Source organism: Gossypium arboreum, chromosome 5, assembly GCF_025698485.1.
Source record: "Gossypium arboreum isolate Shixiya-1 chromosome 5, ASM2569848v2, whole genome shotgun sequence".
Taxonomy (NCBI): domain Eukaryota; kingdom Viridiplantae; phylum Streptophyta; class Magnoliopsida; order Malvales; family Malvaceae; genus Gossypium; species Gossypium arboreum.
In genome coordinates, this window is record NC_069074.1 from 87,485,448 (window position 1) to 87,557,536 (window position 72,089).

General features: G+C 32.3%; 2 protein-coding genes, 1 long non-coding RNA gene and 5 pseudogenes across 4 annotated transcripts in view; 4 read left to right on the forward strand and 4 right to left on the reverse strand.

Moving 5' to 3' along the window:
* The first annotated feature begins 6,530 nt into the window (after positions 1 to 6,530).
* LOC108452804 (uncharacterized) lies at positions 6,531 to 7,013 on the forward strand (annotated as a pseudogene).
* Positions 7,014 to 25,778: 18,765 nt separating this feature from the next.
* Positions 25,779 to 28,362, forward strand: LOC108452055 (receptor-like protein kinase THESEUS 1). The gene has a single exon (XM_017749790.2). The coding sequence runs from the start codon at positions 25,779 to 25,781 to the stop codon at positions 28,278 to 28,280; it is 2,502 nt and encodes an 833-aa protein (XP_017605279.1). The 3' UTR covers positions 28,281 to 28,362.
* Positions 28,128 to 29,566, reverse strand: LOC108452760 (uncharacterized; annotated as a pseudogene).
* Positions 29,567 to 33,138: 3,572 nt separating this feature from the next.
* Positions 33,139 to 43,411, forward strand: LOC108451704 (receptor-like protein kinase THESEUS 1; annotated as a pseudogene).
* LOC128292716 (uncharacterized) lies at positions 43,391 to 44,694 on the reverse strand (annotated as a pseudogene).
* Positions 44,695 to 55,349: 10,655 nt separating this feature from the next.
* On the forward strand, positions 55,350 to 56,325 carry LOC128292728 (receptor-like protein kinase THESEUS 1; annotated as a pseudogene).
* A 2,324-nt stretch (positions 56,326 to 58,649) lies between these two features.
* Positions 58,650 to 59,936, reverse strand: LOC108452765 (uncharacterized). The gene is made up of 2 exons (XM_017750559.2): positions 59,685 to 59,936; positions 58,650 to 59,602 (listed from the first exon to the last, which is right to left on the reverse strand). The coding sequence occupies exons 1-2, from the start codon at positions 59,908 to 59,910 to the stop codon at positions 58,812 to 58,814; spliced, it is 1,017 nt and encodes a 338-aa protein (XP_017606048.1). The 5' UTR covers positions 59,911 to 59,936; the 3' UTR covers positions 58,650 to 58,811.
* An 11,856-nt stretch (positions 59,937 to 71,792) lies between these two features.
* LOC108452549 (uncharacterized) overlaps positions 71,793 to 72,089 on the reverse strand; it is a 1,224-nt gene continuing 927 nt past the window's right edge. For both annotated transcript variants that reach the window (XR_008282648.1, XR_008282647.1), the window contains exon 3: positions 71,793 to 72,089. This exon is cut by the window's right edge. This is a non-coding gene — a long non-coding RNA (uncharacterized LOC108452549).

Here is a 72,089-nt window from a genome sequence, read left to right on the forward strand (position 1 = left end):
AAACATACAACAGATAAACAAACATAGGCATGCTCAAAATCATATTTTAGTCTAATAGATCACTTGGTTTTAGGGTTAGATAGCATTTACCGACCCTAGGGTAGGATCACGGTTGATTAGGACGACCCGTGCAATCATCGGAAGATTTCAGTATAATGGGCCCACATGCCCGTGTGGTCCACACGTCTAAATTGGCCTTGCCCTTGTGTATCACACGGCCTGGCCCAAAAACCCATACGTCCGTGTGGCCCACACGCCCGTGTGGCCCACATAGCCACACTCCGGCACTCACACGATCGTGTCTTATGTACGGCCTGGCCTTTTCCGATCACACTGTCGTGTTGTTGCACATGGCCTACCACACAGCTGTGTGGCATCGACAGTGGGATTTTTAACTTTTGAAAAATCTTGCTTTTTTGCGTTTCGGGTACACACCTGGTATCATTTCGATGCAAAAACAGTCCTGAGCCTCCAAAAGCTTTCAAACAAAGAGCGAAGCTTCTGTTTAACAATAATGCCGACTAGCACCCTCTAGCCCCTTGAGCAACACCTAACACGAAAACAGCACATTACGAACCCAATATCGATTCTCATAAATCAAGAACTTTAAGAGGACTTACCTAGAGAACCCAACTACGATGATTCGCAAGACAGAATAATGAGCAAGAATCAAAAGAACGACAATCAAAAAGTGAAAAACTGAAGAAGAAAATTTTGGGGAAGAACGTAAGATAATTTCACAGAAAAATTTGGCAGAAAGAAAACAAAAGAAAGAATAAACTAATTGGGTTTTTCCCTAACTTCCCACTACTACACAATCTCAACCACCTCAGCATTTGAATTAAATCAAAACTCTAACAGTCAACTGAGCAAAAATAATACCCACACTCGCGCAGGGATTCGAACACAGGACTTCCAATACGCTGACTCCTTTATTACTCAAACCAACAAGCTCATTTTGATATGGTTTTACAAATAATTTAATATAAACCCACTGAGCAAGTACAAGGCTTACATCAGAAAAATACCAAAATTTGCCAAAGTTGAAGCTTGATCTTAAGACCTCTCACATACATTCAAAACACTTAACCACTAAAACAGATACACACTTGTGTCAAAATTACACAAAAGTAGGAATAAAAGTTAGGGCGTTACAGAAACATCTAAAATATCATGAAAAATATCAGCAAAAAGTCTATCACATTTCCCTTATTTCCCAAATCATAAACAAATAATAAATCACCTATGAAGAATCACTAGAGTCTCACTTAGATCAATCCTATGGAACCACACCGCTAGCACCGAAATGCTGCTAATTTGCAATGGTTTAAATAGAGTGGGTGAGTTTAATAAGCTCAGTGAATGCCTAGAACAACTATTATGCAAACAGTTCATCAAGCATTAACAAAACATCCATTTAGCATAATTACAACATCTCAACTTTATTATCTTTTATACTTAATCATGCATTATTCATTAATTCATTTACATAGCAATCACATACTCATTTATGCACACATCACATTACACATATTTATATTTTAAGATAATTTGGCACTTGAGTTATGATACATAAAGTGGGCTCTATCACCACACATCCGATACATGGATCTCCAGCACACCAAATGACTTATAAAGTCGAACATATCCTAAAAAGTGAAGCAAATAGCCGATTGGAGTTATCATCTTCTGTCTCTTGTGAGTGCCTGTGTTTGACCCTTCCTATGAAGTGGAATCATATACTTAAATCTTTTTTAATGTTATCATCAATTCCAATTTGTTGATAAATCAATTCTTATATTTGTTTTGGTATGTTCTGTTAATAGTGCATCCTAGATGGAAGCTGAGATCATGTATTCATGTTTTAAATTCATATTCATTATATTCTACTTTGTTTGTAGTTGAAATTTATATGATAAAGCATCTACAAGTTATATTTCTTTCTCTTAAAGTTGCAATTTTTAAATTCCAACATTAGATAATCAATGTTGAATAGATTTGGATTTTGGCATCTCATCCAATTCTCAAGGCATTAAGAAAGTTCTTGTTTGGCATTACCTACATTAATAGGCTATTTCCTTGATATATGAAATTGGAGACATGCTACATTAGCATGCCATATTTCATGAAATTGTTGCATAGCTAGTCAACTATAGAGCAATAGTTCAATTTCACCATTTTAACTATGAAGTATTACACCACTGTCCTATTAAAAAAGTTTCCTTGATGCTATGTTTCATTTAATTTTTTACTTGATGCTATATTTTTATTGCTCATTTAATTTTTACTTGCATTTCATTTAAATTTTTAGTTAATTACAATGTATATTTGTAATTGATTATTATAATTATATTTACTGAATTCCAATAACTCAATTTGACTTTTGGAATTAGAAAATGTGAAAGCAAATATTCAACTTAGGATTCTTCCATCAGGTGCTATTGTTTTATTTTATTGTGTCACTTGAGTATCTGATTTATATTTTATGTATAATGCTGCCTAAAAAACATTTATCTAAAAGTGAAAAAAGAAAAAAGAGAAAACATACTGAAGAGTTTAACAAACCACAGCAATGTGCTATTGATAAATTTATTTTTTAAAAAGTAGTTCTTAATGAAAATTTGGATTAATCAAATGAAAGTTAACATAATGATGTCCATGAGAATGATGAAATTAATGATCTAAATGAGCCTAATGATGTGCCAAATGTATCAAATATTGAAAATCTTGGTCTTAATGAAGAACAATCAATTCCTCCTGATATTGACATTGATGAAGAATAAATAATTCCTTCTTTGGATATTTATGATCCTAGAAATTAGGTTAATCTTGATAACAAAACAAGGGACATTTTAGTTGAAAAGGGGCTATAAGAGAAGTGAATCTTGATTTCCCTCTTGATAATAATAGACATTTTTCATATGCTTATTTTTCTAGAAAGTTAAGTAATGGTGAGATTAGTGATAGAAAATGGTTGGTTTATTCCAAACATGTTGACAAAGTGTTTTGTTTTTGTTGTAAGTTGTTCAAATCTATTAGTAACAAAAGGTTGTTAACAAATAAGGGTTTAAGTGATTGGAGGCATATTAGTGAGAGGCTCAAATAACATGAAAACAGTGTTAAGCATATGACTAATATGAATACTTGGAATAAAATGGGAGTAAGGTTGGATAAGAACGAAACAATTGATAAAACCTTACAAGAACAAATTATGAAAGAGAAAGAGCGATGGAGACAAGTTTTACTTAGAATATTTTTAGCTGTGAAATGTATTGCTACTCATAATTTGGCTTTTCAAGGATCCAATGAAAAACTCTGTCAAGATAGCAATGGTAATTTTCTGGGAGTGATTGAAATGATTGCGAAATTCGATCTGATAGTGCAAGATAAGGTTATAGACACATTCAAAACCGTGAAATTCATTATCATTATCTTAGGCATAAATTTCAAAATGAATTGATTTCCTTTTTGACTGATAGTGTTAGAAGTTCCATAATTAAGACCATCAAAGAGACAAAATATTTTTCTATAATTCTTGATTGTACCCTTGATATTGGTCATCAAGAACAAATTACTCTAATAGTATGATGTGTGAATATGTCAACTAATAAAATGAAAATTGAGGAGCACTTTTTGGAGTTTTTGAATGTGGATTATACATGTGGGTTGAGGCTTCAAATAATGCATCAAAAAAGAATGAGAATTGATGATATAAATGCTAGTTTTAGTCCTATCAGCTAGGATCATATCTTTGAAGATGTTGATCCACTGTTAGAATGGCTTCAAGAGAAAGAGAATCCATTGTTAGATGGTGAAAATGTCGTGTGTTGCCTGTGGATACCTTTGATGATGAAATGAATGTTGATCAATCTCAACAAAAAAAATTTGTCTCATTCAAGTTCTAGTGCAATGCCAAGTCAGAGTGGCGGTGGACCTGATGGAAGTGGTTTAAGTCCAATTGATGACGATAGTGAACATAGTGGTGATAGAGGTGAAATTAGGTCTTTTAGTTGGTATGGAGGAGAATTTGGGGTTGGTACCACTAGTGGACATTTCCATGATAGATTACAATTTGATGGAAATATGTTTACTGAACCTAGGAGAGATAGAAGTGAATCTAGAGCTCTACCAAAAGGAAAAAGGCGAGAAGCATACTTCTATAGGCTCTTCATCTAGTAGGAGATCGAGTTCTAGTAACCTTGGGTATAGTGATTCATCTACTAACACTCAAGGTTTTTATCCATTGGAACAACCTTCATATTTTCAACCTTCACATGGTTATCCATAACCATATGGTTATTATCCATCATTTCCCAGCTATGGTGTGCCATATCAGCTCAAATACATCCACCACCACCAATGTATCACCCACCTCCACCTTTCATGTATCCTCTTCCTCAAATATATCCTCCATATCAAGTATATGAAAACCAAGGTGAAAATGTTAGTTTTTTTGGATATATTTTTGGACGAAGGCCACGAGAATCAAGTCAAGAACACTCTCAAAGTGAAGGTGAAGGATTTGATCCTTCTCGTTATTCAATTAATTAGTGAAAACTAAATTGTACTACCACCACTATTTGTAAGGTATATTTTTTAAAGAAAAATTTTGTTAATGTTTTTAATTTTAATGATATTAAAACATTTAAAATACATCTATAGATAAATGAATAGAGTATATTTTATGAAAATATAATTAAGAATTGAAGCATGTTAAACTATATATAAAAGTAGGATGAGAGTGATAATAAGTGGTAGGAAATATGAATAATTAATGAGAATCTATACATTTATTCATTTTTTTCTTTTGCAGTATAGAATGCTTTGATATCTTCATCATTTTCAAAGTGTCAAGAAATATTGAAGACCTCTTTCATGTGTGAATTTTAATGATTTTATCTATAAAACTTTCAAACTTATTAAATATGATGAATATTTAATATTTCCTATTTTTACTTTGTTATTAGTTAATATAATATTCTTAGAAAATTTATATATAAATATAAGAATAATTAATGATTGTAAAAATTGTGTTATCATATTAATAAAAGTTTATAAGTGTTAGAAAACACTCTAAAAATCATTAAAGTGACTTTTATAATTATAATTATAATTATAATTATTATGTTTTACAAAAGTTGTGCGAATTTTTTAAAAAATTCACATTGCGATACCGCAAAGGACCGTAATAGCATCAATTATGTCCACAATTGCGATAAATGCAACGAATCGAAAACGCAATGCAATCGCAATTTAAATCCTTGACATAGGAGTAGATTGAATGAAAATATATATTTTTAAATTTTGTTAGAAAATATTTCTTAATTTCACAAAATGTATTATTTTAATAAAATTATTACTATGTTTTTTTTTATTTTATTGTATTATATTTTATAAATTTTTAAAAGAGGCTTAATTTATTGTTTGGCTTAAGGTTTCAAAAATATTAAGAACAGGTCTAATTCTAACCTAATTATTTGATAATCATAGAGTAATTTTTAAGTGGTATTGTTTGACACATATACGACATCGTCTTCTACTGTAATAGTGTCATTCTCGTATTTAGTCTCCATGCCTTTGTTTCTAAAATTAATTTATTTTTAACTATTTTGATAAAAATTCCAAAAAAAAATTTCAGGTTTTTACTGTTGTACAACAATCTTCCAGCGGTTTAGGGCCAGTTCTTCATTGCTTTTCAAAAGCACTCCACGCTTCAAAAGCACTTCGGAAGAAAAGTCATCTTGAAACAATTGCTTTTAATTTGAAATTTTAGCTTTTGAAGTACTTTTCAAAAGCACTTCAAACGGAGAAGCTAAAATTTTAGCTTTTCCTCTCCCAAAAGTACTTTTAGTGATTAATTACTTTTCACCCTCCAATAATATAGTACTTTCCGTTTTTTTCTTGATACTTAATTACAAATATGTTAAAATTATTAATTAAAAATAAAAAATATTTTAAAAATACTAATTACAAATATTTAATAGTTATATTTAAATATTTAAAATATAGTTTATATATTCTAATTAAATTTTATAAATAATTAATATTTATTGCTTAAAATATTTAAAATTTATATTTTATATATTAAAATATTAACAAGAAGTTATAATAAATTTTTATATTCTTACTAAAATATAATAATATTAACTAATTTAAATATTATTTAAATGTATATTTGTTACTTGATAATAACATGTCTAAAATGGATATTTTATTTCTCAAAAGTACTTTTTGACAGCAATACTAAACACTCAAATTTTAAACCAAACTTTTCAAAAGCACTTCTCAAAAGTACTTTTCCACAGCACTTCTCAAAAGTACTTTTCAAAAGTAACGAAGAACTGGCGCTTAATTAAAAACCCCAACTGCCTTGTCCAAGTGTAAATCATCCATACAGTATTGCCATGATGGGCTCGACAGGTTTGTGGAATAAATAACATCAACAAAACATCGAACTACTTCCCTTTTCCAACAATCCGACGGTCGTTTCAATTACAAATTGCTCGATCTTTAACATCATCTCTGGTCTATAAATATCTCATGCAACCCTCAAAATTATTACATCAAAAAGTTTCGAACAAAAAGAATAACTTTTCTGATTAAACTTTGTTTTGTTATGGTGTGCTTCTGTTTCTTGGTGGACCAAAGGTGGAAGCTGACGGGTACTAAGCCAGTAGAACGTGCTCCCGGTGCGGCGGAGGAGCAAGCGTCGGAGACATGAAAACGATCACCAGGTTTTGTTATGTTCGGTTCTATTGGAAATCATGGAAAGCTATAATATGCACATTTTGTGGAGCTATTCTTAAATCTTACAGATGAACAATAACTCAAAGCTGTCTTCTGTTCATTTCTCTGTCGGCTTTTTCGTGTCTATATATACATATAACTAATTAACTATTGCTTATAGAATAAAACATTTCAGTTCTAAGTTTGTCAGACTGTTTTTTCTTCATTTATGTGTATATATTATACATTTATATAAAAGAGTTTCCAATGAAGTATTTGGCTTAAAATAGAGTTGAATTTATTAAATTAAAGGAAAAATTTGGGATTTATTCTTTGTTACTTAATTAATTATATTCTTAATTTTGGGTGGCTTTTAATATTTTTATTTTAATGTAAAATGCTATGAAAGTGAAGCCACTACTAGTTATTAATAATAAAATAATTTTCTTAATGTAAAATGTAAAAAGAATTATTGTTTTGAAAAATATGTGAATCTTGTATTTATTTTCGGCTATAAAAGAAAAAAATATAAGCATTTTCCTCCATTTTTATGCCGGTGATTAAAAGATGATTTAAAGGAGCACATGGCATGAACATGATATATACCATTAAAAACAAAAGAAAGAGCAAGTATTTTTGAAAAAAAATTACCTAGAATTTTAATTTTTAATGTATTTATCGTAATGAGTTTAATAACTAATCATTTATATTCTGTAAGTTCATTAAAGAAGTAAATATTGACCATGAATTTTAAAGCTACTTCATACCTAAAATAAGAATTAAACAATCGACCATTAATTAAGGTAAAAGAAATTTATCATTTTATTTAACTCTTGAAAATGAAAAATTAAAAAAATAAAATTATATTATTTTAGAATACTCTTCAAATTTTGAATAATTTATTAGGTTAGACTAGATGAAATTATTAAATAATTTAAAAGAGATGACAAGTATTTGAGCTTTTATTTCAGCTTTAATTGTTATGAAGGTGAAAAGACAAATATCTGTCCTAGAAGCATAAAAAATGGGAAAAATCTAGGAGTAAAACATTGGGCTTTTGTTGTGAAGACAAATGGAGCATATTAAATTGCTTCAATTACTAGACCGATTCCATGCTTTATTAATAATTTAAGGGTTTCTTTTAAAAAATTTAAAATTTTTTAATTAAATTAATTTCACGAGTTAATCGAATTTACACAATTTTATCCATCCACAAACACTTTCTTTGTCGGCACTTACGTGAAACCAGCAAACCAAAATTCTAAATTTGGTTCAAAGCATGCCCATATATGATAAATTGGTCCTACTTAGCAGCTAGAAATTGAGTAGAAAATATTTTGCCTTGTTATAAAGTTATAGAAAACAATAGTTGAAAAACGATAATAGGTAGAAAAATAAGAAGAGATGTATGTATTTTTTATTAAAAATATATAATCTATACAGTTAATAAAATTTCTAATTAAGTTGGTATTATGAGTCAACCGAACAATAACTCTGTTAGGAAAATTATAAAGATATCTTTTGTATTTAAAATAAGTTATATTATTCGATGGTATTTTAATTTTTATTTAAAAATATTTATGATGGGATTTGAGCGTACACCAATGTGTAAAACTTTAAATTTACCATACAACCAAACTTTATTATATATATAGTTTCCACATTATTATATATATAGTTTCCACACACGCATATGCGTGTCATATTATTTGTAGTTTTATAATACTTCTTTAAATTTTATTTTTATACACGAAACAAGATATTTATAACACTTTTCTTACATAAATTTTTTATGTGAAATTTTATTTTAATATTAATAACATATTATCTCATTAAAATTTTTATCAAGAAAATTCAATAAAACAAAATTTTGATTAAAGAAACAAGAGCGTAACTCGTATTTACTTTCCTCGTAATAATATTATAGCCTACACATTTCTATATTATATTGGCTTTTCAAATACTGAAGTAGGTAATGCTTTAATAGACAAACCTACCAAATTATTACTTAAATTGATTTGAGGAATATATTACTGTTCTTCTAAAAATCATACATGAAAAAAATTCAAAAAATATGTTTCATTCTGTCACTTATATGATATGTTTCTTTCTATTAAGTTGTGCATGTAACATTAGCTTTGTATATCATTATTCGACTTTTCAGATTCTGTGGTGTGTTTGATCAGATTGTGTGCCATTACAGAGTGTTTCCACTACAGTAGATTAAGCATTCAATGACGTTTTTTAAGCTTTTTGCGGCATTTATAAACGTTGCTATAACTATTACGATGGAAAGGGAAAATGGCACAACAAAAGCTGCAGTGTCGCAAAAAGTAGCTATATTTTTGGAAAAAACTCGTCACTATAGGTTTATGGCATTCCACGACAGTTCTTGAAAAAATAGTGGTACATGTAAGACCTTTAATGACATTTTCATTCACAAAGCTCTGCAAAATGTAATGCGGATCGCGGTGTTTTGGATTACAAATGCTGCTAAATGTGTACTTTCCAAAATATTTATTATAGGTGTCACTAAATGTTTACCTTTGTGTGACTTTTCTTTCCCAGTCGTCACTAATTTTTAGATTTTATATTTTTAAAAATTGTATTTTTTCATTTCCTAATAGAATATAAATACAAACCGATTATCATATATAAAATAATATATAATTTATAAAAAAAATAAAATATTTATATAAATGAATAAAGTTATAACACTATTAAATCAAATGGTTGAAGTTTTATTTTAATTTTTGGTTAAAATTATTTTCTTTCCAAAATATAAATAAAAACAGAATTTAATTTTAGATGAATAATTTTAATTAAAATTGTAACACCTAAATCCAACCTAGAAGTTTAAGCCATACTTGGACGAGTTACACCAATGCATTGAAAACTGATTTCTTTTCGGGATTTTAATTTTGAAAACCAGAAATTCATTTTTGTCGATTTAGGTGATTTTGTAATTTCGTGTTAGAAATTGATTGATACGGACGAGATTATCAAAAGGAAAGTAAGACAAATCCAAGATAATTTACAACCCAAAAGATCAATTCGAAGTTATTTCAGTGTAAAACAATCTCCCGTACGCCGTCGATACTGAATCAAATGTTTTCTTGAACAAATGAAGGTAAAACAAAGGGTGATTTACCAAGCATCGGGTATAACTAGACTCAAATACAAATAAGCAGAGCATACTATATAACTCGTAGTAGAGCTGATCATGGTTTGGCGGCCCGGCAGTTCAAGGCCCGCCTAAAAATGGGAGGTTTGGGTAAAAATATAGGCCGAAAAATGGGTTTGGGCAAAAAAGCGAGGCCCGTTTAGAAAGCGGGTCGGGCCTCGAGTAAGAGTTTTTGCCCGGCCCGGGCAATTATATATTAATATATATTTTTATTTTATTTTAATTATTTTAAATTTTTAATATAACTATTTTTATTATATTATTAATTTGTGTATTGTTTTAAGAATTGTTTTAGTATTATTTTTATTTGTTTTAATATTTGTTTTATGTTTTTAAATATATTTGATTTATTATATTTTAAAATTTTTTTATTTAATGAAATAAAAAAAAATTTAATATGGGCAGGCATGCCACAACTTTCAAGCTTAGTAATTTTATTTCGGGCCGGGCTTGGGCAAAATTTTAGGCCCATATTTCGGGCCGGGCCGGGCCGGGGCCTAGTAGACGGGCCTAAAAATTTGTATGGGCCCGGCCCGAACCCAACCCGGCCCGGCCCATGATCACCTCTAACTCGTAGTAACACAAAGAACTTAAGAGCAGATGTATAACCGATATGGACAATACGGTATGGATAGCTCTAGAGTATCACAGAGATTTAATCAAAAGTAGTACAATAGAACAAAGCAAAACAGAATAGAGAAGAACAACACCGAATGGTATATAGCAGAATTGAACTGAACATAACAGAACAAAACGAAGTAGAACATAACAAAACAGAGCAGAACAGAGCATGTATGTTTATGTAGATGTAGTATTTTTCAAACAAATCAGAATGCAGATCTATCAGAAACAGTATTCCCAAACTCCGTTACACACCAAAATAGAGTTCTCCCCTGAACTCATCCATCAAAACACACCAACAAAGTCATATCGAGTTGCCAGGTAATGATGAATCGCCACCATGGGTTGCCCAGCAACAATGGCTTATCAATATGCAGTTAAACTACCAATCAAATCTATATGGTCAAGCCACTAATTACGTATATCTTTAACTGCCAGTACAAAATCTTCCTCCTTTAACATCAACCTAAATCCTATGCATTGTGCCATGGCATGCATATGTAGAATCAAAGTAATAAGTATGTAAGACATGATATCTTTCAATAACAGAATCAGTAAACATGTAAAATAGACTTTTCGAACCATAACAGATCATATCAGAATTTTCATGAAGTTACGTGCACGGTTATAAAACAGAATCAATAACAATCGATCTAACATATTCAGATATCACATATTCTCCATCAACAGAATAATGCAGAGGCGTACCGGTAAACTTAACAAATACACATCATACTTGGATAATTCACACACATCAGGCAATAGCACATTACGTTCTGACAGATTCTATTCACTTAGGTTCAAACATAACATACATATGTGCAGATCACACGCTCGTGTCATCTGCTTGTGTGATTTTAAATTGTAAACAGTGAGTCACACGGCCTGGACACATGCCCATGTTCTTGCTTGTGTGGCTTACAAGACCTAGGTACACGCTCATATCCTTGCCTGTTTATCTCACACGGCCTAGGTACATGCCCATATCCTTGCCCGTATGGCTTACACGACCTGGGCACACACACCCATTTCTTTATCTGTGTGATCTTAAATTATAAATAGTGAGTTACACGACTTGGATACATGCCCATGTCCTTACCCGTGTAGCTCACACGGCCTGGGCACACGCCGATGTCCCTGGCCGTGTGGTCCTAAATTATAAACAGTGAGTTACACAGCCTAGACATACACCCATGTCATTTCCCGTATGAACCCTGCACTAACATGGCCACACATGGCTTGGACACATGCCCGTGTGACTCAAATTTAATGAATAATGAGTTACATGACCAACCACGTGGCTTGGCATACAGCCGTGTGGCTTACACAGCCTGGGCACATGCTTATGTCTCTGGCCATGTGGCATCGATAGCCACGTTTTTTGACGTCCAAAATTAGCAAAAATAGGGGTTTTCAGTAGTATCTGGTACAAATTTGAAGCAGAAACAAGGATGAAGTCTTGTCCCGGTCAACGAATTGAACTAGAAAGACAAGTCAGATCGCGTACAGAATCAGTGCAATGTAATGTAACAAAAGAAAAGGTCACTTTGAAAGGAAGAAACCAAAATGAGGAAACCAAAATGAAGAACTAAGTATTGAGAACGACTAACAGAAGAAACATAATAGAAAAAGAAAGAACAACAATGAAAAGAAAAACCAGCGGAGGTTTCTGGAAGGTTTTAAGTAACCAACTGAAACTAACTACCATACAATATTCAAAATAAAATATTTCCTATTGCTTTCACTGAGATTCGAACACAAAACCAAGGAGTTTACAGAAGCTTAGCCATTGAACCAACAGACTCATTCTTGACATTAATTGATGAATTTTAACTTATAAACCCAACGTTCAAAGGTAAGGGTTTAAGTAAAATAACAAAATTTCCAGAAATAGGATTCGAACCCAAAACCTCATGCACATACCTCAAACACTTAACCATTAAATCAAATCAATTTAATTGTCATAAATTTTCAAAACCTAAACTCAAAATCGAAGGATGACCACTCTTAGTTTCAAACCCTAATTTTTTTCTAACCCGATTTTTGGGATCTTACAAAAATTAAATGATATTTATGCAATTTAAAAACATTTATTGCTATTGTCACACCAGGGTCCCTTTAAATTTAGAAATTTGAAACAAATTAGGGGTTAAATCGAAAGATATCATAAGCTAATGGTCTCTACTAAAGAGTTAGAGAAATATATTGGCTAATTTAGATAGAGAAATATAATGGTTGATTTAGACATGGTTAAATTCCAAATCTGATTCGGCTAGATTAGAACCAGTTGGTCCCTTAGCGGGGGACAAAATGATTGAAAATAAGTGGATTTTACATGGTTGAAGACTATGTAGAAAGGGCTATAAATAGCTGAAGAGTGACTTCTTGGGAGACTTCATATCCAATCTGTTTTGTTTTATTTCATTTTATTCATCTTCTTCCTTGGGTTGCTCCGAGGAAGCAATATTTATGAATGATCTACATGGAGTAATGATCATAATTAATTATCTAGAAAAGTAGAAATATAAGAAATTGGTAAGGTTCTAAGACCTTCAGTGTATGTAAGATTTAGAAAACCAATATTAAGATATTCTAGAACCATTTTTAGGGTCTTGCATATTTTTGGAAAATTGAGTTTAAATTAGGATTTATCTAGTTTAACGCATGAATTGGTTGTCTTGCTTAGTTTCCAGAAGCATGGAAGCTTTGGCTCCTTGAAAAGCTAAGTGGACAAGGTGAAGAAGGATCAAGTGAGTTTCGGTACTCAACCCCTAAAATGCTAAGTAGGCTATAATGTTGCATGAGTTTATGAGTATTTACCATTCTATTACAGTGTGCATGAATTATCTATGGTTCTATGGTATTGTATCCATGAAATACATGTAATGTATGTATGGGAAATATTGCCAGGTTTAGGCGAAGTTAGGAAAGGAAATATTAGAAAGTAGTGATTTTGTTAGATACTACCATATGGTGTTGTTGTGTGCACCTGTGATGAGCAAAGCTCCAAGCCTTGCATAGAGGACATTGCGATGTTCAAGCATCAATATATGGGATGGCAAATAGAGGAATGGATGGAATGTAATGGGGAAAGTAAGTAAAAGATCATGGCTAAGCTATGAGACCAATCGAAGGTTGTATGCCTAAAATAAATAAGACCATAACTAAAAGATGTTATGACATCATGATAAGGATGAGTAAGACAATAGTTGAAAGATGCTATGACATCATGATATAAATGATTAAGACCATAGTTGAAAGATGCTATGGTATCATGGTAAATAGGACTAAGATCATAGTTGAAAGACGTTATAGTATCCTTTGATAATCTGTCGGGATGGTAAACATAGAGTTATATGGTGTAAGACCACAGCTGAAAGACGCTATGACATCGTAGTTAGTTCGACATGACATTAAAAATGGGAGAGACCAGTGGGATATTAAACACAAGACAGTCGATAGAAAATTAAATACGTGATAGTCTGCCGGGACAATAAACACAGGGTATATCGTGTAAGAACATATTTGAAAGACATCATGACATCATGGATGGTTTGTCGGGATGATAAAAATAAGAATACTAAAGTGAAAGACCATAGCTAGACTATGACAACTAATGGAGTCTCTCAGGATATTAAAATTGAGGTGTGGTATCATGGTAAATAGGACTAAGACCATAGTTGAAAAACGTTATAGTATCCTTTGATAATCTGTCGGGATGGTAAACATGGAGTTATATGGTGTAAGACCATAGCTGAAAGACGCTATGACATCGTAGTTAGTTCGACATGACATTAAAAATGGAAGAGACCAATGGGACATTAAACACAAGATAGTCCGATAGGAAATTAAATACGGGATAGTCCGCCGGGACAATAAACACAGGGTATATCGTGTAAGAACATATTTGAAAGACACCATGACATCATGGATGGTTTATCAGGATGATAAAAATAAGGATACTGAAGTGAAAGACCATAGCTAGACTATGACAACTAATGGAGTCTCTCAGGATATTAAAATTGAGGTGTATTGTGCAAGCCCATAGCTGGGCTATGGTAACTTAGAGAGAGAGTTTATTGAGACAGTAAATATGGTAGAAAATTAAAATAGAAATCGTAGGATAACCCACAAAAAAGAAAAAAAATGATTGGAAGGAAAATAGAGGTATGAATTTGCAACAATAGACCCATTAACGAGATAGACACTGACAACGAGTTTTAAAATTGCTTCATACCCAAAATGAGTATTAAATTCTGAATCATTAATTAAGGTAGAAAAGACACTAACTATCTTACCTAACTTCCGTAGTTGAAAGTAATAAAATTTAAATAAGAACTAAAATTATATTATTTTAGAATAGCCTTCAAAATTTGAATAATTTATTAGGTTAGACCAGTTGAAATTATTAAATAATTTATTGTATCCAATACAAAGAGATGACAAGTATTTTGAGCTTTAATTTCAGCTTTAATTGTTCTGGAGGTGAAAAGACAAATATCTGTCTTGGAAGCATACAAATTTGGAAAAATCTAAAGTAAAACATTGGGCTTTTGTTGTGAAGACAAATGGAGCATATTAAATTACTTCAATTACTTTGACGAATTCCATGCTTCTTCACTGATTTAAGGATTTTAAAAAAAATATTTATTAACTAAAATGAAAAACAAAAATAAACTTAAAAAATAAAAAAATAAATTAAATTAATTTTACAAGTCAACCAAGAATTTTCTTTCCAATCCACGAAACAGTTTCTTTGTCGGCACTTACGTGAAACCAGCAAACCAAAATACCAAATTTGGTCCAAAGCATGCCCATAAATGATAAATTGGTCCTACTTAGCAGCTAGAAATAGAAAATATTTTGCCTTGTTATTAAGTTATAGAAAACAATAGTTGGTAGAAAAATAAGAAGAGATGTATGTATTATTTATTAAAAACATATAATCTATACAAATTATAAAATCTCTAATTAAGTTGGTGTCATGAGTCAATTGAATACCAATTCTGTTAGGGAAAGTTATAAAGATATCTTTTCGTATTTAAAATAATACTTTAACAAAACAGGTTTTTTGGCGACACTTTTTTTGACTTAAGACGACCTAAAAAAGGTTGACATAGGCCCTTGACGATTCCCTCAACGTTTCCAAAAATGTCATTCTTAGTGTTGTTAGTATAGGCGTTGCAACGCTTTGGAAAAAGAGTCTGATGCGGTCATTGAGAGCACTAAAAATATCCTATTCCCTGTAAAATAATGAAAAAGAAATAGTAAAGGGGAAGTAGGGTCGAATCCTCAGGGACCGGATTATACGAATGCTTGTCTCTCGAAATCCTGGGCAGAATCGTGCCCAAGAAAACCTGCGTTCCTGGAAAAAAAATAAAAAACAGAATTTAAGAATTGATTTTGGAAGCGAAAATAAAATAAAAACAGAATTTAAAGTTTACTGAAATTATGATTACGAAAATAATAAAAATAATAAAGAGAGTTTTAAGAGAAAATAAATTCTTATGGGAAAGTTCCAGCCTCCGGTTGTCTCATTCCGCCTTGGGCTCAATCCTTGGCTTTTGGATGATCCTTCTCGACTCAAGTAAGCCAGTTATAGTGGAAGAGGACGCCTACGACCACCAGCTCCAAAGATTAGATTTACGATTTTTAGGGAACCTGACTCTAGCCAGTAATCTATGCTAGATCAACGCTTCTCAATGGCGAATCCTACACCATTTTGTCTCTTTGGCTCGCCAACCTCTAACGCAGTAAGTTAACGAACCGACTATGCAGTCCTTCCAAAACATACAAAGCGGCCGCCTTTGCATATCTTGAAAAGCTTACTTAAGGGCCATGGACGGAGCGTTAGCCGTAGTCTTGAGAAACGATGAATACTTGGCGAGAAGGCTAAGTCTGATTCTAGGCCTCAAGAACCCTTTTGGGAAAATATTGACAACTTTTGGCTAGAAGGGTTTTTAGCGGCTCATGATAATGGAGGAAAGAAAATAAATAAAAATATGGAAAAAGAAATTTTATTGAAAAGAAATATGAAAGAACAAAAGACTTTTGGGGGAGAGTGTTTACAGAAAAAGATCCCCAAATAGAGTCACTTCACCCCCTATTTATAGTGCTAGGGAGATAGTCTAATTGAACTTAAATTCTAAAAAGATAAATACATTTAATTAAAGATAAACAAAGATAATTAAAATAAAATCCTAAATTTGAATAATCCTAATAATTATCTTAATATTAATTATCCTAATAGAATAAAATAAAATAGAGTCTTCCAAAATAAAATCTCTTCTATTTGCTTTTAAGTCCTTGTGCCTTCCATGTTCGCACTTTTGGCACCATATTTGTCCCACGTTGCATATTGGCCCATTTAATCTCCGAATTGACGCTTTTTCCCTTGAATTTACTTTTCGCCTCCAATTTAGTCCCTAAAAGATAAAAAGACATAAATAGCTCAAATTAGTAGGCTCAAGCTCAAAATAAACACATGATTAATATATAAAAACACGTCATTTTAGAGTATTATCAGAGTCAGAATAATTTAACCTAGGCCAACCTTTATTGAAAGGTTGGGAAAGATATAATCAAGGCCGACCTTTAAAAAAAGGTTGGGATAGGAGGAAATATACGATCCAAAAAAAGTTAGAATAAAGCATTCATATGCCAACTTTTAAAGAGTTGGCTCATGCCTCCGTTAAAGGCAATTTAAAAATAGTTGGGCTAGGCCGTGCCTACACCGACTTTATAAAGGTTGTACTAGACACAATCAAAATCAACTAAAAAAAGGTTGGGATAGACCATTCTATGTCATCTTAAAAAGGTAGGGATAGACCTTATCTGCGTCAACCCCTATTATATCATATTTATATTTGTGTTGATATTCAGATGGTTGGATTTTAGTTTTGAAATTTGAGTGATATGCCAACTCAATTAAGCTCTGGATTCATATTTTTATTATATAAGTTTGTGATCTATTGAGGAAAATCTTCCTTATAGATTTGATGATCGAAGCAAAATGAAAGAATATCCCACAATGCGAACCTTAGTTACCATCAGATATTTCCCCAGCTACTTAACTTATATATGGGTAAACCTCCAATACACCACAATATATAATGCCAGTTTAGGTACAACGACTTTGTAGTCTATTGACACTTTCAAGCTATAATGTTTGATGCAGCTCCCTATCCCTCCTTATTTGAGAATAGTAGACCTACGACCTACTCTTCTGATTTTTAATCCGACACTAACTTATGAGAAGATATTATATTTGGGTATTCTGGAAATTTAGATGCATACATCATATCAGGATTTATTCATGTGTCTAAAGGTTCATCCTATATAATAATGCCACGAGTCAGATTCCTGAGTGGATGAGCGTTTGCATTATCATCATAATCTCCTTCATTATTGATATCATCCAAAACCTCATCGACATCGGGGTCACTAAATTCCTCGACCTGGTGGTTGGGATCATCATCATCATCAGGTATTTCTTCATTACCTGCATGAAGACCAGAAACTAATAGATGTATCTCAAAATCAGGACCCAAATTAAGGTTATTATACAAAGTAATCAAGACCCAAATTAAGGTTATTATACAAAGTAGACGCATTGTATGGATTGTCATCGGATGTCAATATCACTCCATAATTGCTCGAATTTACCCACCTAACATTTAGATCGAGGTCAAATTCGTATAAATTTTTTTTGTCTAATCTACAAGCACTCTTGGTGCCTCTACTTACTGGCCTTAAACTCTATATTGTTGATTTAATTGTGTGACATTTTGTACTAGAGCTATTAAAGCTATAGGAATATTAACTGTCACATTTCTCGGTTCAACATCCTCCAACTCAGTGAACAACTCCATTGGTTTAACGTTATCAATGGATCAATGCACTGCTATAATTGTCTCCATGTTATCATCATCTATGAGTTGCATCTCATTATATATACGTGAATTTGATGAAAATAAAAAATTGTAGAATAAATTAAAAAGTAATTATATTCTTAATTTTGGGTGGCTTTTGATATTTTATTTTAATGTAAAATGCTATGAAAGTGAAGCTACTACTAGTTATTTATAGCAAAATAAGTTTCTTAATGTAAAATGTAAAATATATATATTTTTGAAAAATATTTGAATCTTGTATTTATTTTCGGCTATGTGTAACATATATATATATATAAGAAAAAAATTCATGCCGGTGATTAAAGAGGATTTGAAGGAGCATATGGCATCAACATGATATATATATATATATATATATACGATTAAAAACAAAAGAAAGAGCACGTATTTTTGAAAAAAATAATTACGTAGAATTTTCTTTAATATATCTATCTGAATAAGTTTTGTAATTAATCTTTTAAATTCTGTAGACTTATTAAGAGGGTAGATATTAACTATAAATTTTAAAGTTGCTTCATGCTCAAAACGAGATTGAATCCTTAATCACTAGTTAAGATAAAAGAGACCCTTGTTGTTTTATTTAACTCTTGTGATTAAAAATAAAAAAATTAAATAAAAACTAAAATTATATTATTGAGCTTTAATTTCAGCTGTAAATGTTCTGAAGGTGAAAAGACAAATATCTGTCTTAGAAGCATAAAAATTAGGAAAAGTCTATAAGAGTAAAACATTGGGCTTTAATTTAAACTTGACGAGTTCCATGCTTCATTAATGATTTAAGGATTTTTTTAAAAAAAATTATTAACTAAAATGAAAAATAAAAATAAAAATTTAAAGAAATCAAATTTTTTTTAATTAAATTGATTTAACGAGTCAATCGAATTTACGCAAAAACTATCTATTTTTCCAATCCACAAACAGTTTCTTTGTCGGCATTTACATGAAACCAACAAACCAAAATACCAAATTTGGTCCAAAGCATGACCATAAATGATAAAATGAAATATAGTTTGATTTTAAAAGTTAGTAAAATTCTGAGTGTGCACAATAACCCGATTTAGATGTCACATCCCATATTTAAATTAATTGCATAAAATAGAATGTGCATTTCCTTGGCATTAAGTTGAATGTTTCTCCTATCGATCTCATTTCATTCCTCCTTCCTTTTTGGAATTAAAAGCTCTCCTTCTTGTTTGGATGGAATTAAAATACTATCCATAATAATATCCCACACGTTAAGATTATTTGAGCAACAAATAATGGTTTCCAATGGTTCGACCCCAATTGAAGCAACGAGTAAATGATGGAAGCAACGGATAAATAAGCAACAAAGAACACAACGATTTACAGTGGTTCGACTCTAATTATTTACTCCACTACCTTAACTTTCCGCAATTAAATATTTTTCCAAATTCACAGTAACACCCCAAACTCAGTTTAGATGTTATAGCCAAATCTAGAGAGTTACAATAATACGTAGAAATCTTTACTTTCCAAAATGTGGCTCGATGCAAAACCGAAAATCAAAGTTTTATAAAATTTGCCACAAATCTTTGATAGAAAAACTTGCCACTTTTAAATCGCTTAGGTGAATCTATCAATTACTAACTTAAAGTCTAAATTTTACTAAATCATTGCGCTTATACCCTTACTTTATAAAAATCGTAATTTTGAATAAAACTTTGCAGCAAAAATTTTAGAGTTGATAATTTGGAAACTGTGATCTTGATCAGTGAAAACACACAGTTCACCAATTGGGCATATTCTAAAACATTTGTTATAAATTTTCATAAAACTCATTTTAAATTTGTAGCAAAAAGTCCTTAGCTTGTTTTAGTTTGAAAACCGAGTTCTAATTTGTTAGCTTGTATGTTCTTTTTTTTTAGTTTTACGTTGAAACTTCCAAAAACCGACGAACAATTCAAAACCCAAAAACAAAACCAAATTAAAAAAACATAGTCCAAAACCAAATGCCCGAAATTCTTAATTAACATAAATCAAACCATATTATTTGAAAGACCAATCCAAGCTCCCGCACGTCATCCGGTCCTTAGTCAGAAGTTCACATGAAACTTATCAAACAAATGAGTGAGTTAGAAGCCCACTGTATGACCCGACCCACAAGTAGAATTTTATTTAACAAGCACATAACTAAATGTCACCACCAAATTTGTACTTATAATATACAAATATCATATCAGAATATTGTATTACCAGAAACATATATCAAATCATTATGTCATATTTTCGGAACATATTTCGTATCGAAATATCATAATTTCATAAATATATATCAGGCCCGAACAAATGCAAATATAGATCCTACCCCTATTTGTTACCCACCAACTCTTACCAGCCAATCACACCAAATAGGACTACAAGAGTCCATCCGTCCAATCACACCAATATATGGCCGCGTGCCATTCACAAATATGTAGCTGAGCTTCCATAAAGAAATTTGTAGTCTAGCCGCCATATACTTGCAGTAACAACTGCCATACAACACTTCCTCCATTATATCATAACCCACCCCAATGCTTATGCAAAGTCACATTGACATACATATATATCACATAGGTTGTATGACATATACACGCAAACATATATTATATGAAGCGTAACTTACACACAACTTATATAGATCATAGCAAATCATATTACATAGTCAATATAGATAACTTATCAGAACATATAATTGAATATGTATAACATACATGGTTTATAAAATAGTCATGCTTAACTTACATACCTACTTATATAACAAATCATAACTCATTATTATACTTATTGGAACTTATTTAACATACTTCTTACACTTACCAATATTTGTTTACTTAAACTTGTACTTTTATGGGCTTACATAATGCTCATGGACCCAATTTATGAGTACCTTAATTAGCCTTTACTTGGGCCTCCAAATTGACCAAAAAGGCCCACACGACCTAAAAACCTAGCCCGTTTGGTCCACACGGACTACATGATTTTACACGGTTGTGTGCCCCACATGGCTTGCATAATTTTGCATGACCATGTGCTCCACATAGCCTGCATGGTTTCACATGACCGTGTGCCCCACATGGTCATCCACACAGCTATGTGGCACTGGGAAATTTCAAAAAACAACCCAGTTTCATTATTTAATCGAGTTTTTTTGGGTTAATTTCACACATTTGATGTTATTTTCGAACAACCACACAATAGAGCAATATCAAAATCCTACATTTGACATCAAATTGTACCAATTAACAACCCAGAGATAAAAATTTGACACTTAAATTGATAACTTTCCCTTACAAGAAATCAACCCTCAAAGTTGATATTCGAATACTTATCTCAGAAAGCCGTCAATCCAAGCTCTTAATTCGCTGAAAGTTCATCTAACATCCCACGCTTCTCTCCTATCAGAATGCAAAAAATTATCAAACACTAAGTCCTTAACGCACTAGAACATAAACTCAATACCAACACAACTAAAAACTTTACACCGAAAAAGAAACTTCAACACTTACACTGAACTTACTTAACAAAACCACAATTCACTTGTATGGATGAAGGACATAGAACAACAAGTTGGACTAATAAGAACCAATGAAATCAAAAAGAAAAAGAAAATAAACAAAAGGGAAAGGAGGAGAAAAATAGAATGTGACAATAATAAAGGAATAAAGGATAGTTTTTTTGGGAGAAATTTGGGGAAATAGATTTGTTTTTAACTAATTAAAACTTAACCATTACCCCTAGTAAATCTGATTACTTACCCTAACAGGTTTTAACCAAAGAGTTTAAAACAAAAAGAAAATTCTTGTTTGCGTGTACAGGATTCAAACATAAAACCAAAGGATAAATTGACACCTTACCACTAAACCAACAAACTCATTTTGACATAACTTGCACAGAAATAAGATTTAAGCCAAAAGACTAGGGATACGAATTGAGCTAAAAATTAACAAAATTTCAAGGGAAAGGATTCGAACCCAAAACCTCATACACACCACACCAACCCTCAACCACTAAAATAAATTTAATTATTTTTCATAATTATCACAATTAAAACTAAAGAATCTGGATGTGACTACTCTTGGTTTCACTAACTCAATTTCTTCTAACTCGGTTTTCGAGATGTGACATTCACTAATTTGATAATATTTGAGGACAAGTTTAACCTTACAATCTTCCTTAATATTTCTACTTAAAATCTTAGATCGCAACCCCCTTAAGGTTTCTACCCAAACCTTAAGACTCAACCCTCTCAAAGAGTAAATACAAAAAGCAAATTAAGAAATAATACTTACAAGATCAGAATGCTTGTCAATTAAATACAAATAAACAAGAATACACTTGAGCTAAAGAATAACAATGAAGGCTCACAAGTGTATACAAGAAAAATATAAAAGAATTAAGCACTAAAGTTGTATTGATTGATCTTTTGACTTGATGATCTTTTGACTTGATGATCTCTCTAGTTGTTGTAGGACCTTTTGAAGATGGTATTTATACCCTCTAATTCATTTACAATCGTTGTAGTTGTTGGAAATATGAATAGAGCTGTTGGGGATGAAAATACTAGATCATTAAATTCACTTGCAACAAAAGGTAATGATACTTTTTCTACAAGTATCAATACTATTAGCATTTAATGCAAATTTCAGTGATTGTTGGAGCTAAAGATATCGATAGAAATAGACTTTTATCGATACCATATAAAAAATATCGATACTGGATCAATACTTAGTTGAATTGGTTGAAAATAAAATGTCAATTTAGCATCAATTTTAGAATGGATATTGATATTTTGAAAACTATTGATACTTGACCAAAAAGTATCGATACTACTTTTTGGCATGGTGTAATACTGACTTGTTTTAAAACAGTTTTAACTTGATTGAAAATGTGTAACTCAATTGAAACTTTTTAAACTTGATTTTATCATTTTGTCAATTTTGTTCAACTTTAATTTTTATTTAAAAATATTTTAATTTGTTATATCAAAACATATTATCAAATAAAGCTAGGTATAACAATTAGGCTAGAAAATTGAGAGATTAGGATAGAAAATTAAGAAAAAAAAAGAGTTGAGATAACAGATAAATGAGATTGAATGAAAAAAATAATAAGTGGAAGGGTTTATATGAGAAAACATTTTAGAGCCGTTAGGAGATTTTTTTATAGATTATAGCCATTAGTCCAACAGTTAGAAAATCAGCGTCCCTGAGTTTCTAACCGTGTTAATATCTATACTTTTTATTTTTTTTTAAAAAGAAGAAATGTTGTGCAGAGCGCGCTTTCGCCACATATCCCTACATTTTGAAAAAATCGGTTTAAATCCTTAAATTTTTTTTTTCCAAAACGTCATATATGCCTAATTTTGCCAATTTATATTTGTTTCTAGGGTGAATTTAATTTTTTTAAGGATTAAAATTAAATAATAAATTTTGAGAGATCAAATATAATTATTTTTAGAAGGATTAAAGTATAATTTTATCTTTTATTAATAATAATAATAATAATAATAATATTATTATTATTATTATTATTATTATTATTATGTCTCACTTCAAATTTTAATTTTAGAAAATTTTAATTATGTTAGAAACAAACAAAATATAGAAGCTTCACGTGACAGGACTTTCATGGACCTTTCTGATATTAAATTAGCAAAACTTGTGTAAAATAATTATTATTATTACAAGACGAAGTCAAGAATTTTATTTTAGAATATCTAAATGAAATTAATATTTCGAAATAATTTTTTTACTAAAATAGTTTGGAGTTGAATTGTTACGTTTTAAGACTAAAAAACCACTTAATTACGAGACTTTAAAAAATTAAATTTAATGAGAATTAAAAATAGGCATAATGCTCTTTTTAATGAAAAGAAAATAATGTTAAATTTAATTTTAGTGTTTATATATTTTTTATTAATTTGGTTTTTATTCTTTATTTGAGTTAAAGTTGGTATTGAATCATTTAAAATAGTCGAATTTAATCACCTATTTTTAAAAAGAGTCAAATTATTTTTTTAATGGAATATGGGCTAAAACACAAATTAATGTTTTTAATAGAATATTGGCTAAAATATTAATTTTTAAACATGACAATCCATGTATATTTCATGTTAAATTTTTTACGATTTTTTTATAATTTTTAAATTTTGAATATTTTATAATTTTAAATTATGTGTTGAAATAAAATAAAATAAATAATACCATATTAGCATGAAGTGTACATTTTATTGTTATGTGAGTTGTCATGCCAACATCGTTAAAAAATAATGATTTAATCAACATTTAGTTAAAAAGAAAAAGGGTAAACTATACTCTAGCTTATTCTAAAATAGGATTTGTTCTATTTTGGTCACTCTAAATTCTATTTCTCAAATTAGTCACTCTAATTAAAATAATTATTAAAATTAGTCACTAATAATTAAAAATCTCGTTAATCCACTAATGAATTACTAATGTAGCACATTAGCCAATTCAACGACAAGCGACACTTTTTTTTTTTGACATTTGACTTGAGAGATCTCTCTAAAATTATGGTAAACTATACTAATAGTCACTTAATTATTAGTAAATTTTATTTTTTTCATCCAACTATGAAAAGTTACAAAATGATCACTCAAGTATTAGTAAAATTTTCTTTTACTCATCTAACTATGAAAAATTACAAAATGGACACTCAAACTATTCAATTTTATCTTTTTTTTTCACCCCCACTATCTTGGATTTTTTGGTATTTTTATTTTTACGTTAGCTAACTGGTGACCAATAAAACCAAAATCGAATAATTGAGTAACAATTTTGTAACCTTTCAATTATTGAGTGACCCAAAATGAAATTTACCCAAAAAAATTATATCATAAACAGGGTCCAATGCGTGTGAGGCCAATGAATACTCTGAAAATTCAAACCTCTTTCAGTGTACAGAGTAAAAGAGAAAGACATAACAAACAGCTGGATTTTGATGGGAAGTGATACATTTTTTCCCAGGCTGAAAATTCAAAGACACATTAAATACAATTACTTAATTTTCTTTCATTAGAACTGTTGGGTCCTTTTAGTTTTTCTCTCTAAAAGTCAGTTTAGCCAATACGAGTGGAAAAGTAGTTGATTTTATATACAGTGTTCCTACCAGGGAATAGCTGGTTTGTTTCTCTTTTTGGCTTCATTTTTGAGGTATGGCCATTGAAGAAGGTTTTGATCTTTTGTAGTCATTCTGCATTAGGGTTCTAGTTAGGGGTTGAATTATTAGTATTTTAAGGTTCAAATTTTGATGGGAATTTGGGGTTTCTTTATATGTTAGTTTATTGAGAACTTTGGGGTTTATTGTTGAAGATGAATGTAGGGAAGTGGCTATCTTTGGTTTTAGCTGTTATTTTGTTTGAATTTTTGGGTTATAGAAGAATACAGGCATCATTCACTCCTACTGATAACTACTTAATTGTTTGTGGTTCTTCACAAAATGTCACATTTCAAGGTAGAACTTTTGTTCCTGATTTTCTTCATTCTTCAATTTCCTTAAAGACCAAAAGAAGTTATTATGTTGCTAGCTCTAATTCCAGTGTTCCATCTTCTATATTTCGATCTGCTCGGATTTTTTCCAGCATTGCTTCATACGAGTTCGATATCAAACAACGAGGCCGGCAGTGGGTCTGGCTATACTTTTTTCCTGTTGCAGTTCCAAAATCGGGACATAACTTGATATCTGCTCCAATAACGGTTGTCACTGATGGTTTCGTGTTGTTGAACAACTTCACTTTCGAGAACTATAATGGTTCTTTTTTGTTCAAGGAGTTTGCAATCAATGTGACTTCTGCTACCTTGACGCTTACGTTTGTTCCTTGGAATGATTCAGTTTCGTTTGTTAATGCGATCGAAGTTGTGTCCATCCCGGATTCAGTCTTGCCTGACCAGGCATTAGGTCTGAATCCATCTACTCCTATTAGTGGTCTTTCGGAGTTTGGGATGGAAACTGTTTATCGGTTAAACATGGGAGGGCCGTTAATTAGTGCTCAGAATGATACACTTGGAAGAATATGGGAGAATGATTCGAAATATCTCCGTGTAAATGGTTCTTCTCTGAATGTTTCGATTGATCCAGCTTCCATCAAATATACTGATTCCATTACAGAGGAAACAGCACCGAATTGGGTCTATGCTACTGCTGAAACCATGGGTGATGCAAATGTATCTAACATGAACTTCAATGTAACTTGGGTCTTCCCTGTCAATCCGAACTTCAGGTACTTCGTCCGGGGACATTTTTGTGATATCTTAAGTCAGTCTCTCTATGCTTTGGTTTTTAATCTGTACATAAATGATGATATTGCTGCTGCAAGTCTTGAACTATCGACGTTGACGAACAATCTAAACGTGCCTTACTATATGGACTTCATCTCCAGTTCCTCAGCGGGATCTGATACTTTGACTGTTAGTATCGGTCCGGATTCAGTGACGGATATCACTAATGCAACACTGAGCGGGTTGGAAATTATGAAAATAAGCAATGAAGGTGGTAGCCTCGATGGGATTTCTTCTGTAAAGAATCTCCTTCTGCTATCATCTTCGAAGAAGAACAAGATATGGATAATAATTGGTTCTCTTGTTGGAGCTGTAATTGCAGTGGCATTCATCGGATTCTTTTGTTGTTGCCTGTTGATGTGGAAGTCTAAAACTAATCATCAAGGACATCCCTTACATGGAAACTCTCAAACAATGACCAAAATGTCAATGGCATCAAAAAGGAGTGGAACGGCAAGCTGCATCTCATCGGCTTCCTTGAGTTTCGGTCGATTCTTCACCTTCCAAGAAATCCTTGATGCAACCAACAAATTTGATGAGAGTCTACTTCTAGGAGTTGGTGGTTTTGGAAGGGTCTATAGAGGTATGCTTGAAGATGGGACTAATTGTGCTGTCAAAAGAGGTAACTCAAGATCCGAACAAGGCCTTGCTGAATTTATGACTGAAATTGAAATGGTATCTAAACTTCGTCACCGTCACCTTGTCTCTCTTATTGGCTACTGTGATGAAAGATCGGAAATGATTCTTGTTTACGAGTATATGGCTAATGGACCCCTTAGAAGCCATCTTTATGGAACAAATTTTCCATCTCTAACATGGAAGCAACGACTTGAAATATGCATTGGAGCTGCTAGAGGACTTCATTACCTCCACACATTTGCAGCCCGAAGCATTATTCACCGGGATGTGAAGACAACAAACATTCTCTTGGATGAGAATTTCGTAGCCAAAGTATCAGATTTCGGTCTCTCTAAAACAGGTCCAGCTTTAGATCAGACACATGTGAGTACTGCTGTTAAGGGTAGCTTTGGCTACCTCGATCCCGAATACTTTAGAAGACAGCAACTCACTGAGAAGTCTGATGTGTATTCATTTGGGGTGGTTCTGATGGAAGTTCTCTGTGCTAGGCCGGCTTTAAATCCAGTTCTCCCAAGAGAACAAGTTAATATCGCGGAATGGGCAATGAGCTGGCAGAAAAAAGGTATGTTGGATCAAATCATGGATTCTAATCTGGTCGGGAAATTGAATCCGGCTTCTCTTAAGAAGTACGGAGAGACAGCTGAGAAATGCCTAGCTGAGCATGGCACTGATAGACCATTGATGGGAGATGTTTTATGGAACCTCGAGTATGCTCTTCAGCTGGAGGAGACCTCATCAGTGCTAACTGAACCCGATGATAACAGTATGAACCATATCCCGATGATTCGGTTGACACCGCTTGAGTCATTTGATAACAGTGTAACCATGATCAACAGGGGAAATTCTGGCACCGATTGTGATGCCGAAGATTCACTCATAAATCCTTGTGGACGGTAGATGAATCAGAGGTTTATGTTTATTATTACAATTACAATGTTCCATTATACAACCATCAATGCAAACATAAACAACATAAAAAGTTACATTATATATATATATATAGTATTAGAATACATGACATTATTGACAGAAGCCATAGCCGTAGAAGCTTCTAATCTTTTAACTAATAAAACCCATTATTCCATTATTTCTTGCAAACAATTCCATATCCAGCTGAAGCCCCACGGGTGCAATCAAGAGTTAGATATTCAGTCATAGATGTCATCTGTTGGTTCGAACTATTTTCTGGCGAGTATAAACAAGTTAAGTAATTTGCAGAAAGAAGTTCAGTGGTCCTATACTTATCTTCACCACCAACAACAGGCATTGCTACACCAGGTTTCGCTGGGTTCTGGAAATCCGGCTGGTAAGTCCTGCCGAGCACCCCATCCACCTTAGGTGAAAGGGCAAAGAACCTAAACTGAACTTCCAAGTGAGCAAAGCAATCATCGGATGGTACTTTGTAGTTATGGATTTTATCATCTTCTTTTGTCACAGGAACCACATTCACCATAATCTCTGCACTATCTTTCAATGTTACAATCACACTGTTCTTATTTGCAACTCTTTCGACCTTCACATCTTTTTCAGGTGAATACCAACTGGACAAAGCCCCTTCTGGGACAATTAAATCCTCCCCATTGTAACTAAACTTTAAATGGTCCACTTCATTGTTCCATGTTGCAGCTTTGATGGCTTCAAGGGAGAAAGAATGAGAGTTGAATAAGATCCCAAGCGCTTGAATCCAAGTGAAGTCCCTGGTTCGACCAGCGGGACGATGACCGATGAAGCGACCGTTGATTTGGAGATTGGTATCGGACACCAAGCTGAAATGCTCATTGCTCTTTCCATGGAAATAAAACACAATGCCATCACCACCAATGAAACGAGGATCGTAACAAGCCGATCCGGGACCATTACAGTCTGGTTTACGATCTAAAATCAAGAACCAAAACCACAAAAAGAGAAATTAATTGAACATTCATATAAGTTCGGAGCAGAAATAGGTGAAACTTACGTTTACAATAAGATTTGCAGACGGGTGAATCACAGTTAACATGACAGACTTTAGCTTTGTAATTGCCGTAGCTAGTGCTTGGACATTCATAAGGACATTCTATGTATTTTCCATAGCATCGGCTTCTTGGATTACTGCAATACACAGAATCTGCTTTTGTTTGAATCACAGCTCACACAAAGACGAGCAAAATGATAAAAATAGAGCTGCTTCTTGTAATCTCCATTATAAGAAAAAAATTATGATCCAAATTATGCAAGAACACTTGGTCTATTTATAGAATTCAAAACTGCTAGGTTTCCTTCTATTGTATGTCTTGTTTTCGTTTCTTTAATTATTTTAATCCTTGAAATGTCATCTAAATTTTCAGTAAGTTTCAGGCATGATGGTACCTTTTAGCTCTGGAATTAAAATATACTATTTGTTTCCATTTTTGAAGGGTTGAAGCAACTATATTCTTCTACTAATTTAATCTCTGATTCATTTCATGTTACTTGGATCCAAACCCTTGGCTGCTCCTCTAGCTTCACCATGACTTTATATGTATATAAATATAAGGCTTAATATAATATTTATATTAAAAATATTGTTAAAATTATATTAAAAATATTGTTAAAAACATTTATATTAAAAATTACTGAAAAGCAGACCTATATCAAATATTATTGAAAAATATATATACTTCTATTAAAATTTAGTAAAAATTATATGTACCGATAAAGAAACATAGCGGTTAATCTAATGTTATATTGCCACTTCGTTTAATGACTTGCAATGGCAAAGTGTATTTTGAGAATAAATCTATAAAATATGTCCCTTCGCTTCGTTCCAAGAAAGTGTGCAACATTTCTTTAATTGAAGCTCAACCTATTATTGCATAATAGACTTCCAAATACATTGTATATTCTTTTTTTTCTTTTGATGTTATGTATGTCTGTTTTATGATAAATGTTGAAGATTTAAACTTCATGATTATTCTTTCTAATAATATTATCTTCAAAAATTTAAATTTTATATATTCTTTAATTGAAAGTTGGAATATTACCTTCAACTCAATTTTCCTTTGCTACGTTATCTTTTTATCTTAATTTTTATCTTAAAGTATTTAAGGGTCAAAAAAACCTTAGTAAAAAATAAAAAAAATTAATTGAGCCCTTATAAAAAATGTACCCTATTGAGTTTTTATTCACCTAAAAATATGTTACCCCTTCAATTAATGGAAACCGAGGTTGACCGTGTTAACCATTAACTTCTATTGTTGTGGCTAATGGAACTAATGTGGGCGCACCACGTGTAAAATTGTTGATGTGGAAAACAATAAAATCTAACATGGAAATTCACTTATTACCAACTGTTGGAAAAAGATCAAAAGGTAAAAGTAAAAACCCAAAATCAATATAGCACATTTTAAAAAAAATTCTAAAATTTTGTAAAACCCTAAATTGAGAAAGTGTTAAATATTGCATTGGAAAAATGAAATCTGGTAAAAATTTGTTTGCTTAACCCTTTGGAATAGTAGAAATGAAATTTTCTATGTAACACCCCAAATGTCTAATTTTTGATTTGATAAATTAAGTCATATCTAAGTATTTGCTTTAGTGGTTAAGTCTTGTAATACTCCAAACCCGACCTAGACGTTAAGACTAAGTTTGAAGAGTTACATTAATGTTATTAGGAAAACCAACTTTTACAAACACAGTTAAAAACCGTCTAACAGATTATAAACATTCATAAAAACCCTGCCGATAATTCAACAATCTTAGAAAGTCATAATATGAAGAAAATACTAAAATTACTAATAATATAAAAAAAGGGTGGTAAAACATAATGACCAAGCTTCTATTATGTCGACCTAATTAAAACTATGAGTTACCTATAATTTAGTCAATAGACAAAATGAGCTGAGAACTCAGTGTGTAACTGATATAAATTCAATTGGAAGCATAACTATAACAGTAAATTTCTAAGCTCATGTTCACATCAGAATCAGAGGATATCCAGTACAATCTTAAAAAATCAGATGAATGGTAGAATAATTCAAGTTTAGATATAGAAAAATCGAAACATATCTGATTTTCCTACCTCATCCGCCACACACCATTTCCGACCAACCCAATACACCGTTAAGGGAATTTAATACCCATCTAGCCCTATACACCACATAGTGTCGGTCCGACACGTTCAACGTGATTGCAGACTAGCTACTTGATCAAATTGCAATAAAACGCAAGATTCACATATAAATTGTGGCTTAGCCACTGAACCAGAACAAATCACTTCCTCCTTTACACAATTCCCATCCCATGCAAATACATATTACGGATGTTAGATATCAAGAGCGTACACATAGTTGTTCAGATACAGTTCATAGTCAGGTAGTACAGATCAATATCATTAACAGTCATCACAATTAGTATACATTTATATAGTAAACTACTCAGGCTCAGATCATTAGATAGCACCTATACGGTCTAATTTAGAACATATGTACACTACAGAAGGCCTACATTTTGCGTCAGATGATGCTTATGGCCCTCAAGGAAAATCCCATTTCTGACCTACACACCTGTGTGGTTTTACACAGCCTCAATGATTGGCCTATATGGCCCCACATGGCCTGGCACACGCCCGTGTCATTTGTCCATGTAATCTTTAATGGTTAATAGTGAGCCACACTGCTTGGACACACGCTCATGTCTCTGGCCCGTGTGGTCCTTAATAGAAAACAGTGAGCTACATGGATTGGAAACACGACCTACCACACGGCCACGTGACACACACGGCCCACCACATGGCATGGCACACGGCTGTGTGGCATCTAGAGTAAAGGTTTTCAGAGTCTGAATTTTGCAAAGATTCGAGTTTTCGGTAGCACTTGAAGTAGTTTCGAAGTCAGAACAATGTAGAAAACTTCCGAAGCCTGAAACGATCATTCAGTAACTCAATTAACAACTCAGTTGAACTAAGACGCTAAATCACAGTCGAGTTAAATTACATAAAAAACTTCGACACAAAAACCCCAAAACAAAAAAAAGTCACTTACCAACGATCGTTTAGCCCCTAACAAAAATTAAATTGTCGGAGGAACACTCCTCTCAGGATCTTCGCCAAACAGAAGCAAAACAAGCATTTAACGAGAACTTGAGAAACCCTTATAGTAACATTCAAACTCACAATGCAACAACGAAAATAAACAAAAATGGAAACCAAAACAAAAAAAAAAACTTGCCAGAACTTTTCAATCGAAATAATGAACAACATGGCGACCTCAATTTAACCCGCTAACAAAGTTACCAAGACAATCAACAAGGGAAAGAAAGGAAAGAAAGGGAAGAAGAATAAATGTAAAAGAAAAATGAAACGGAAAAAAAGGAAGAAAGAATGTCAAATAACTTTTTTTAAAAAAATAAAATAAAACTAACAAAAGATTTACAACATTTAACAAACGATACAAAAAATTATTTCTCTATTAATTGCCAGGGACTCGAACACAGGATCAGAGGGTAAATATTGCTTAACTAGTGATTAAACTAGAATACAAGGAAATAAACTTAAGTCAATGACTCAAAAGTAGGGGTTAATTTTTAAAAAAAGAGCAAAAACTTCCTAAGAACTCGGTTCGAACCCCTAACCTCAAACACATACACAATGCACATAGCCACAATTATAGAGATTTAATTACGACAGAATTCAACAGTCAGACATTCAAATTTTTAAGGTGTTACAACTCTATCCCCTTAAAAGAAATTTCGACCTTGAAATTTACTTGACTCAAATAGATAAGGGAATTTATGACGGATGGACTCTTCAGGTTCCCAAATGGCTTCCTTAATACCATGATTTCGCCACAACACCTTAATTAGAGGAACAAATTTCATTCTCAGTACCTTGATGTCTTGATCCAGAATTCGAATAAGTTCCTCCTCAAAAGTCAGATCCGATCGTAACTCAATCACCTTAATGGGAATAATGTACGACAAATTAGATAGATACCGTTTCAACATCGAGACGTTAAACGCATCATGAATTTGATCCAATTTAGGAGGTAATTCTAACTGATAGGTAACGAGTCTAACATGTTTTAGTATACGATAAGGTCCAATAAATCTTGGGCTCAACTTGCCCTTATGTCCAAATCGAAAAACCTTTTTCCACAGACACCTTCAAGAACACCTGATTGCTTACATAAAACTTAATATCATTTCTCTTTAAATCTGTATAAGATTTCTGTCGATCAGAAGCGCCTTTAAGACAGTTTTGGATCAGCTTGACAGTATTCTAAGTCTCATAAACTAGCTTGGGACCAAAAACCCAACGTTCACCTAATTCAGTCCAACATTGAGGAGTACGACACTTACGACCTTATGACCATACAGAACCTCGTAAGGTGCATCTGAATACTAGACTGGAAGCTGTTATTGTACGCAAACTCATCCAGTCATAGAAAATCCTCCCAACTGCCCCAAAAATCAATGACACAACCCCGAAGCATAACCTCTAGAATTTGAATAACTCGCTCAGACTGTCTATCGGTCTAAGGGTGATATGTAGTACTAAAATCAAGTCGGCTGCCCAATGCCTCATAAAGCTTTTCCCAATACTAAGATATAAAAGCGGGTCCCTATCAAAGATGGTGGAGATTAGAACTCTGTGTAGTCTCACAATTTCATAAACATATAACTTAGAGAGCTTTTGTAGTGAGTAATATGTCTTGATATGAAGAAAATAAGCAGACTTGATTAATCGATCAATGATAACCCAAACCGAATCTTTCTTAATGGGTGTTAAGGGCAATCCATTAACAAAGTCGATTGTCACCCACTCCCATTTCCATAGAGGAATCTTAACTGGATAAAGCAACCCAGAGGGCAACTGAATTTCAGCCTTAACCTTTTGACATGTCAAATAGTGAAATACAAATGTAGTAACTTCCTGTTTCAGATTGATTCTATTATAGAGGAAACAACAATAAATTGGGTCTATGCTACTGCTGAAACCATGGGTGATACAAATGTATTTAACATGAACTTCAATGTAACTTGGGTCTTCCTTGTCAATCCAAACTTCAGGTACTTCATTCGGGCACATTTTTGTGATATCTTCAGTCAGTCTCTCTATGCTTTGGTTTTTAATCCGTATATAAATGATGATATTGCTGCTGCAATTCTAGAACTATCGATGTTGGTGAGCAACCAAAATGCCTTACTATATGGGCTTCATCTCCAGTTCCTCAAAGAGATCCGATACTTTGACTGTTAGTATCAATCTGGATTCAGTGAAAGATATCACTAATGCAACATTGAGCGAGTTGGAGATTATGAAAATTAGTAACGAGGCTGGTAGCCTTGATGGGATTTCTTCTGTAAAGAATCTCCTTCTGCTATCATCTTCGAAGAAGAACAAGATATGAATAATAATTGGTTCTCTTGTTGGAGCTGTAATTCTAGTGGCATTCATCGGATTCTGTTGTTGTTGCATATTGATACAAAAGTCTAAAGCTAATCATTAAGGACATCCCTTACACGGAAACTCTCAAACAGTAACCAAAATGTCGATGGCACTACACGAAAATAGGGCTTTAGCGGCGTTTCATAAAAAAACGCCGCAAAAATTGTAAAACACAGAGCAATAGTGGCGTTTTACCAAAAACGCCGCTAAAAACAGAGCAATAGCGGCGTTTTAACAAAAAACGAGGCTAAAAACAGATCAATAGCGGCGCTTTCGGTAAAACGCCGCTAAAAACCAGAGAATTAGCGGCGCTTTCAGTAAAACGCCGCTAAAAACCAGAACATTAGCGGCGCTTTCGGTAAAACGCCGCTAAAAGTCATATAACCCCTAAAACCCTAAACCTCAAAAAAATCATAAACACTAATCTATAACCCTTAAAACACTAAACCTATGAACCTTAAAAACCCTAAACCTTAAACCTTAAACTATAACTCTTAAAACCTTAAACCCCAAAAAACATCATATGGATGTTGATGTGTATATACATTGATATTAATGTAAAAGCTTATGTTCATAATAAATTATGGAAGCAATACTTAATATTGATTAAATTTATTTTTGGGTTTAGGGTTTAATATTTAAGGTTTAAGGTCTATGGTTTAGGTTTTATGGTTTAAGTTTAATGGCCATGGGTATATAGTATGTTAATCTCAAGTGAATCATATTCAATAATTAAATCCTAAACCCTATAATTAATTATTGTTATCGATGATAGATATCTTGATTTTGATAAAAAATATTTTTATATATTAATAAGGTGTTATATTGTTTAATGGATTGAAGGGATATTTTGTGGAAAACGTTTTAAATGATAAGTTTACCTTTAAATTTTATTAATAGTTTTTGTTTATACTATTTTAATATTTATCTATCTTGACTAATTAAAATATATATTTATTTATCTGAACGAAAATCCTCTGCACTCATTTGTGTCTCCACATTTTTTAATTGTAACTCATTTTCTTTTTATAAAATAGTGAATTTTTCTTTATTAAGTAAATCAATCTTTTTATTAAAAGTTGCAACTCTTTTTTGTTTTTGTTTTTAAACAAGTGTTGTTTTAGTTTCAACTTGTTTTATAGAGTGTTTTTTATTCTTTTAAGGTTGATGGTTTATGTTTTATGATTTAGGGTTTGAAGACTATAATTAAGGGTTTAAGGTTTAGATAATCTCTTATATATGAAATAAAAAGCTTAAAAATTTAATATTTAATATTTTAGTCTATATTTCAGTTAAAAGTTCAATATTCAAAATTTAAAAAATCTAAAAATGATAATCTCAGCACAAAAATTTTGAAAGAAAAATAGAAAAAACATGTTAAAATGGAAAAAAATCAAAATTAAACAATAGTGGCGTTTTGGGTAAAACGCATACAAAAATTGAACTATAGTGGCGTTTTTAAGAAAATGCCGTAAAAATTGAGCTATAGTGGCGTTTTTGGTAAAAGCATACAAAAGACCAATATTTTTAGCCCTTTTTCAAAATCCGCTCACAATTTTTGGTTACCCGCTTCTCATCTTCTTCTCATTTTATTTTACTCTCAAAATTTGCCCCCAAATATCCCATTTCCAGCAACACCAATTCAATACACCTATACTAATCACACTTCTTTTTCCTTTTCATTTCACTGCACTAAATTCACCCACCATAGCTACTCCTTTTCATTTTTGCACTGAATTCACTTTCCCACTCTTCGATTTAGAGCTTTCAATCAAAATTGATCTAAGCATAAACACCCATCTACGAATAGATCTGCTTGTTTATCGCCTCTTGCTTTCGTCTCTTGTCACCAGAAAAAACTATTCCTCATAGTCCAAAGCTTAACAACGGAGGTTCCTTGAGGTTTAAGTTCTTTTAAAAGCTATATTTAAAACCATTTTTTAGTTTTATGTTGATTCTTCTTAAAGATCCCAATTTGTTTTTCAAGCACTTGATTTTTTTAGTATTCATGATAGATTCCTTTTTTTAATTCAACGATTTTGGTTATTCGGATCTGGGTTTTGGAAGTTTACTTGTTTCCTTTCAAAGAACAAAAATGGGTTATTGTTTGTTTAGTGAGAAAGTTGAAGGGAAATTATGGGATCTCATGTTCTTTTGGGTAACTCTTGGTTTTAGTGATATGGTGGGTTTAGTGTATTTTTTTCAAAATCTCAGTTTTAAGTTTCTGAATCGTGAGATTTTAAGCATGTACTTGGTAAACAAACATAGCATTAGGGTTTTTTAAGTGTTTATTTGGGAACTTAAGGGATCTTTGTGCTTATTTTGATTTGATTCTTTTCTTATGACATAGGATTTGAAGCTAATATCCGATGGAAAGAATCGGAGGGGACGGTGCATCAGTGGCATCACCGCTGCCTCAATAGGGACATGATGCTTGGAGGATGTATCAGGATTATCTAGATAAGTTGACTCCTCATACGACTTATAGGTGGATCGGAACCCTTGTTATAGTAGCTATCTATTGTTTGCGGGTCTATTACGTTCAAGGGTTTTACATAGTCGCGTACGGTCTAGGGATTTACCTACTAAATTTGCTAATTGGGTTTTTGTCTCATTTGGTTGATCTTGAACTCGAAGGTTCTGATGGACCTTTGTTGCCAACAAAAGGTTCAGACGAGTTCAAGCCGTTTATTTGTAGGCTACCCGAGTTTAAGTTCTGGTAATTGAAAATTTATCATTCGTCTTTCTTACTTGTAATGATGCGGTAATGGTTTGTTTTATGTGTTCTGTGCCTAAATCTTTTGTGATATTTTGGTTAAGTCAAAAGCATAGTCTGGTTTTCGTGATAGATGGAAACATACCTTTTGTTGTTTACCAAGGAAATATGTGTGAATATGTACATGTTTTTTGTCATTGATGATCATGAAACTTAAGGAATATTTATTGCGCTATTTAAGATTTCAACTAAATGGCGTGCTTTACGCAATTACTGTTTTTAAGGTAAAAGGACCATGAAAGTCCTTATACTAGAAGTTGGATTTCATTTTGGACCCTAGTATTTATGCTTTCTATTTCTTATGTCAGCTGAGAAGCTTTGAGTATTGACCTTGATGGGTATCATTCCAAATTCTAATTTCGTGTTTTTGTTAAAAATGGAGATGAATGAGAATTTGCTACCTTTAATTTTACATTTGCTTGAATGAATGTTTAGCCTACCTATTCTTTTGAAATTTTATTCTAAGTGAATAAGAAGATGTAACAATTGTGTCTGGGGAAATAATAGAAAGTTGGTTGTTTCAAGTGTACTTTTGTTCTTAATAGCAAATTTTGTTTCAAACTGAGTGATTATGTTGGAGTTAGCAGCGCAGTGGGAAAAATGAACTAATCTCTATGGAACTTTTCTTCTACTACAAGATGATGGCCAAGTTGATGGTTTGAAATTGGGACGAATTGTCTTCTGTGATGCCTCCAAACGTCAACTCATTAATCGGTTGATTTTTCATTAATTTCATCCTCTTCCTTTTTAAATATTTTAAACTCAACTTCATGTTTGGAATAGCTTAAAAGCTTTGTTTCTCTACTATTATACTTATCTGGTAGTCTACACTAGTCCTGGAGGTCAGAATTTTATCTCCAATTTGCAAGTTTTATTACAATTTTTAATGTAAAATTTGGTCTTTTTTTAGTTTGTTTTGTATGCATGATTTTGTCAATGTTGTAGCAAATTGATATCATGATCTCCTAGGAGGTTCCTTTTTAACGATTTAAAGGCTATTGGAAGTTATGTATGTCATTTACCTTGATTATGGATCATCTGTCATTTACCTTGCCTTCAAACTGCGGATTGTATTGATTCCTTAATTTGGTTAATTTTCTTTTCATAGGTTATTGGCTCTCTATATATCTTCTGGCATATTTTTAGAAATTTTCAAGCTTTGGATAAAAGGTCATAAGGTGACCGTTCTAGACATTCTGTTGTTCTAGCTTTTCCAAGTAAAGCTTTTGATTTACCCTTTTTTTCATTTCTTTATTTTTGATTAATGATTCGGTGATTTGATTTTTTTTTTTGAATTTTTGCAGTCATTGATGGATTGAAGGAGAAATTCGCTGAGGCAACGAGGTGAAACGATGTTAAAGCTATTGTTCTTACGGCGAGTCCCAAGTTTTTAATCGAATCATCATTTTATTGCATGTTGAGTCTTCGAATTTAGCTCGCTGACTTCTGTTTTTTTTTTTGAATTGGTTGACGAAGGCAAGGGAGGAAGGTTTTCCGGTGGTTTTGATATCAATGTTTTCACGAAAGTTCTTGGAATCGGTATGAGTTTATTAGTTAGGAAATTTAATTTGAGTGTGACTTTAGTGATTATCGAGTTAATTACTTAAATTTAGTGAGGAGTGGAAATTTAGAATCTCTAATTGTGTATTTGATTGGTGGTTAAATAGGTGATGTGTCGGTCATGCATGATGTATCTGTTGATCTTGTCACTAATCTTTGTAGAAGGTTCCTAATTCCTTTTCTTATGTTGATTTTTTTTTAAAAACTTTTGGCATTGCGTTAAACATATTTCTGCTACAGGTGTTTCTAGCCCACGGACTACAGCTTGAGAAAATAAACAAAGCTTTAATATTTTATTGTAAATTGTCTTGCAACGTTTAGATGTTTTGTTGTTTTTATTAATAAATAAGATGTTGTATTTGGACTTGCTGTTAGTAAAAGACTTGTTGTATTTTATTTATATCTTTATATTTAATCTAATTTTTATTATTTATTAGTTTTGATTCTATATTTTTATTTTTATTTTAATATTTAATAACTTGAGTTCTAACTTTTGAATTTTAATTGTGTTATTAATTTATTATTTTAAATTCTAAATTTGAATTCATCAAATTTTATATTTAGTTTTAAAGTTAAAATTTTCATAGAAAATTTAATTTGATAATGAATTTTAATAGAAAATTTTTATATTTATATCATGGATATTATTCTCCTCTTTTGATAATGAATTTTAATTTTTCATGACCTTTATAATATTTTATAATATATATATTTTTAAATTTCATGACCTTTAGCGGCGTTTGGGGAAAAGCGCCGCTGAAGGTCGCGACTTTTTAGCGGCGTTTGTGGGAAAAGCGCCGCTAAAGGCCATGACCTTTAGCGGCGTTTGTGGGAAAAGCGTCGCTAAAGGTCATGACCTTTAGCGGCGCTTTTTAAAATAAACGCCGTAAACTTTTGTGGTGTCATCTATAGCGGCGTTTTTTGTGGCGCTTGTAAAAGCACCGCAAAGAGTTTTAGTAGCGCCTAAAAGCGCCGCTAAAGGCCTAAAAATGCCGCTAAAAGTTAGTTTTATGTAGTGTGGCATAAAAAAGAGTGGAATGACAAGTTGCATCTCATTGGCTTCCTCAAGTTTCAGTCGGTTCTTCACATTCCAAGAAATTCTTGATACTACCAACAAATTTGATGAGAGTCTACTTCAAGAGTTGGTGGTTTTGGATGGGTCTATAGAGGATTGCTTGAAGATGAGACTAATTATCTTTGTCAAAAGAGATAACTCGAGATCTGAACAAGGCCTAGCTAAATTTATGACTGAAATTGAAATGGTATCTAAACTTCGTCACCGTCACCTTGTTTCTCTTATTGGCTACCGTGATGAAAAATCGAAATGATTCTTATTTATGAGTATATTGCTAATGGACCCGTAGAAGCCATCTTTATGGAACAAATTTTCCATCTCTAACATGGAAGCAACGACTTGAAATATGCATTGGAGTTGCTAGAGGACTTCATTACCTCCACATATTTGCAGCCAAGCATAATTCACGGGATATGAAGACAACAAACATGCTCTTGGATGAGAATTTCGTAGCCAAAGTATCGATTTTGGTCTCTCTAAAAGCTGGTATAACTTTTGATCGAGACACATGTAAATCTTGTTGTTAAGGGTAGCTTTGGCTACTTGATCCCGAATACTTTAGAAGACAACAACTCATTGAGAAGTCCGATATGTATCATTTTGGGGTGGTTCGATGGAAGTTCTCTATGCTAGGCCGGCTTTAAATCCAGTCTTCCCAAGAGAAGAAGTTAATATCACGAAATGGGCAATGAGTGGCGAGAAGAAAAGGTATGTTGGATCAAATCATGGATTCTAATCTGGTCGAGAATTGAATCCGACTTCTCTTAAGAAATGCGGAGATAGTGAGAAGTGCCTTGCGAAACACGGCATTGAGAGACCATTGATGGGAGATTTTTATGGAACCTTAAGTATGTTATTCAATTGGAGGAGACCTCATCGGTGCTAATCGATCCTCGATGATAACAGTATGAACCGAGGATTTAAATAGCGATTCGATCTTGGTATAGCGGCATTATATAGCAATAGCGTCGCCGTCCAAATCGCTCTCGCTGAAAATAACGGTGTGAAACGAGTCACACCAATAGCAATAGATCGTGACTGCAATTTAATGGGTAATGACCAATTGCGACAATAACGGGTCGCTATTCTGCTATTTTACAATAACGGAATTTTTTTTTAATGTTTTGTTATGTGTTGTTTAAATATTTTACATCTTTACGATTTAATTATTCATGTATATTATTTACTCCAATTTGTTTTAATATACTGCTTATTCAAATTGTATAAACATTTATTTCAAATTATTTCTTTTACATCATGTATTCTAAACTATTTTGTATATATATATTGACTCTTTTCACCTATATAGTTTATTCCAAATTGTTTTTTTTTATGCATATTATCAAAAATGAATTTGTACATTATTTCTTTAGATATCCCTTTTATTTTAAATTATTATTTATTATTTCTAAATTGAGTTATATATTACTCATTTTAAAATTATTTTATATATATTTTATTTTAAACCCTTCCTACTTATTCCAAACTACTATATTATTACTTATTTTAGTTTCTTACATATTATTTATTTTATACTTTTATATGCATATTATTTATTTCAATGTTATTCATATATATCATTTTTTTTAAATTTGCTTTGTGTAGTCTGATTTCAAAATTCTTTCATCACATTATTTATTTTAAACTTATTTATATATCCTTTATCTCAAATTATCATACCTATTATTCTTTTAAATTTTTTCCGTATATTATCTATTTCAAATTTTCGCCTATATTACTTATTTTAAAATTTCTTATACTCTATTTTTAAATTGATTTGTACATTGTTGATATTAAATTTCTTTTTCACCGTTATGTATCTTAAATTCATTTGTTATCATTTTAAAATTTGTTTTACATTTTATTTATTTTAATTTGCTTTATAAATTTTTAAATTGTCATAATTATTTAATTCATTGGTCTTTGATTATCACTATTAGTATTTAAGTGATGCATGTTGTGAGATTATTGCCATGGCATGTATTATGATTCGTTTATTTGTATTTTCATATTATTGTCATTTATTAATATTTTTATCCATGTATTATTGTCCACACTCATTACTATATTTTATTTCATATCATCGCCTTATGAATCAAGCCTCATTACATTTATCCAATAAACCGTTTTATCCTAATCCAAACAAATAATGCAAGTCGTTTAAATGTCGTACTCGCTATTATTAAAAAAAACAAAATTTCAAAATCAGGCAATGTTTCGCATTTTGGAACATCGAGGAATTGTGTCCTAACTTACGGAGTTTCAATTTTCTCGTTGATCCTAAATAGCCAAATATCCTTCAATTTTAAAATATCTGAAACTCCAATTAAAATTAAAGATGACCTTGCACTCGGAATTCACGGTATTGTGTCCTAACTTACGGGATGTGATACTCCAATATTTCGAGATAAGGAAATCTTTAACAATTGTTTTGAACCAATTCAAGCGTTCTTCTTGTAAAATCGATGTTAATAAAAAAAAGGATCGTATTTCAAATCCATTCCTGACTTTTAACTTTCGACATTAAGATACTAACTAATCAATTTGGTACCAATTTTTGGGCGTGTCGGGGGTGCTAGTCTTTCCTCGCACGTAACCGACTCCCGAATCCTTTTCTCTCGAGTTTCGTAGACCAAAAACACCGTTTTAATAAACTAAAACGTTTTATTAAAACAAAGGTGATCCGATCACACCTAATAAAGATCGGTGGCGACTCCCGTTTTAATTTTAGTTTTCAAACAAAGTCGATGCCCATTTTCAAAAACATGGTTTCGACAATAGGTTCTAATTTTTTTACAATTATTAAATTGTTAGATTCCTACCTTCTGAGTCGGATTATGTTAATTGTATTACTCAAGTTTAATATTCTTTTAACCTTCTAATAAGTGCTAGAAAACACTCTAAAATTATTAAAAGTGACTTTTTATAATTATAATTATAATTATTATATTTTACAATAAGTTGTGCGAATTTAAAAAAAAATTTACGACCGTGATACCCGCAGTGACCGTAATAACATCCGTTATGTCTGCAACCTTGATAAACGCAACGCGACCGTAACCGCAATTTAAATCCCTGTTATGAACCATATCCCAGCGATTTGGTTGACACCGCTTGAGTCATTTGATAACAGTGTAACCATGATCAACGGGGGAAATTTTGGCACTGATTGTGATGCTGAAGATTCACTCGTAAATCCTTGTGGACAGTAGATGAATCAGAGGTTTATGTTTATTATTACAATTACTATGTTCCATTATACAACCATCAATGCAGACATAAACAACATAAAAAGTTACATTATATGTATATATATAGTATTCGAATACATAACATTATTGACAGAAGCCATAGCCATAAAAGCTTCTAATCTTTTAACTAATAAAACCCATTATTCCATTATTTCTTGCAAACAATTCCATATCCAGCTAAAGCCCTACGGGTGCAATCAAGAGTTAGATATTCAGTCACAGATGTCATCTCCTGGTTCGAACTATTTTCCGGCGAGTATAAACAAGTTAAGCAATTTGCAGAAAGAAGTTCAGTGGTCCCATACTTATCTTCACCACCAACAACAGGCATTGCCACACCGGGTTTTGCTGGGTTCTGGAAATCCGGCTGGTAAGTCCTGCCGAGCACCCCATCCACCTTAGGTGAAAGGGCAAAGAACCTAAACTGAACTTCCAAGTGAGCAAAGCAATCATCAGATGGTACTTTGTAGTTATGGATTTTATCATCTTCTTTTGTCACAGGAACCACATTCACCATTATCTCTGCACTATCTTTCAATGTTACAATCACACTGTTCTTATTTGCAACTCTTTCGACCTTCACATCTTTTCAGGTGAATACCAACTGGACAAAGCCCTTCTGGGACAATTAAATCCTCCCCATTGTAACTAAACTTTAAATGGTCCACTTCATTGTTCCATGTTGCAGCTTTGATGGCTTCAAGGAGAAAGAATGAGAGTTGAATAAGATCCCAAGCGCTTGAATCCAAGTGAAGTCCCTGGTTCGACCAGCGGGACGATGACCGATGAAGCGACCGTTGATTTGGAGATTGGTATCGGACACCAAGCTGAAATGCTCATTGCTCTTTCCATGGAAATAAAACACAATGCCATCACCACCAATGAAACGAGGATCGTAACAAGCCGATCCGGGACCATTACAGTCTGGTTTACGATCTAAAATCAAGAACCAAAACCACAAAAAGAGAAATTAATTGAACATTCATATAAGTTCGGAGCAGAAATAGGTGAAACTTACGTTTACAATAAGATTTGCAGACGGGTGAATCACAGTTAACATGACAGACTTTAGCTTTGTAATTGCCGTAGCTAGTGCTTGGACATTCATAAGGACATTCTATGTATTTTCCATAGCATCGGCTTCTTGGATTACTGCAATACACAGAATCTGCTTTTGTTTGAATCACAGCTCACACAAAGACGAGCAAAATGATAAAAATAGAGCTGCTTCTTGTAATCTCCATTATAAGAAAAAAATTATGATCCAAATTATGCAAGAACACTTGGTCTATTTATAGAATTCAAAACTGCTAGGTTTCCTTCTATTGTATGTCTTGTTTTCGTTTCTTTAATTATTTTAATCCTTGAAATGTCATCTAAATTTTCAGTAAGTTTCAGGCATGATGGTACCTTTTAGCTCTGGAATTAAAATATACTATTTGTTTCCATTTTTGAAGGGTTGAAGCAACTATATTCTTCTACTAATTTAATCTCTGATTCATTTCATGTTACTTGGATCCAAACCCTTGGCTGCTCCTCTAGCTTCACCATGACTTTATATGTATATAAATATAAGGCTTAATATAATATTTATATTAAAAAATATTGTTAAAAATTATATTAAAAATATTGTTAAAAAACATTTATATTAAAAATTACTGAAAAGCAGACCTATATCAAATATTATTGAAAAATATATATACTTCTATTAAAATTTAGTAAAAATTATATGTACCGATAAAGAAACATAGCGGTTAATCTAATGTTATATTGCCACTTGTTTAATGACTTGCAATGGCAAAGTGTATTTTGAGAATAAATCTATAAAATATGTCCCTTCGCTTCGTTCCAAGAAAGTGTGCAACATTTCTTTAATTGAAGCTCAACCTATTATTGCATAATAGACTTCCAAATACATTGTATATTCTTTTTTTTCTTTTGATGTTATGTATGTCTGTTTTATGATAAATGTTGAAGATTTAAACTTCATGATTATTCTTTCTAATAATATTATCTTCAAAATTTAAATTTTATATATTCTTTAATTGAAAGTTGGAATATTACCTTCAACTCAATTTTCCTTTGCTACGTTATCTTTTATCTTAATTTTTATCTTAAAGTATTTAAGGGTCAAAAAACCTTAGTAAAAATAAAAAAATTAATTGAGCCCTTATAAAAATGTACCCTATTGAGTTTTTATTCACCTAAAAATATGTTACCCCTTCAATTAATGGAAACCGAGGTTGACCGTGTTAACCATTAACTTCTATTGTTGTGGCTAATGGAACTAATGTGGGCGCACCACGTGTAAAATTGTTGATGTGGAAAACAATAAAATCTAACATGGAAATTCACTTATTACCAACTGTTGGAAAAAGATCAAAAGGTAAAAGTAAAAACCCAAAATCAATATAGCACATTTTAAAAAAAATTCTAAAATTTTGTAAAACCCTAAATTGAGAAAGTGTTAAATATTGCATTGGAAAAATGAAATCTGGTAAAAATTTGTTTGCTTAACCCTTTGGAATAGTAGAAATGAAATTTTCTATGTAACACCCCAAATGTCTAATTTTTGATTTGATAAATTCGTCATATCTAAGTATTTGCTTTAGTGGTTAAGTGCTGTAATACTCCAAACCCGACCTAGACGTTAAGACTAAGTTTGAAGAGTTACATTAATGTTATTAGGAAAACCAACTTTTACAAACACAGTTAAAAACCGTCTAACAGATTATAAACATTCATAAAAACCCTGCCGATAATTCAACAATCTTAGAAAGTCATAATATGAAGAAAATACTAAAATTACTAATAATATAAAAAAAGGGTGGTAAAACATAATGACCAAGCTTCTATTATGTCGACCTAATTAAAACTATGAGTTACCTATAATTTAGTCAATAGACAAAATGAGCTGAGAACTCAGTGTGTAACTGATATAAATTCAATTGGAAGCATAACTATAACAGTAAATTTCTAAGCTCATGTTCACATCAGAATCAGAGGATATCCAGTACAATCTTAAAAAATCAGATGAATGGTAGAATAATTCAAGTTTAGATATAGAAAAAATCAGAAACATATACAGTTTTTCCTACCCTCATCCGCCACACACCATTTCCGACCAACCCAATACACCGTTAAGGGAATTTAATACCCATCTAGCCCTATACACCACATAGTGTCGGTCCGACACGTTCAACGTGATTGCAGACTAGCTACTTGATCAAATTGCAATAAAACGCAAGATTCACATATAAATTGTGGCTTAGCCACTGAACCAGAACAAATCACTTCCTCCTTTACACAATTCCCATCCCATGCAAATACATATTACGGATGTTAGATATCAAGAGCGTACACATAGTTGTTCAGATACAGTTCATAGTCAGGTAGTACAGATCAATATCATTAACAGTCATCACAATTAGTATACATTTATATAGTAAACTACTCAGGCTCAGATCATTAGATAGCACCTATACGGTCTAATTTAGAACATATGTACACTACAGAAGGCCTACATTTTGCGTCAGATGATGCTTATGGCCCTCAAGGAAAATCCCATTTCTGACCTACACACCTGTGTGGTTTTACATAGCCTCAATGATTGGCCTATATGGCCCCACATGGCCTGGCACACGCCCGTGTCATTTGTCCATGTAATCTTTAATGGTTAATAGTGAGCCACACTGCTTGGACACACGCTCATGTCTCTGGCCCGTGTGGTCCTTAATAGAAAACAGTGAGCTACATGGATTGGAAACACGACCTACCACACGGCCACGTGACACACACGGCCCACCACATGGCATGGCACACGGCTGTGTGGCATCTAGAGTAAAGGTTTTCAGAGTCTGAATTTTGCAAAGATTCGAGTTTTCGGTAGCACTTGAAGTAGTTTCGAAGTCAGAACAATGTAGAAAACTTCCGAAGCCTGAAACGATCATTCAGTAACTCAATTAACAACTCAGTTGAACTAAGACGCTAAATCACAGTCGAGTTAAATTACATAAAAAACTTCGACACAAAAACCCCAAAACAAAAAAAAGTCACTTACCAACGATCGTTTAGCCCCTAACAAAAATTAAATTGTCGGAGGAACACTCCTCTCAGGATCTTCGCCAAACAGAAGCAAAACAAGCATTTAACGAGAACTTGAGAAACCCTTATAGTAACATTCAAACTCACAATGCAACAACGAAAATAAACAAAAATGGAAACCAAAACAAAAAAAAAAACTTGCCAGAACTTTTCAATCGAAATAATGAACAACATGGCGACCTCAATTTAACCCGCTAACAAAGTTACCAAGACAATCAACAAGGGAAAGAAAGGAAAGAAAGGGAAGAAGAATAAATGTAAAAGAAAAATGAAACGGAAAAAAAGGAAGAAAGAATGTCAAATAACTTTTTTTAAAAAAATAAAATAAAACTAACAAAAGATTTACAACATTTAACAAACGATACAAAAAATTATTTCTCTATTAATTGCGAGGGACTCGAACACAGGATCAGAGGGTAAATATTGCTTAACTAGTGATTAAACTAGAATACAAGGAAATAAACTTAAGTCAATGACTCAAAAGTAGGGGTTAATTTTTAAAAAAAGAGCAAAAACTTCCTAAGAACTCGGTTCGAACCCCTAACCTCAAACACATACACAATGCACATAGCCACAATTATAGAGATTTAATTACGACAGAATTCAACAGTCAGACATTCAAATTTTTAAGGTGTTACAACTCTATCCCCTTAAAAGAAATTTCGACCTTGAAATTTACTTGACTCAAATAGATAAGGGAATTTATGACGGATGGACTCTTCAGGTTCCCAAATGGCTTCCTTAATACCATGATTTCGCCACAACACCTTAATTAGAGGAAAAAATTTCATTCTCAGTACCTTGATGTCTTGATCCAGAATTCGAATAAGTTCCTCCTCAAAAGTCAGATCCGATCGTAACTCAATCACCTTAATGGGAATAATGTACGACAAATTAGATAGATACCGTTTCAACATCGAGACGTTAAACGCATCATGAATTTGATCCAATTTAGGAGGTAATTCTAACTGATAGGTAACGAGTCTAACATGTTTTAGTATACGATAAGGTCCAATAAATCTTGGGCTCAACTTGCCCTTATGTCCAAATCGAAAAACCTTTTTCCACAGACACCTTCAAGAACACCTGATTGCTTACATAAAACTTAATATCATTTCTCTTTAAATCTGTATAAGATTTCTGTCGATCAGAAGCGCCTTTAAGACAGTTTTGGATCAGCTTGACAGTATTCTAAGTCTCATAAACTAGCTTGGGACCGAAAACCCAACGTTCACCTAATTCAGTCCAACATTGAGGAGTACGACACTTACGACCTTATGACCATCTGAGAACCTCGTAAGGTGCATCTGAATACTAGACTGGAAGCTGTTATTGTACGCAAACTCATCTAGTCATAGAAAATCCTCCCAACTGCCCCAAAAATCAATGACACAACCCCGAAGCATAACCTCTAGAATTTGAATAACTCGCTCAGACTGTCTATCGGTCTAAGGGTGATATGTAGTACTAAAATCAAGTCGGCTGCCCAATGCCTCATAAAGCTTTTCCCAATACTAAGATATAAAAGCGGGTCCCTATCAAAGATGGTGGAGATTAGAACTCTGTGTAGTCTCACAATTTCATAAACATATAACTTAGAGAGCTTTTGTAGTGAGTAATATGTCTTGATATGAAGAAAATAAGCAGACTTGATTAATCGATCAATGATAACCCAAACCGAATCTTTCTTAATGGGTGTTAAGGGCAATCCATTAACAAAGTCGATTGTCACCCACTCCCATTTCCATAGAGGAATCTTAACTGGATAAAGCAACCCAGAGGGCAACTGAATTTCAGCCTTAACCTTTTGACATGTCAAATAGTGAAATACAAATGTAGTAACTTCCTGTTTCAGATTGATTCTATTATAGAGGAAACAACAATAAATTGGGTCTATGCTACTACTGAAACCATGGGTGATACAAATGTATTTAACATGAACTTCAATGTAACTTGGGTCTTCCTTGTCAATCCAAACTTCAGGTACTTCATTCGGGCACATTTTTGTGATATCTTCATCGATCTCTCTATGCTTTGGTTTTAATCCGTATATAAATGATGATATTGTGCTGCAATTCTAGAACTATCGATGTTGGTGAGCAACCAAAATGCCTTACTATATGGGCTTCATCTCCAGTTCCTCAAAGAGATCCGATACTTTGACTGTTAGTATCAATCTGGATTCAGTGAAAGATATCACTAATGCAACATTGAGCGAGTTGGAGATTATGAAAATTAGTAACGAGGCTGGTAGCCTTGATGGGATTTCTTCTGTAAAGAATCTCCTTCTGCTATCATCTTCGAAGAAGAACAAGATATGAATAATAATTGGTTCTCTTGTTGGAGCTGTAATTCTAGTGGCATTCATCGGATTCTGTTGTTGTTGCATATTGATACAAAAGTCTAAAGCTAATCATTAAGGACATCCCTTACACGGAAACTCTCAAACAGTAACCAAAATGTCGATGGCACTACAAGAAAATAGGGCTTTAGCGGCGTTTCATAAAAAAACGCCGCAAAAATTGTAAAACACAGAGCAATAGTGGCGTTTTACCAAAAACGCCGCTAAAAACAGAGCAATAGCTGCGTTTTAACAAAAAACGAGGCTAAAAACAGATCAATAGCGGCGCTTTCGGTAAAACGCCGCTAAAAACCAGAGAATTAGCGGCGCTTTCAGTAAAACGCCGCTAAAAACCAGAACATTAGCGGCGCTTTCGGTAAAACGCCGCTAAAAGTCATATAACCCCTAAAACCCTAAACCTCAAAAAAATCATAAACACTAATCTATAACCCTTAAAACACTAAACCTATGAACCTTAAAAACCCTAAACCTTAAACCTTAAACTATAACTCTTAAAACCTTAAACCCCAAAAAACATCATATGGATGTTGATGTGTATATACATTGATATTAATGTAAAAGCTTATGTTCATAATAAATTATGGAAGCAATACTTAATATTGATTAAATTTATTTTTGGGTTTAGGGTTTAATATTTAAGGTTTAAGGTCTATGGTTTAGGGTTTTATGGTTTAAGTTTAATGGCCATGGGTATATAGTATGTTAATCTCAAGTGAATCATATTCAATAATTAAATCCTAAACCCTATAATTAATTATTGTTATCGATGATAGATATCTTGATTTTGATAAAAAATATTTTTATATATTAATAAGGTGTTATATTGTTTAATGGATTGAAGGGATATTTTGTGGAAAACGTTTTAAATGATAAGTTTACCTTTAAATTTTATTAATAGTTTTTGTTTATACTATTTTAATATTTATCTATCTTGACTAATTAAAATATATATTTATTTATCTGAACGAAAATCCTCTGCACTCATTTGTGTCTCCACATTTTTTAATTGTAACTCATTTTCTTTTTATAAAATAGTGAATTTTTCTTTATTCAGTAAATCAATCTTTTTATTAAAAGTTGCAACTCTTTTTTGTTTTTGTTTTTAAACAAGTGTTGTTTTAGTTTCAACTTGTTTTATAGAGTGTTTTTTATTCTTTTAAGGTTGATGGTTTATGTTTTATGATTTAGGGTTTGAAGACTATAATTAAGGGTTTAAGGTTTAGATAATCTCTTATATATGAAATAAAAAGCTTAAAAATTTAATATTTAATATTTTAGTCTATATTTCAGTTAAAAAGTTCAATATTCAAAATTTAAAAAAAATCTAAAAAATGATAATCTCAGCACAAAAATTTTGAAAGAAAAAATAGAAAAAAACATGTTAAAAATGGAAAAAAAAATCAAAATTAAACAATAGTGGCGTTTTTGGGTAAAACGCCACAAAAAATTGAACTATAGTGGCGTTTTTAAGAAAAATGCCGTAAAAAATTGAGCTATAGTGGCGTTTTTGGTAAAAACGCCACAAAAGACCAATATTTTTTAGCCCTTTTTCAAAATCCCGCTCACAATTTTTTGGTTACCCGCTTCTCATCTTCTTCTCATTTTATTTTACTCTCAAAATTTGCCCCCAAATATCCCATTTCCAGCAACACCAATTCAATACACCTATACTAATCACACTTCTTTTTCCTTTTCATTTCACTGCACTAAATTCACCCACCATAGCTACTCCTTTTCATTTTTGCACTGAATTCACTTTCCCACTCTTCGATTTAGAGCTTTCAATCAAAATTGATCTAAGCATAAACACCCATCTACGAATAGATCTGCTTGTTTATCGCCTCTTGCTTTCGTCTCTTGTCACCAGAAAAAACTATTCCTCATAGTCCAAAGCTTAACAACGGAGGTTCCTTGAGGTTTAAGTTCTTTTAAAAGCTATATTTAAAACCATTTTTTTAGTTTTATGTTGATTCTTCTTAAAGATCCCAATTTGTTTTTTCAAGCACTTGATTTTTTTTTAGTATTCATGATAGATTCCTTTTTTTTAATTCAACGATTTTGGTTATTCTGGATCTGGGTTTTGGAAGTTTACTTGTTTCCTTTCAAAGAACAAAAAATGGGTTATTGTTTGTTTAGTGAGAAAGTTGAAGGGAAATTATGGGATCTCATGTTCTTTTGGGTAACTCTTGGTTTTAGTGATATGGTGGGTTTAGTGTATTTTTTTCAAAATCTCAGTTTTAAGTTTCTGAATCGTGAGATTTTAAGCATGTACTTGGTAAACAAACATAGCATTAGGGTTTTTTAAGTGTTTATTTGGGAACTTAAGGGATCTTTGTGCTTATTTTGATTTGATTCTTTTCTTATGACATAGGATTTGAAGCTAATATCCGATGGAAAGAATCGGAGGGGACGGTGCATCAGTGGCATCACCGCTGCCTCAATAGGGACATGATGCTTGGAGGATGTATCAGGATTATCTAGATAAGTTGACTCCTCATACGACTTATAGGTGGATCGGAACCCTTGTTATAGTAGCTATCTATTGTTTGCGGGTCTATTACGTTCAAGGGTTTTACATAGTCGCGTCGGTCTGAGGATTTACCTACTAAATTTGCTAATTGGGTTTTGTCTCATTTGGTTGATCTTGAACTCGAAGGTTCGATGGACCTTTGTTGCCAACAAAAGGTTCGAGACGAGTTCAAGCCGTTTATTTGTAGGCTACCCGAGTTTAAGTTCGTAATTGAAAATTTATCATTCGTCTTTCTTACTTGTAATGATGCGGTAATGGTTTGTTTTATGTGTTACGTGCCTAAATCTTTTGTGATATTTTGGTTAAGTCAAAAGCATAGTCTGGTTTTCGTGATAGATGGAAACATACCTTTTGTTGTTTACCAAGGAAATATGTGTGAATATGTACATGTTTTTGTCATTGATGATCATGAAACTTAAGGAATATTTATTGCGCTATTTAAGATTTCAACTAAATGGCGTGCTTTACGCAATTACTGTTTTTAAGGTAAAAGGACCATGAAAGTCCTTATACTAGAAGTTGGATTTCATTTTGGACCCTAGTATTTATGCTTTCTATTTCTTATGTCAGCTGAGAAGCTTTGAGTATTGACCTTGATGGGTATCATTCCAAATTCTAATTTCGTGTTTTTGTTAAAAATGGAGATGAATGAGAATTTGCTACCTTTAATTTTACAGTTTGCTTGAATGAATGTTTAGCCTACCTATTCTTTTGAAATTTTATTCTAAGCTGAATAAGAAGATGTAACAATTGTGTCTGGGGAAATAATAGAAAGTTGGTTGTTTCAAGTGTACTTTTGTTCTTAATAGCAAATTTTGTTTCAAACTGAGTGATTATGTTGGAGTTAGCAGCGCAGTGGGAAAAATGAACTAATCTCTATGGAACTTTTCTTCTACTACAAGATGATGGCCAAGTTGATGGTTTGAAATTGGGACGAATTGTCTTCTGTGATGCCTCCAAACGTCAACTCATTAATCGGTTGATTTTTCATTAATTTCATCCTCTTCCTTTTTAAATATTTTAAACTCAACTTCATGTTTGGAATAGCTTAAAAGCTTTGTTTCTCTACTATTATACTTATCTGGTAGTCTACACTAGTCCTGGAGGTCAGAATTTTATCTCCAATTTGCAAGTTTTATTACAATTTTTAATGTAAAATTTGGTCTTTTTTTAGTTTGTTTTGTATGCATGATTTTGTCAATGTTGTAGCAAATTGATATCATGATCTCCTAGGAGGTTCCTTTTAACGATTTAAAGGCTATTGGAAGTTATGTATGTCATTTACCTTGATTATGGATCATCATCATTTACCTTGCCTTCAAACTGCGATTGTATTGATTCCTTAATTTGGTTAATTTTCTTTTCATAGGTTATTGGCTCTCTATATATCTTCGGCATATTTTAGAAATTTTCAAGCTTTGGATAAAAGGTCATAAGGTGACCGTTCTAGACATTCTGTTGTTCTAGCTTTTCCAAGTAAAGCTTTTGATTTACCCTTTTTTTCATTTCTTTATTTTTGATTAATGATTCGGTGATTTGATTTTTTTTTTTGAATTTTTGCAGTCATTGATGGATTGAAGGAGAAATTCGCTGAGGCAACGAGGTGAAACGATGTTAAAGCTATTGTTCTTACGGCGAGTCCCAAGTTTTTAATCGAATCATCATTTTATTGCATGTTGAGTCTTCGAATTTAGCTCGCTGACTTCTGTTTTTTTTTTTGAATTGGTTGACGAAGGCAAGGGAGGAAGGTTTTCCGGTGGTTTTGATATCAATGTTTTCACGAAAGTTCTTGGAATCGGTATGAGTTTATTAGTTAGGAAATTTAATTTGAGTGTGACTTTAGTGATTATCGAGTTAATTACTTAAATTTAGTGAGGAGTGGAAATTTAGAATCTCTAATTGTGTATTTGATTGGTGGTTAAATAGGTGATGTGTCGGTCATGCATGATGTATCTGTTGATCTTGTCACTAATGCTGTAGAAGGTTCCTAATTCCTTTTCTTATGTTGATTTTTTTTTAAAAACTTTTGGCATTCGTTAAACATATTTACACTACAGTGTTTCTAGCCCACGGACTACTGACTTGAGAAAATAAACAAAGCTTTAATATTTTATTGTAAATTGTCTTGCAACGTTTAGATGTTTTGTTGTTTTTATTAATAAATAAGATGTTGTATTTGGACTTCTTTGTTAGTAAAAGACTTGTTGTATTTTATTTATATCTTTATATTTAATCTAATTTTTATTATTTATTAGTTTTGATTCTATATTTTTATTTTTATTTTAATATTTAATAACTTGAGTTCTAACTTTTGAATTTTAATTGTGTTATTAATTTATTATTTTAAATTCTAAATTTGAATTCATCAAATTTTATATTTAGTTTTAAAGTTAAAATTTTCATAGAAAATTTAATTTGATAATGAATTTTAATAGAAAATTTTTATATTTATATCATGGATATTATTCTCCTCTTTTGATAATGAATTTTAATTTTTCATGACCTTTATAATATTTTATAATATATATATTTTTTAAATTTCATGACTTTTAGCGGCGTTTGTGGGAAAAGCGCCGCTAAAGGTCGCGACTTTTTAGCGGCGTTTGTGGGAAAAGCGCCGCTGAAGGTCGCGACTTTTTAGCGGCGTTTGTGGGAAAAGCGCCGCTAAAGGCCATGACCTTTAGCGGCGTTTGTGGGAAAAGCGTCGCTAAAGGTCATGACCTTTAGCGGCGCTTTTTAAAATAAACGCCGTAAACTTTTGTGGTGTCATCTATAGCGGCGTTTTTTGTGGCGCTTGTAAAAGCACCGCAAAGAGTTTTAGTAGCGCCTAAAAGCGCCGCTAAAGGCCTAAAAAATGCCGCTAAAAGTTAGTTTTGCGTAGTGTGGCATAAAAAAAGAGTGGAATGACAAGCTGCATCTCATTGGCTTCCTCAAGTTTCAGTCGGTTCTTCACATTCCAAGAAATTCTTGATACTACCAACAAATTTGATGAGAGTCTACTTCTAAGAGTTGGTGGTTTTGGATGGGTCTATAGAGGACTGCTTGAAGATGAGACTAATTATGCTGTCAAAAGAGATAACTCGAGATCTGAACAAGGCCTAGCTAAATTTATGACTGAAATTGAAATGGTATCTAAACTTCGTCACCGTCACCTTGTTTCTCTTATTGGCTACCGTGATGAAAAATCAGAAATGATTCTTATTTATGAGTATATTGCTAATGGACCCCGTAGAAGCCATCTTTATGGAACAAATTTTCCATCTCTAACATGGAAGCAACGACTTGAAATATGCATTGGAGTTGCTAGAGGACTTCATTACCTCCACATATTTGCAGCCCGAAGCATAATTCACCAGGATATGAAGACAACAAACATGCTCTTGGATGAGAATTTCGTAGCCAAAGTATCAGATTTTGGTCTCTCTAAAACTGGTATAACTTTTGATCAGACACATGTAAGTACTGTTGTTAAGGGTAGCTTTGGCTACTTCGATCCCGAATACTTTAGAAGACAACAACTCATTGAGAAGTCCGATATGTATCATTTTGGGGTGGTTCTGATGGAAGTTCTCTATGCTAGGCCGGCTTTAAATCCAGTCTTCCCAAGAGAAGAAGTTAATATCACGAAATGGGCAATGAGCTGGCAGAAGAAAAGGTATGTTGGATCAAATCATGGATTCTAATCTGGTCGAGAAATTGAATCCGACTTCTCTTAAGAAGTACGGAGAGATAGCTGAGAAGTGCCTTGCCGAGCACGGCATTGAGAGACCATTGATGGGAGATTTTTTATGGAACCTTAAGTATGTTATTCAGCTGGAGGAGACCTCATCAGTGCTAACTGATCCTGATGATAACAGTATGAACCAGGGATTTAAATAGCGGTCTGATACTGGTATAGCGGCTGTTATATAGCAATAGCGTCGCCGTCCGAAATCGCTACTGCTGAAAATAACGGTGTGAAACGGAGTCACACCAATAGCAATAGATCGTGACTGCAATTTAATGGGTAACAGCCAATTGCGACAATAACGGGTCGCTATTCCTGCTATTTTACAATAACGGAATTTTTTTTTTTAATGTTTTGTTATGTGTTGTTTAAATATTTTACATGCTGCTTACGATTTAATTATTCATGTATATTATTTACTCCAATTTGTTTTAATATACTGCTTATTCGAAATTGTATAAACATTTATTTCAAATTATTTCTTTTACATCATGTATTCTAAACTATTTTGTATATATATATTGACTCTTTTCACCTATATAGTTTATTCCAAATTGTTTTTTTTTATGCATATTATCAAAAAATGAATTTGTACATTATTTCTTTAGATATCCCTTTTATTTTAAATTATTATTTATTATTTCTAAATTGAGTTATATATTACTCATTTTAAAATTATTTTATATATATTTTATTTTAAACCCTTCCTACTTATTCCAAACTACTATATTATTACTTATTTTTAGTTTCTTACATATTATTTATTTTATACTTTTATATGCATATTATTTATTTCAATGTTATTCATATATATCATTTTTTTTAAATTTGCTTTGTGTAGTACAGATTTCAAAATTCTTTCATCACATTATTTATTTTAAACTTATTTATATATCCTTTATCTCAAATTATCATACCTATTATTCTTTTAAATTTTTTCCGTATATTATCTATTTCAAATTTTCGCCTATATTACTTATTTTAAAATTTCTTATACTCTATTTTTAAATTGATTTGTACATTGTTGATATTAAATTTCTTTTTCACCGTTATGTATCTTAAATTCATTTGTTATCATTTTAAAATTTGTTTTTACATTTTATTTATTTTAATTTGCTTTATAAATTTTTTAAATTGTCATAATTATTTAATTCATTGGTCTTTGATTATCACTATTAGTATTTAAGTGATGCATGTTGTGAGATTATTGCCATGGCATGTATTATGATTCGTTTATTTGTATTTTCATATTATTGTCATTTATTAATATTTTTATCCATGTATTATTGTCCACACTCATTACTATATTTTATTTCATATCATCGCCTTATGAATCAAGCCTCATTACATTTATCCAATAAACCGTTTTATCCTAATCCAAACAAATAATGCAAGTCGTTTAAATGTCGTACTCGCTATTATTAAAAAAAAAACAAAAATTTCAAAATCAGGCAATGTTTCGCATTTTGGAACATCGAGGAATTGTGTCCTAACTTACGGAGTTTCAATTTTCTCGTTGATCCTAAATAGCCAAATATCCTTTCGAATTTTAAAATATACGAAACTCCAATTAAAATTAAAGATGACCTTGCACTCGGGAATTCACGGTATTGTGTCCTAACTTACGGGATGTGATACTCCAATATTTCGAGATAAGGAAATCTTTAACAATTGTTTTGAACCAATTCAAGCGTTCTTCTTGTAAAATCGATGTTAATAAAAAAAAGGATCGTATTTCAAATCCATTCCTGACTTTTAACTTTCGACATTAAGATACTAACTAATCAATTTGGTACCAATTTTTGGGCGTGTCGGGGGTGCTAGTCTTTCCTCGCACGTAACCGACTCCCGAATCCTTTTCTCTCGAGTTTCGTAGACCAAAAACACCGTTTTAATAAACTAAAACGTTTTATTAAAACAAAGGTGATCCGATCACACCTAATAAAGATCGGTGGCGACTCCGCTTTAATTTTAGTTTTCAAACAAAGTCGATGCCCATTTTCAAAAACATGGTTTCGACAATAGGTTCTAATTTTTTACAATTATTAAATTGTTAGATTCCTACCTTCGAGTCGGATTATGTTAATTGTATTACTCAAGTTTAATATTCTTTTAACCTTCTAATAAGTGCTAGAAAACACTCTAAAATTATTAAAAGTGACTTTTTATAATTATAATTATAATTATTATATTTTACAATAAGTTGTGCGAATTTAAAAAAATTTACGACCGTGATACCCAGAGTGACCGTAATAACATCCGTTATGTCTGCAACCTTGATAAACGCAACGCGACCGTAACCGCAATTTAAATCCCTGTTATGAACCATATCCCAGCGATTTGGTTGACACCGCTTGAGTCATTTGATAACAGTGTAACCATGATCAACGGGGGAAATTTTGGCACTGATTGTGATGCTGAAGATTCACTCGTAAATCCTTGTGGACAGTAGATGAATCAGAGGTTTATGTTTATTATTACAATTACTATGTTCCATTATACAACCATCAATGCAGACATAAACAACATAAAAGTTACATTATATGTATATATATAGTATTCGAATACATAACATTATTGACAGAAGCCATAGCCATAAAAGCTTCTAATCTTTTAACTAATAAAACCCATTATTCCATTATTTCTTGCAAACAATTCCATATCCAGCTAAAGCCCTACGGGTGCAATCAAGAGTTAGATATTCAGTCACAGATGTCATCTCCTGGTTCGAACTATTTTCCGGCGAGTATAAACAAGTTAAGCAATTTGCAGAAAGAAGTTCAGTGGTCCCATACTTATCTTCACCACCAACAACAGGCATTGCCACACCGGGTTTTGCCGGGTTCTGGAAATCCGGCTGGTAAGTCCTGCCGAGCACCCCATCCACCTTAGGTGAAAGGGCAAAGAACCTAAACTGAACTTCCAAGTGAGCAAAGCAATCATCAGATGGTACTTTGTAGTTATGGATTTTATCATCTTCTTTTGTCACAGGAACCACATTCACCATTATCTCTGCACTATCTTTCAATGTTACAATCACACTGTTCTTATTTGCAACTCTTTCGACCTTCACATCTTTTTCAGGTGAATACCAACTGGACAAAGCCCCTTCTGGGACAATTAAATCCTCCCCATTGTAACTAAACTTTAAATGGTCCACTTCATTGTTCCATGTTGCAGCTTTGATGGCTTCAAGGGAGAAAGAATGAGAGTTGAATAAGATCCCAAGCGCTTGAATCCAAGTGAAGTCCCTGGTTCGACCAGCGGGACGATGACCGATGAAGCGACCGTTGATTTGGAGATTGGTATCGGACACCAAGCTGAAATGCTCATTGCTCTTTCCATGGAAATAAAACACAATGCCATCACCACCAATGAAACGAGGATCGTAACAGGCCGATCCGGGACCATTACAGTCTGGTTTACGATCTAAAATCAAGAACCAAAACCACAAAAAGAGAAATTAATTGAACATTCATATAAGTTCGGAGCAGAAATAGGTGAAACTTACGTTTACAATAAGATTTGCAGACGGGTGAATCACAGTTAACATGACAGACTTTAGCTTTGTAATTGCCGTTGCTAGTGCTTGGACATTCATAAGGACATTCTATGTACTTTCCATAGCATCGGCTTCTTGGATTACTGCAATACACAGAATCTGCTTTTGATTGAATTGCAGTTGACACAAAGACGAGCAAAATGATAAAAATAGAGCTGCTTCTTATAATCTCCATTATAAGAAAAAAAATTATGATCCAAATGATGCAAGAACACTTGGTTTTACCGTCTCTATTTATAGAATTCAAAACTGCTAGCTTTCCTTCTATTGTATGTCTTCCTTTCATTTCTTTAATTGTTTTAATGCTTGAAATGTCATCTAAATTTTCAGCAAGTTTCAAGCATGAAGGTACCTTTTAGCTCTGGAATTAAAATATACTATTTATTTCCATTTTTGAAGGGTTGAAGCAACTATATTCCTCTACTAATTTAATCTCTAATTCAATTCATCTTACTTCCATTCCCCCCCCCAACCCCTTTTTTTTTCTTTTACATTCATGTTTGATATCAGTAGTTTACAGAGGGAAGTGAGAATTTTTTGGGAAGGACTGAATTGGAATTATAATTTTTGAGTGAGTTAAAATGTAATTCGTTATTATATAAACATAAAATTTTACAATTTTAAATGGACTAAATTATAAATTTTTATTTTTAGAGAGGGCATAATTAAACTTTAAATTTTAAATTTTAAGAGAGACCGAAATATAATTTTATCATTAAATTAATTTATCTTTACAAATACTCAAAGGATTAAAGGAAATTTTTCATTTTTGGGGCCAGAGCCTTGGCTGCCCCTCTAGCTTCACCATGACTATATATATATATATATATATATAGGCTTAATATAATATTAGATATCTAAATTTGATATTTTTTTAAAAATTAATAATTATTTTTTTAAAATTTGGTACCTAAATTTGTCAAATGTTATACATATTACTCCAATATATTAACAAAGTTATTTTTTAAAAGGTAGTAAAATTATTAATGTATGACTGACATGTGGTAGATGATATGAATTTTTTCTTTTATTATTTTAAATGTTTAAATACTTTTAGTTTAATTTATTTATTTTTTAATTTTTTAATTGAACATAATAAATTCTTTTATTTCGAGTTTTAAAATTGTCCCTTTATTCTTCAATATTCATTCGTTAATCATAGCTCAAAATACAATTTTTTAATAAGGAAATCCTCCAATACTGACGAAATTTTTTTGGAATTGAGGGCTTTATGAAGTCCAGGTCATACTTTAAGCACGTGATCCCTTTTGAATCATTTCCATCATTAACAATTAAATCATTAACAATTAAAGTAATCTTAATCTCAAAGAAAAGTAAAATTTGGAGTAACTCCAAATAAATGTAATCATTTTCACCACTAAATTTCACATCATCTGCCACATAATGGTCACACATTAAATATTTTTTCTCTTAAAAATTAACACTGTTAATATTTTAAACAATTTGTACAAGTTTAGATACTAAACTGTACCAAAAATAATTAGATACTAAACTAAAAAAATACCGATATAAAAAATAGCATGTTATTTTTTGATATAAAAGAACACCTATATCAAAATTATTGAAAAAATACATTTATATTAAAATTTAGTAAAAATTAAATATACCGATATAAAAAAAAAACATAGCGGTTAATCTAATGTTATATTGCCACTTCGTTTAATGACTTGCAATGGCAAAGTGTATTTTGAGAATAAATCTATAAAATATGTCCCTTTACTTCGTTCCAAAAAAGTGTGCAACATTTCTTTGATTGAAGCTCAACCTATTATTGCATAATATATTTAATTTGTATATTCTTTTTTTATCTCAGTTTTATTATATATTAATAATATTATCTACAACATTTAAATTTTATATATTCTTCAATCTTTATTATTTTCATATCAAAATAAATATTTTTTTTCAATTGAAAGTTAGAAATATTTAAGAAAATTGATTGAGCCCTTAAAAAAGTGTAGTCTATTGTGTTCTTATTCCTCTAAAAAATCATGTTACCCTTCTATTAATAGAAATCGACGTTGATCGTATTAACTGTTAACTTATGTTGTCGTGACTAATGGGACTAATGTGCGCGTGCCACATGTAAAATTGTTGACGTGAAAAACACGAAAATTCACTTATTTCCAAGGAAAAAAAAAGAAAAGTAAAGTAAAAACCCAAAATTAATATAGCACATCGAATATGAAAAGGGTATTCAAACTTCTAAAAAAAAAATTTCTAAAATTTTGTAAAGCCCTAAATTGAGAAAGTGTCAAATATTGTATTGGAAAAAGAAATCTGGTAAAAATTTTCTTGCTTAACCCTTCGAAATAGTAGAAATAATATTTTTCTAAACTATTAGGGTTTTGATATTTTGAAAACACTAAGTGCTTTTGCTTTGCTAGTTATGGTTCAAATTGGCTTTCGATTCATTTTTTTTTAATTTCTCGATTTTATTCTTTCGATCAAATGGGTCATTAGGTTTTTGAATTTCTTGTATATGTAGCAACCCAATTATCGATGGGGTTGAAAAAGACGATTTCTGAACTTTATTTCCATAAATCAAGTCCATAAATTTAAATATAAATATTTACATAGTTGATATAAAAGTATATTATAGTTCGGTCCAATAATTTATTTGAATTAAGAGTTATAAATTTTAATTGGCGAAGACTTAAGTATTTAAATTGCATTTAACCAATGATTTAAAATGGAAAATAAACCATCTTAGATAAGTTGAAGTGGACGGTACTGCCTAGATTTTTTAAGTATGATTAATATTAATCTTATATTTAGTTGGTTAAATTAAAAACCTTAATTTTTGTTATTAATTGAAAGTTGGTGGAATGAAAGAGAATATTTCTCTTCTTCTTCCACAAAGAACCTTCCACCACCATAGAAGTAGGTTGGAGAAAACTTTCAAAACCCTTGATCATTCGGCCCTTGATTGGTAAGAAATTTTAAGCCTTTTTCTTGTAATTCTTATGTTTTTGAGGTCATGGAAGCTTGATTTAGCTAGCCCATGTACCAATTTGTAAAACTGTTAAAGTTTTTAAAAAAATTCATTGTTGATTTCTTAAAGATTTTGGTGTTAAATTGATAGGTTTTAAGCTTAAATTATGAAAAAGGACTAAATTATAATTTTTAATTATTAGTTTTGTACATAAGGACTAAAGTGAATAAAATGTGAAATTGATATGGTATTTCGATATAAATAGATAGTAGAGAGTCTCTAATGGATGAAATTGAAGTTAGTTTTTACAATGAGGCTTAAAATTGAATGATATAGTTTTTTCGATTTCAAGAACTAAATTGAATAAAATGTAAAACTTTAGGGGCATAAAAAAATGAGATTTCATAGGTCCATTCATGTCATGATAATGTATAAATGTTTGATATTGATGGATTGAATGAAATAATTGAATAAATCAATAATTAGATCAAACCGGAGATAATCAAGAAAAAAACAAAAGTATTGATTAGTTGGTCACTGTAATGTCCAAGTAAAACAATCGGATTCAGAAGTTTACTTTTGAAACCATTTTCTTATCCTATGGAAAATACATTTGAGTAATTTTCTTAGTTTAATAAAAATATTAGGCTTTAAGCCAAATTAGGTTAGGAGTTATCTTGTAATAACTCTTATGTTATTTGGAAAACTTAGGTGATCTCAAATTTTACAAAGACAAAATAAAAATGTTTGCTATTAAACTAATTTGAAATCTAGAGAATAATTTGTAAAGGTTTTGTAATTTTGAAAACTTTATAAATTTTTTGATTAAAATATCTTTTCAAAAATCCAATTTCAATTACACAGCGAAAAAAATGTTTTTAAGCAATTTTATATTTTGAAAACTCAGTTAATTAGTTGATTGAGTTCACTTTTCAGAAAATCCAATTCCAGTGTTGCATAGCGGAAAAAGTGAGATTATCAGACTTACCTAAATGCTTACTTCATGCATAACTAATCCAATTATTTATTTATCTAGTTTTAACTTTTATCAATGCAATGTAAAATTCCAAAAATACCAAGTTTAAACCCATGCCACAATCCAATAGAAATCAGTATAGTCCCAAATAAAACTTATAAAAAAAATGAAGTTGATGAAAATACGTTTTAACAGAAAAGTCTGAGATAATCCTTCGAGCGTTGTATCCGAATCCTAACTTCACGGGTTATTTGTAAGATGGTAAATTAAATGGTGAGCTTAAGAAGCTCAATGTGAGTCGTATACATAAGTAATCAGTGCAGCACAGTAGACATAGCATACAAGTTAATAGTTTTTCAGAAAATCACAATAGTATAGAATCACAAAATTGATAGTATGCTTGTGCATGCTTATGAATGATATTGAAATTTTGTATTACAAAGAAAGTTCCTATAATACCCCTAACCCATAACCGTTGCCAGAATAGGTTAAGAGGCATTACTGGACTTGTAACTCAATTCAGAACAATCATTTATCAAATAGTCCTTTCATTTTAGTCAATACCATTCATCTACATTCCATATGCATTCAAATCAAGCATACAAAGCTTTAATCATACATTCGGGACTAAATCAGTAACATATAAATAGTTCGAGAACTTAGAAAATTTTCAACATTTCAAGGGACACATGCCCGTGTGAACAGGCCGTGTACCTCACACGGTTACCAGACACGCCTGTGTCATAGGCCATGTGAAAATAGAGTATACATACTGACTTGCACCACACGGCCGGAGACATGCTCGTGTGCCTTGGCCGTGGTCGACACTGACTTGGGTCACACAGCTGATCATACGCCCGTGTGTCTAGCCCGTGTACCCTTTGAAAAGGCCACACATGCTCATGTGCCATTTAGGGGGTATACTGACTTATGTCACACGGTCTATAACGCCCCGAATTTTGGGCCTAGAAGTTTTGAGATTTGAGCACAGGGACAGTGAGGAGGCTGCACGTATGAGTTTGGCTGCGCATTTAAGTGGTAGAATTAGCCTGCTGGTTTGGTGGTTGAGTGAATGTTAGCATACCTCAAGGTTCTGAGTTCAAATCTCTGTATGGGCATTTTGGAAAAACATTTTATTTATTTCATTTTGTTTTTAGGGTAAATAATTATTTTGTTATGGGTTTATTATTATATGTTTTTATTTTTATTCGGTTTTTTCTGTTCTTTTTCACGTTCTTTTCTTTTTTGTTCTTCTTATTCGGTTTTCTCTTTTTGGCTCTCTTTGTTTTCTATGAAATCAGTTGCTGACTGATTGTGAAATTTCGTTCCTCTGTCGTCATCTTCGATCACATATCAAGTGTGGGATTTTAACCTTGTTTACAGTTTCCTTTTCTATTTATTTTGTTTACAAACATTTGTTTTATGCTTTTCTAGATTGAATGCTAACCTATAGATTTGGGTTTTTAGTCGATGGAAGTGATGAGAAATCGTCACTTTTTGGTGGTTGTTGATAGGACAAAAGTTAGGGACAAGGTTGGTGGCTAAAATAGTGGTTTTGGAAATTAGGGTTCCGGGCAAAATTTGGGTGCGATTTGGGGATTTTTGTCAAATTTCCTTCACATGGCCATGTCCCTTGGGTACACAGGCATATGGGTTTGGGAACTAAGGTTTTGGGTGAATTTTGGGACCACACGGCCTGGCCACACGGGCATGTGTCCCGCACCGACGTGTCAGAACTCCACATGGTCGTGTCTCCTCTGTTCTTAATTTTTAGCATTTTTGGATAGTGAGTTACATGGGCTGTTCACACGGGTGTGTGCCCTTTCCACATAGGCGTGTGGGGCCTCCACATGGGCGTGTAGACCCCTACACAGCCTGGGCAATTCCACACGGCTGGGCACACGGTCGTGTGGTTCTAGCTTGCGATATTATTATATTATGTTGATTTAAGTGTAATTGTGACACTGTGGGTGCCAACCCTCGACTGAGCTTTACTGAGGGTAGTTATGACTCTGATCTGGACTTGATATGTATGTCATATGTGATTGGTTGTGACAAGCTTGATACTGAATTTGAGTTATGAGTGTGTGAACATGACTGATTCTGTATTGACTGACTGAATGTGAATGGTCGTTCTGATTAAATGTCTGGAATTGGTATTCTGAGTTGGGGCATCCGCATACATACATCTGTGTACATACATTTGCATACAAAGCTTTTGGGGTGGGATGTTGAAGAGTAGGGAGATTTACGATTTGGCAGTTTATCTGTAATCTGATAGCCCCTAATACCCAGAGGGTCGTGGGTGGTCCCAATACCCTGAGGGTTGTGGACATTATTGATAACGGTATAGTGGTTTACCGCCTTGCACCGTATCGCGTGTACATTAGCTACGCTACGTACCAATATCTGATCTGACAGTTATACTGCATATCTGTACCATGATCTTTCGCACGACACCGTACAACTTACTGATAGCCTTAATACCCAAAGGGTCATGGGCAGTCCCAATACCCTGAAGGCTGAGGACAATATTGATGATCATAGTTGCCGAGCAACCCAGGATGACGTTCTGTGGTGTATAAGGTTGGATGGGATTTTCAAGGTCCTGTTCGGAGTACAGGGATGGGTGGGTCAATTAAATCCCCACAGGATGTGTAGGGTTGGACGGTGATGGTGGGTTGGTTGGATGGGTGGGTTATTTTATAACTCATTTGCACTCATATGCATTTGTGTGATTCTATGACTGCAGTATCTGTTTGACTATTTGACTGAAATATTTGACTGTCTAATTGATTGAGAAGTCTGATTGTATTATTTGACTGAAAGACACTAGTGTCTAAAGGAACCTTGTGTGATAGGCTAAGGCCCAACCGATTCTGATTCTAGAAAAGGGATTAGGCCCAGTTTGTGACTACTGAGAATTACCGTTATTGGGTCTAACAGAGCTATATGATTGTAAAGTTACATATGGTTTGTTTTGTTATAGTCACTCTGTAAGTATGGTCCACTGCTGAACTATTTTCAGGTTTACTGTATCTGTTTCTGCTTCGGTAGCTAGTTGGTTTAACCTCACACTAAGCTCGTATAGCCCTCTTCTGTTTCCCCTTTTCAGGTACATTTCAGAATTTTGGATGCTGGGCTCAGTATGCGGAGTTCTCATGCAGTATAAATCATTAGTTTGTGATTTCAAATTTTAATTTTGTTACTCAGTTGAAATGTAAAGTTTTAATTCTGTGGTACTATTTTGGCTTTAAGACTTAATTGTTTTATTATTCCGGTTTTAAATACTTGATATTAACGTTTTCAGAAATTGAATTAGGAGTGATTGGTTTTTGTAAGATTTTATCACGATCACTTTGGTGATCAATGTAGCATTTCGAATTCAGTCTAAACTTCTAGGCTGGGTTTGGGGTGTTACACGGTCAGTCACACGCCTATGTGTGAGCTCGTGTGACACACATGACCAATAGACACGCCCATGTGTCTAGGCCGTGTCAAAACTGTAGAGTATACTACCTTAATTTGAAAGGCTACCCCAGGGGACACTCGACCATGTAGCATGATCGTGTATCACACACAGATAAGACACACGCCCCTATCTCTACCCATGTGGACAAAAATAGGCTATTTGCAAAGCCATTTTGCCACCCTATTATCATAAGCATTCACAAGTATAAATGATCACATTTATAACCCAATTGGCAAACATTTCATAACCATTTCATAAACAATATATATCAATACCTCACTTGCACATTTTTATTGCATCGTTTCTTGCCAAAACATATCATATTATAACACTAAGATTCAACCAAAACATAGTACGAAAATAAGCCAAATCACATGGCTTAACTTAACTTAAACACAAAAGCATAACTTCCAAGTGACCATAATTATACCATTTAAACTAGCCTATACATGCTATATTTACATATCCACAAGTTCAAAAGTACCAAACTGAAATTTGATAGTGTGATGTGCAACTCCGACTGTCTGAAACGAGTGAGCTAACGAACCTCTATAAAACATAGAAAAAGAAACAAAGTAAGCTTTATAGCTTAGTAAGCCCGTATAATTCAGAATTAAACTTACCAAAACAAAGTAATTTAATAAGGTAAATTCAATTCAAATTTTCCAATGCCTATCACAAGCATTTATCAACAAGTTAGTCACATATATATAAATACATGTAATCATTCATTATCCAATTTTCAATACTAAATACAATGTACCACATCAACATTTCATTTTAAAACATATATTCAATAACGATACTCATTGGTATAAACCATATTTATGCCCGTTGAACCTATTAGAACTTCATAGGATACTCAAGTGATAAACATCAGTAATCCGTCAATTCATCATCATTTATGCTCTTTCAAGCCATGATCGGTAAGCTCTTTTTCAAGCTAAAATAGTAAGCTCTTTTGAGTTGAAACGGTAAGCTCTTTCGAGCTGAAATGGTAAGCTCTTACGAGCTAATATATTGGTAAGCTCTTATGAGCTGATATATTGGTAAGCTCATACGAGCTGTGGTGAGTCCGCAACAAATGCAGGAGCTCAACCAAATCGGTAACCCTGTGACAAGTCACTCGAATCTTATGAATTCATACAATTCAACGGGGCTCGGTAACAAATATAATATAATCAATAAACACTTGCATTTCAAATTTATCCATTAATCAATCACAATTATGCATATCAAATGTTCACAAACATATAAAAGTTCGATTCTAATTATACGAACTTACCTCGTATTTGTCCGGATAAAAACTATCGGCTATTCGTCGATCTTTCCTTTTCCTCGATCTAAACTCGATCTCGGCTTATCTTGATCTATTTTACCAAATTCAATACATTCAGCATTCAATCTATTCAATTTAGCCCATAATTCCTATTTTGAAAATTTACATATTTGCCCCTATACTTTTTAATTTTTACAACTTAGTCCTTATCACATAAAATTGCAAATTCATGCAATTTAGTACCAACCCATGCCTAGCCAAATTAACTATGTACTACTAGCAGCCCATATCTTTAATTTAATCACACGTTTAACCACATAATTTTACAATTTACAATTTAATCCTTATTTGACATTTTTGTCAAAAATCACTTTACAAAACATGTAAAACTATCATCAAGCTTCCATAATCTATCATTAAACATCAAAGAACTCAAGTATTCATCAATGACACTTTACAAAATCATGAAAAATTTCAAAAATTGAGGTACGGACTAGCAAGAGTACAAAGTAATGAGCTCAAAAACATAGAAATCATTAAAAATGGAACAAAATTGGACTTACATGCAAGCTAGACAAGTTGGCCAAATTTTTGAGCACAAAAATGGCTATTCTTCATGCCTGAATTGGCTAGGGATGAAGATGATGATTAAAATTGCCTTTTTGTTTTATTAAACTATCATTTAATAATCTATTTACTAAAATGTCGTTTAAAAACTTTAATAATCTCCATCATACCAAGCCAAAATCTCTCACTAAATTATTAAAGGACTAATTAACATGCAAGTACTCCCATATTTCAAGTTATAGCCATATAATGTTTTTAAACAATAGATTGCTACTTTTATGCATTACGCGATTTAGTCATTTTTATCGAATTAAGCATTTAAACGGTAAAATTTCTTTACGAAACTTTCACATAATAAATCTATCACGCTGCAGACCTTATTAAAATGTCAAAATAAATATTTTTCTTTAGATTTGTGGTATCAAAACCACTGTTCTGATTTGACCTAAAAACGGGCTGTTATAGTTCCTACCTAACATCCATTACACACCACAGTAAGAGTTCCCCAGAACTCATCCATCCCTACACACTGCATTGTGGATAAACCACTAGTAATTGCAGATAAATTGTCAGTAAGTTGTGGATAAACCACTAGTAATTGCAGATAAACTGCTACTAACTTCCTCCTTACATATCATCACGATCCCCATGCAATGCATTATAACACAACAAAATTGAAATCATTATAGTAGGCATGCTTCAAAATGCAATTAGTTTTAGCAAAAACAAAAGGCATGCTTTCATCATGCGTTCAGAAAAATGGTGACAGTAAATATGATTTAACATGTGTTCAGAATATCGGTAACAGTATTATGTCATAATATCATAAAACATATGTACAAGCCCAATTTTGGGCCCAAATAAACATAACCCAACTACCCAATTAAAACCCAATACAAACCCAAAACTTAGCCCAAAACACTAACCCAACCCCCCAAAAAAAAATCAGAAAAAGAAAAACCCTAATCCCACCTACTTCACCACCCTTGTTGGCCACCCACCTTGGCCACCTAAACCACCCCAACCACTCCACTTGCTTACAAAAATTTATTTGTAAAATTTGGCTATAAAAGCCATTCAAGACTATGTTAGAAGGGGGTGTTTTTTTTTGTTTTTTTGGAAAGGCTAGTTTTTGGAGATTAATCAAAGATCAAAGCAAAAGAGGTTTCTTTTGTCTATTCTCATCTTAAGTTCTTTGTTTGTTTATTGTTTTCCTTTCAATTTTATTTTGTTTTTTTTATACGAAAGTAAAAATAAAAGTAAGAAGCTTACCCATATTTTCATTACCGAAAAGGGTTTTTTTTGAGGTCCGGCGCAGTGTCACGGTGGTAAATCGACGGCAGGTCTGGGGTCCGTGATCAAGCAAAAGCCGGACCAATGGCCAGGATTTAGAAAAGAGGGAGAAAGAGAGTTGAGAGCTTTGTTTTATTTTTTTATTTTATTATTTTTACTATTATTTATATTATTATTATTATTTCTCATGTATATATTATTATTTATATTATTATTATATTATATATGCCCTCTCCATATTTATTTATATTATTACTATCATTATTGTTACTTCTATTATTTTTTATTTCTGACTACTATTATTATATATATATGTATTATTGTTTGTATTATTATTATTATCACCCTATTGTTATTAATTTACTTTTGTATTCTAATATATTATTAATATTACTCATATTTTCATTGTTTTTGCTATTACTATTATTATTATTATATATTAGTGTATATTTTTATGTATATATATATATATATATATTTATATATAGTATTGTTTTTATTACTTTAATTTAATATTTTTATTATATTTGCTTTTTGTATTTCTATATTTATTATTATTATATAGTAGTGTGTATTTCTATTATATACATATATATATATATATATATATTATATATATAGTATTATTATTTACTTCACTTTAATATTATTATTATCATTATATCCAACCCAATAATAATTCTTTCATAAAGTAATATTCAGTATTTGGTAATTCGAGACAATCGTGCCCTAACTTACTGGGTTTCGATTTTTCTCCTTTAACCTAAATAACGGAATACTCTTTTAATCGCGACATGAGTTTTGAAAAATGCTTATTCTCGGAGATACGAGGTGTTGTGCCCTAACTTACAGGGTATGGCATTTTGTTACCTCGAAATAAGATTTTTGCAAGTAAAGGCAATATTCGATGTTCGGGAATTCGAGGAAACGTGCCCTAACTTACTGGGTTTCGATTTTCCTCGTTCACCTTAACTAACTGAATAACCTTTTGAAATACATGAATTTTTATATAAAAGGCAAGCTCGCTCTCGAAAATTCAAGATGTCGTGTCCTAACTTACTGGATGTGACATTTTATATTGTAAGACGAGAAGGTCTTTAACATTTGAGCATTTTCTTTACAAAGAGGGATCGTATTTTAAATTCTTTCAAGTTTTCAAATTTTCGACACTAAGACACTAATTAATCAACTAGGTACCAATTTTGGGCGTATCGAGGGTGCTAATCCTTCCTTGTGCGTAACCGACTCCCGAACTCATTTTCTGATTTTCGTAAACCAAAAATTATCGTTTTAGTAAATCTTAACTTTTATTAAAATTATTAATTTAAGGTGATCCGATCACACCTCATCAAAAATGATTGGTGGCGACTCCCGTTTTCATTTTTAAAATCGATTCCCATTTTCTAAAACTCGATTTGAAAATGGTTTCGACAACATATGAATCAGAACAAAATATACAATAATAGTATATACAATTTCGGTCAACACTGAAGCCATAGCCAGAGACACTTACATTTGGCCAACCTTAGTAAAAGGCTCAAATCCCATTAGGCTAACACCAAAGGCACTCATGCCTTTGGTTAGTAACAATTAAGGCATAGATTCATACTGATACTACCAATCACAGATAAAATACTTATGGACAAGACTTATGCATATTACATTTTGTTAGAACCCACACTTTAATCCATATGTCTAAACAACACTAGATCTAACTTGCTACACTCATTCACTACAGATCTAATCAAATCTCATCCAAATTCTTTTCTTCGATTTACAGATATGAAACAACAACACTCCTAGAGATCAGA

Excerpts from the sequence above, each read along its gene's own strand:
- LOC108452055 (XM_017749790.2), top strand. The coding sequence starts at position 25,779 with ATGAATGTAGGGAAGTGGCTATCTTTGGTTTTAGCTGTTATTTTGTTT.
- LOC108452765 (XM_017750559.2), bottom strand. The coding sequence starts at position 59,910 with ATGGAGATTATAAGAAGCAGCTCTATTTTTATCATTTTGCTCGTCTTT. Across the intron at positions 59,603-59,684 it reads CTGCAAATCTTATTGTAAAC|ATCGTAAACCAGACTGTAAT; the intron begins GTAAGTTTCACC and ends TCTTGATTTTAG.